The following is a 68,355-nucleotide window of genomic DNA, read 5'->3' as shown; positions in this document are numbered from 1 at the left end:
CTAAACACATGAAGCACTTTTTGTAGTCATTGTAATCATGATTATCATACGCATCTCACTAATCCAATATTGCGAGCGCAAAGTTCGAGCTGGAAATTTACTTAATTCAGAACTGAAGAGGAGAATACGAAGGCTTGTTTGTAGGAATTCACGAAGACCATGCGTATTTCGCTAACCAAATGATGCGAGCGCGAAGCGCAAGCTGAAAATTTTTGATATTCAGATTAGAAAAAGTTACATGTTAAGGACTGATTTTAGGAATTCATGAAGAGCAGACATATCTCAGCAATCCACTGACGCGAACGTAAGCACGGACAGGAAGTGTTTTATATTAAGACCTTAAAATGGGGCAACCACTTTAAGTAGTCATGAAAAAGAAGCATGTGTAACTACATAAAACAATAATAATTCTAAATGCGAGGAAATATATTCGGTGTACATTGACTTGAAAACGGGAGGTTTTAGTACAACGGGATTATATATCTCGTTAAACAGACAATGCGAGCGCCAGGAACAATGAAGACATAGGCCCTGAACAAATTATGTTTCATAAAGTTATGATTTTTAAAAAGTAATATAACATAACATAATTACAATATAACATTATAATGAACAATAATTCCTTCTTTCCCACTACGTTTCTTTCCCTTTCTCCCTCTTTTTCTACTTTTTCCCGTTTTTTTTGCAGCCGATGAGGGGGGGGGGGGGGCACGTGCTCCCCATCCCCCCGTAGTTACGCCACTGTTAGTGCATGAAAAACAAATTAGGGTTTAAATCTTTTTAATAAAGCCCTTAAACTGCATATTTGTTCAATTGAAGAATTCTGATCAAATGCATATTATAAAAAAAAGTCAGTATATAAATTGTTTTTAAATACTGTTAAAAAAAATTCTTATGTACACTTTTGTTTTTTTACTTTTGTTCTTATTCGTTGTTTCTTAATGGAAATTATTGGTAATCATTTTCCAATTAATAGTTCTCTTTACTGTTATGTTTTGCTCTCTTCTAAGCGCCTTGAGCATTTAATCAAAATGGAAAAGACGCTATATAAATCTTATCTATTATTATTATTATTATCATTATTAACAAAAAGTACAAATAATGATACAGATACAAATTTTGGCGAGAATTGACAATGGCTTTATACATGAAATCACGTTTTTGAGCGATTTGGGGTCTGACATGCCCTTGTTATATCATAACTGCATACCCATGCACGTATCCCTATCACTCTAAAAACGCTGTTTAAAATTGTTAAGGTAAAGGTTTGCTAGCTGATTATATACTTTTCTTCAATTTTACGAAGCGCAAAGTTTCACAAGCTTTCGTGTGTACCTCAAGAGTAAGATGTCATGTTTTACAGTATATTTGTAAAAAAGTATGCTTTGCAACACTTTCCATTTCATTCAAGTACTTGTCTATTACAAATGGTGTTTCTTTTCCTGTCCGAGAAGTGAGCACAACTCTCAGATATATGTTTGTTAAAATGAGAATTTTCTTAATATGGATTGATATGCATAGATTGAGCAGGGAGGAAAGGAACATGACAAAGTGACGGAGAAAGGGAGTCAGAATAAAGGAGGAAAGAGATGAGAAAAAGGGTGGTGTTGAGAAGAGTTTTAGTAATAGAACACTACAAAAACTCTGGTGTCGATTTTAACACCAGCCCAGAATCTATATTATGTCCACACCAGAGAAGTGTTAAACAACACCAGTTTCGTTTTGGTCTAACACCAGATGGGTGTTTATACAACACCAATTAGTATCAAAACAGCATCAGTTTGATTCCAAACAGATGTTGTTTCAATACTTCTCTGGTGTGGATATATATAGATTCCGGGCAGGTGTTAACATCGACACCAGAGTTTTTGCAGTGAAGAAAATAATTCACCACTTAATATAAAGTATATTAAAAAAACATTCATCGAAAATCACATCCACGCAAATTTACAACACACAAGTCTATGCGATGTCTTAAAACACGTTTTTTGTTTAAAAAAAGAAACTCAGGTGCAAAACATGTTATAAAACACACTGTTTAAAACGTGCAAACACTAGCGTACCTAAGGGGGGGGGGGGGCAGACTGTCCCCCCTGACGAGTCACAGCTGATCCAGGGGACGTTTCCCCTTTTTGAGAAGCAAAATTATAATTTGTAGTGTAGAAATGCAATTAAAAGAGATGTGTGCCCTTTTTTTTTTTTTTTTTTTTTTTTTTTTTTTGCTTGTCAATTATTTTCCTGGTACGAAATCCTTTATCTGTGGTGTGGTTGAAGACCTTTTTTTTTTGCTTGTCAAATTTTTTCGCAGATGAAATATCCTCCAAGATATTTCCCCCTTTTGGAAAATCCTGGGTACGCCGCTGCGTGCAAACCCTGCTCGGGTGACAAACGAGGCAATGATCGATTAAAAAAAAAAATCCCGTCTGCTATATTAGTGTATTATAAAGTGGCTAAAAATTGTTATCCTAACCTAATTGAAATACGTGTCTTACCTTTTAGTTTCAAATAATGTTGACTTTCTGTACTATTTTCAACCGACTCGGCATTGAACTGAGGTCCTTCTTCTATTATTGAAGCTGCTTTAACCAATGACAGGGCTATGAGGATTGTTGATATTAGAATTACTCGGACACTGAAGGTATACGAGGTGGAATATAGAACAAATAGGGGTGATACTCAAGTAACACTTAAATGATAAATCATAATCACCAATCTGTTTGGTATACTTTGTATCTGGCCAAAATATAATGTATTTTGCAGGTTTCAAAAGGTTCTTACGTCCGACCACCAAATGAGTAAAATTAACAAATTATTGGTTGAAAATTACTAATACTTGGTGATTTTTTTTTAAATCTCTTGGAAGGTCACAAGCATTTTTATCAAGACACCAAGGCCCGTATTCTGAAGTCGGGTTTAACTTAAACTCAGGTTTAAACAAGTTGTGGTTTAAGTATGGATAGCCGATTGTTACATAAATCACTAACATTAGAGATGTCACATTTCAGCTCATTTGGCTCTCAAAACATTCATAATTTTCTAGGAAGTAATGGATAATTGTCTTCACCATTGAAGAATCGGGAAAGAGCACAGTAAGCATAAAACTTAATACAAATTTCGACACTTTTGGCTTCCCATAATTTTATCGCAGAGTTAGACCGTGGTCTAGGTTAAACCTGACTTCAGAATACGGGCCCATGAGGTTGAATGAATCCATGTATATTATGATTTACCCTGTAATCTCGGTCAGTAATCAATCTTTTATTGGATTGTCGAAAAATTTCCACCGATTACATTATTACAGTAGAAAGATTGATTAAACTGAAATACACCAACAACTTGGTTAGTTATATTACTTCAAGAGTGTGTATAGGGCATATCCAATTTATTGCGAAATCAAAGCCGAAAACAAACAAGAAGAACATTCAGAATATTACGAACAAAACTTCAGACATGATCAGAATTGATTCCCCAGTATGGCCTCTGGTTTATTTCCCCATTAATGTAAATATAGTTCATATCCCTCCCCCCTGATTTCTGGAGATTACACTGTGATTTACTGTAAAGTCTTGTGGATTCAATTAGCGAATAACTAGTTTACAGTATACAGTGCGTCCCACAAAAAACGAAACCGAGATTTATCGATGATTTAGACAAATGACCTACCATTGTAAAGCTTAGAATCTCTTCTTTCATCTGAAATTACTTAGATTATTTCTCATTCACGCATGCGTGAGCAAAAACAATTTGAAGAGGGGATACCAAAAATTCATTTGGCGGGCTGTATCAGGGTTTCAAAAAGAAAACCCTCTTTTTAGAAAGTTCAATATCTGCTCTTTAATTTGATACCTCACTTAAAGAAAATGGTCAATAAATAACAAAGTTCTGGTTATTTGAAATAAGGCTTGAATTTCAATAATTTCAGAAAATTAAGAGGTTTTACAGGCTAGCGTTCAAACTCACTCGACACTCCGTTTTGTTGACGATCAGCCATCCATTAGTCTTTTGTTAAAAACCATGCGATAGCTTCTGTGGGAAACCGGTGAAAACACGTTTATTTAATGAAATTATGGAAATACAAGCATTGTTTCGAGGGAACATAACTTTTTTACTTCTTGACCATTTTTTGTGATTAAGGTATCAAATGATAGAGCAAATATTGAACTTTTTGGCATTTGATTTCCTTTTTGAGAAATTCAGATACCCCCGCCAAATGAGTTTTTGGCATCCTTTCTTCAAATTGTTTTTGCTCACTCATGCGTGAATGAGGAATAATCTAAGTTATATCAGATGAGTTATGATAAATCGTCGCTTAATCTCGGTTTCGTTTTTTCTGGGACGCACTGTATATCATAGTAATGACGTTTTATCCAGTTTGTATTGATTTCTTTAAATCATGTCCTTTTATCGAATAAATGACATAAATCATGATAATAGATATCAATAGTTAGAAATGAAGGGGGCTGTAATAGTATTATTATTATTCTGCTAAGCAGGGCAGAACTGTTTTTTAAACTAAAGTAGCAACACTGGGTAAAATGTGACGTAATTTATATTATCATTATCATAATCATTATTATTATAACTGGTATTATTATCATTATCATTATTACTAATACCATTATAATCAAGTTCTCTGGATAAAATATTTACCTGACATTTTTCTCAAAGGATGCATTATGTGTTATGACACGATTAGGCCTACTAGCAAAAAGACGTTAAATTAACTTCTTTATCCTATTGTAACAGAAAAAAATACAAATGAACTTACCTCATGATTTCAGCCAATGATGTGTTTCGTCTTTTTGTGTTGTACCCTTGAAAATATATTTTTTATTTTAATTTCGAAATCGAGATATATCTATTTTTCCTCGGTTGATGAAGAAATTATATTTTACTAAAGATAAAGATAGTGCCTTCAAAGGTTGAAGTTATGGACAAATCAAAGCATAGTGCTATACACATGTAGTTGTAGTAGAGAAAAAGAAGGAGAAGAAGAAGAAGAAGAAGAAAGCGAAGGAGAAGAAGAAACTGAAGAAGAAAAAGAAGAAGAAGGAGGAGAAGAAGAAGGAGAACAGAAAATGATAAAGAATTAGAAGTAATAGCAGCAGCAACAACAGCAGCAGCAGTATAGCAGCAGGTAGTAGTAATAGTAGGAGTAGTAGTATGAGTAGTAGTAGTAGAAGTAGTAGTAGTAGTAGTAGTAGTAGTAGTAGTAGTAGTAGTAGTAGTAGTAGTAGTAGTATATAGTAGTAGTAGGAGTAGTAGTATGAGTAGTAGTAGTAGTAGTAGTAGTAGTAGTAGTAGTAGTAGTAGTAGTAGTAGTAGTAGTAGTAGTAGTAGTAGTAGTAGTAGTAGTAGTAGTAGTAGTAGTAGTAGTAATAGTAGTAGTAGTAGTAGTAGTAGTAGTATTAGTAGTAGTAGTAGGAGTGGTAGTAGTAGTAGTAGTAGTAGTAGTAGTAGTAGTAGTAGTAGTAGTAGTAGTAGTAGTAGTAGGAGTAGTAGTAGGAGTAGCAGCAGCAGCAGCAGCAGCAGTAGAAGGAATATATGCACAATAACAGAAGCAGATGCACACGATATAAAAACAAACTCGACGTTCGACTGCTTCTTCAAAAGAGGAAAGATTGTTTATCTGCCCTGTCAGTTCGGCGTCAAAATTGCAAACTCTGGGAATCCGTACATTCTATCCTTTACTCAATTAAAATCACAAGTAAGTCACTGACATTCTTGAATCTGATTGGATGAAATGTATTTTTAAAATGAATTAACTTGAAAGTCAATGACAAGACGCTAATGGAACGCCCAAGCAGGAATTATTGGATCAATCTCTATAAATGGGATTAAATCCAAAACTACTTAGAATTTAAATGTCAAAAAAGGAAAACTTTTAGTGGTAATATAGGATTGAACGGCAGTTGTCATAAAATATTCAATATCCGGAGCTAAGCGCGTGTTTTCTTTATCTTAATTCTAATGGGATATTTTGACAGAATATTCGGATATATTCGTTCCGAATATAGAAGTAAAAATAAATACAAATACAAACACAAAACCCGTATCTTATCTATATCATTTAAAATATCAATTACATATACACTGCAAAAACTCCGGTGTTGATATACCACCAGCCCGGAATCTATATCATGTCCGCACCAGAGAAGTATTGAAACAACATCAGTTTGGAATCAAACCGGTGCTGTTTTAAACGCCAACGGTGTTACACCAAAACCAACTGTTGTTGTAATTCAGTGTGGACATATATAGATTCCGGGCTGGTGTTAAATCAACACCAGTGTTTTTGTAGTGTACGCATCTCCGTTCATCTCGAATGCTCGTTTTATAGTCTGATGTCTATTTGATCTAATTTCGATCGCTTACTTACTATATTTTATATTAGACGAAATGGTTATAGGCTAACTAGAAATTAGACTTGCCAAATGAATATTTGATTCATCTTGCCAAAGGCCTATACACAGCAAAAACTGTGGTGTTAACCAGTGTACATAGAGGACCACACCAGTTATTTTACTCCGGTGTTTAATTAATGGTGTTAGTTTAACACCTATAGGTGTTATTACAACATCTTTGGTTGTTACATTTACACTCTTTGGTGTTATGTTCAATCTCTAGGGTGTAATTTCAACACCTCGGGGTGTGGTCCTCTATTAACACCAACTGGTGTCAGTTTTAACACCACAGTTTTTACAGTGTAGAAATTGATGTTAATATTCGAGACATGGAATATCTTACTGTGTAATGTTCTGAATCATCGTACGAAAACCTTTGTTCAGCAAATCTGTGACTATGTTATAATCTTTTTAAAATAATACCGAATTCAATATCTAGTCGTATATAATGTCATACATTAATCGTACGATTGGCTACGATTTGAAACTAATCAGGCCCTTACTCCAAAATAAAGGCTTACAATCATCCAAACTTGTTATATACTTACAGTTAATTCGAACCTAAAATAAAAAGAAGCCTTTCATTCACATTTTCATAAGAATTTGTTCCAAAATGGGATCGTAGACCAGTCTGCGGTAGACCATGTGGAGCGAGCGCAAACCGGAACGTATATAGGCAAAGTGGGTGTACACCAAACGCCAATTTCCCTTCGAAAATACCATAGGTCAATGGAAATACAAAGTGCTAAGATCTCAGATATTACCTCGTTAAATTCTGGGATAAGTTTTTAATGAAGTCTTGCATTTAAATAAGGTTTAATGATTATATTTGTTGTTGTTCGAAAGCGCTTCAAGTCTATGAGCTCCATTAAGCCATTAAGCTAACCCTATTTTGTTTTTCTAATGACGCGTTGTGGTCCTGGGAGGGTTTCAGAAAGCGTCTTTCCAGCGATCTTCACTGACAAATCTGCTCTGAGCCAATCAGATGCCAGGATAAGAGTAGCTTATAACAACTGTCCGTGGAAGTCGCCGACTACGTTTTCATGCACTGCTCCCCTGCTGATGGCTAGGATGACGAGGCTTGCTTTAATTCCATAAAGTGCAATCATTATAAATTCAACATGGTATTTAAATAATTTGTTTGTTCTGATTATGAGATTATGATAGTCTACAAAATAATCTCTTTCACGTTATTTTCTCATACATCAAACGAAGCCTCCCGTTTCCCGCACTTTGATCAAGAATATCATAATGTAAACATGGTTAATTGAAGATTTGAAATATAAGATGAGGTTTAAGAAACATGATTAAAATGGCAAGCCAAACCCAGCAAAAAGTCGAATTGTCTAAAAATATAGAATGAGAAAACCGATCCGAATTACATGTAAAATAAGAAAGCTATGAAATTTAAAGTTCTGCTTATTTTCACAAAACAGGTGGTATGTAAATGAGAGTATCGCTGATGTCGATAACTCACTGATCTTATGTATTTTTAACAAAAAAGAATTTCCATTGATTCTGAATAGGATGCAATAGTGACAACCCGACATTTTTGTGGGAGGAATCAAAAATTGCTTTATTTATAATGAGAACAAAATTATTTTATACGAGAAACAATAGTGAGTGGTTGATGCAATTGGTTCCCTCAGATCCATATCCACAAGGATTTGCAAATAACTAGTTTAAGAAAAATAAAGATAAAATCCAACCTCCCCCAAAAATGTTGATTTGGATCAATACAGAAAATTCATCAATCATCAGAATTGGATGTTAAATAAGAAAGTCACGACATTTTAAAATTTCGATTATTTTTCACAAAACTGTTATAAACACAACTCAGTGACATTCAAATGAGAGAGTCGATGGTTGCCCTCACTAACTATTTCTTTTGTTTTTTATTGTTTGAATTAAACAATTCATTTTTTTTTCTGTATAGAGATTTGATAATATGGACCAACATGACCGAAACATATAATCTTAAGACAATGGTAATTTCACGTGTTCATGGAGGAAACTTTGTTTCACTGAACAATGAGAAAAAAAATAAATCATATTTCATTTAATAAAATACAAAAGAAATAGTGAGTGGGTGGTGTCATCAGTCCCCTCCTTTGTATACCGACCAGGATGTGCATATAACTGTTGTTTGAAATAAAGCGAAACTTAAAACTGTAATTACTTTCTTATTTTACATCCGATTTTATATGATTTTCGGTGGTATGCTAGTTGGATTTTTCTCTTTTTATTCAAGTCTACCTTATGTTTGGGTGACCCTGTCCTTCAAGCGACTTGTCCTTTAAGAATTATAATCCAACAAATAACACAAAATAAAACCGGGCATGACGTCATAGTTCTTAGAGCGGGCAAGGACTGTTTGCGTGGTGGATCTATTGCTAGAGCCATGCTAAGCACGGATCTATTGCTAGATCCATGCTAAGCACTTTTTTTTATTTTGCACTACGATAGTACTTCTAATTTTTATTTCTTCATTTTGTGATTAAGTTACAGCAATAATCGTTCTCCATTCATAACAATAATAAATAATAATGATAAAGATGGTGGTGGTTATGATGATGATGATGATGATAACAATAATAGCAGGAGAATAATTTTCGGAACTGCAGTGGCTACCCTGGGTAAATATCCCGTTATTATCATTATCATAACATAACATTCTTTACAAAGCACATACACATTTTATTTGGGTGTTAGATAGTCTTGATGGAAATAACACACGGTCAAAAAGTGCATGTATAGCGTGTTCATAGTATATATTCACAGTGTGTTCAGAGTGTATTCAAAGGGTGCTCACAGTGTGTTCATGGTGAACATTTGATTCACACTACAATGCGCACATTCAACAGTGTGAGGATAACTTCACACTATGAAAGTTCACAGTGTGTTCACTTATTCATGATAATAGACTATGTGAAGATGTGATTCAAACAATTCACAAATGCTCACATATTTAACTGTGTGAAAATGATTTCTCATCGTGTTCCACACTGTGAATACGAACGACGTCATATATACGTCGCCCTTCCAGGCCTCCTATGTATGAATCCTGCCGGCCCGCACGAACTTCATGAAAATTGAAAGCAAAATCATTAAAACCGTAGATACAATGCATTTCGAGACGTTGAAAATAAACAGATAGGTCATAGCATATATATAGAAAACATTTTTATACACTCTTAAAATAGTTGGGCAAAAAATGCCCAACTTTTAACCAATCCCTGGGCAACATACTGTCCACACAACTATTGGCTAAAATCTGCCCAAGTTGGGTAAGTAAGTTGGGTAAGTAATAAAAACTAAAAAAACTCCTTTGTAAAAAAACAAAATATAAACAGAGAAAAAGACTTAGAAAAGAAAATTGAAGAGCTGGAAAGAAAACTGGTGATCACCGACGATAAAATATCTATTTTGGATCAAATTGATAAAGCAAAATCAGAACTGGAAACATTCCGTTTAAAAACAAATGAAGGAATTGCGATTCGATCTCGGATTAAGTGGATGGAGTTTGGTGAAAAGCCTTCTAAATTCTTTTTAAATTTAGAAAAACAAAATTGCATTAATAAAGAAATACGTCAGTTATCCACTGAAAATGGTGATAATTTAGAAATGCAAAGTGACATAATCAATGAAATATTTAATTTTTACTCTAATCTTTATGCGGAAAAAGAAACCAACGTAAGCAACTTGGAATTATTATTAAATTTTCCTGGTATTCCTAAGTTGTCCCCTAAAATGTCTTCCTTATTGGAGGGTCCTTTAAATGTTGATGAGGTCCTTTCCGTTTTAAAGCTCATGAAAAATAGTAAATCGCCCGGACAGGATGGTTTTACCGTAGAATTTTATCGTTATTTTTGGGAAGATATTAAACATTTTTTGGTTAGATCATTAAATTATGCTTTTTTTTCAGGACATATGTCTAATTCACAAAAAATGGGAATAATTACTTTAATTCCGAAAGGAAACAAACCCAGACACTTGTTAAGAAATTGGCGACCTATCTCCCTATTAAATGTTGTCTATAAAATAGCGTCCAGTTGTATAGCAAACAGACTCAAAGGTGTTCTGTCTTTTTTAATTCATCAAAACCAAACTGGTTTTTTGAATGGTCGCTTCATAGGTGAAAACATTCGTTTATTGTATGACACATTACTTTACAGTGAATTACATGATATAGCTGGCATGCTTTTGGTTGTTGATTTTGAAAAAGCTTTCGATTCTGTATCACATAATTTTCTTTTCAATGTCCTGGATTTTTTTCGCTTCGGTCCATCCATTAAAAGCTGGATAAAATTGTTATATGCAGACGCAACCTCTTGTGTGTTAGTTAACGGACATTGTACAAATAGGTTTAATATAGGAAGAGGGTGTCGTCAAGGAGATCCTTTATCTCCCTATCTTTTTTTGTTAGTCAGTGAGATTCTTGGTATTTTAATTCGACACTCAGACAAACTAGAGGGAATGCATATTAATGGGAAAACACTTAAATTGTTACAATTTGCAGATGATACCCTTTTGACACTCAATGGTTCAGAACAAGATTTAAAATGTGCTCTTGATACACTTGATGAATTTGAAAAAATATCCAACCTCAAAATTAACATAACTAAAACCCAGGTGATATGGATTGGGAAGAATAGAACTTTCAAAAAAGAGATTTTACACGAGTACAAACTGAACTGGATTTCGGAAGGATATTTTAGGTACCTAGGTATAGACTTTTCAGTTGAACTATCAAAAATGGTCGATTACAATTATCAAGAAAAGTTTAAAGAAATAAAACGTCAGATGGCGGTATGGCGAAAAAGATCTTTGACTCCCTTAGGGAGGGTAACCATTGTTAAATCTATATTTATACCGAAATTTAATTACTTGTTTTTATCTTTTCCAGAACCAAAATTAGAAATTATGAATGATATTCACCGATGTTTTTACGACTTTATATGGGAAGGCAAACCTGATAAAATAAGTAGGAAACAAATGTGTCAACCGTATAGTGAGGGTGGTGTTAGGATGACTGATATTTTTATCCATTCCAAATCATTAAAAATTTCATGGATAAGAAGGTTCATTTCTTGTTCTGAAAATTTTACTTTTCACATGTTTCAATCATTTTTGCCTGCAGCATATACATCTTTTCAATTATTCATGGGGGCTGAGCATTATAAATCACTTGCTATATCAATGAATAACCCATTTTGGGCACAGGTATTGTTGGCCTTTTCAGATCTTTCCCGCCTTATTGTTGATGACGTTGCATGTCAAGCCCTTTGGAATAATCCAAAAATTAAAATGAATAATAATGTAATATTTTTCAGGTCTTGGTGTGCTAATGGGGTGCGTTTTGTTAATGATATTTTGGGAACAGATGGAAAATTTCTCTCATATTTTGATTTTCAACGCAAATACAATGTACACGTCAATTTTCTTCAATATCATGGCCTGTGCAGCGCCATTCGATATGGTTTCAATAAACATGTAATACCAAAAGCTATGGAACCTATTATTCCAGAAGCACTATTTTTGATAATTAAAGTAAAAAAAGGTTGTGCTCACATTTACAATATTTTTTTGAAGTATAAGTTGAAAGATTGTAACAGTCTCATCAAATGGAAGCAGACGTTTGACTTTGACAACACGATATGGAGGTTCTACTCAACCGCGTAGCCAGGATTTCATTTTGGAGGGGGCGGTAAATGCACGCGAAGCGTGCCAACACTTACAGAGCGCGCGAAGCGCGCTCCCTAGGGGGTGGGTGCAGGGAGGGGTAGTTTCCCCCTCCCGCGCGAAGCGCAAAGCTTTCGGTGTTTCATAAATTAAAATGAAAAGGAGCCGTTTCTCTTGTCTCTAGTACCCATCTATATCAGCCCTAATTCAGTTGACTATATCGTGATTTTGAACTTTGTTTTCAAAAGTAATTGTGAACGCACAAAAAAGGGATAAAATGGAGAAAAGTAAAATAATATTGACCCCGCGCGAAACGCGGAAGCTAAAGCGTTTTATCATTTTTTTTTAAAGAAAAGGGTGTCGAGAAAAGGGTATTCTCTAAGTTATCAGTATTGAATACTTCCCTTGGAAAGATCAGATTTGATTACAAACTATTTAGCGACAGTGCATATCTTTAACTCGAAAAACAGAGAAGAAGGATGTACCGGGAGGAAGATATTCCTCCCCGTGCAGAGCAATGAAACTCTGAAATTTCAAAGCTAGGGCGGACGTTTCGTCAATTGTTTCCCTCTAAGATTATTGAACTTCATTAAAAGGAAAATGGTGCGCAAAAAGTTGAAACTTTTGTGATTTATTGAAATTATATAAAACAGGATGATGTATAATTTAATTGACTTATCCTGATGCGCTTCATTTTGAATGATAAAGAAATTTAAGTGTCGTTCAAAATTTCAAACTGAGGGCGCAAAACAGGACAGGAGATGAATGTGTAGGAAATGACATGAAGTTTAGAAGAATTTGATAAAAAAATATTGTATTTTTTTTATTTAATACGACACGAATTTTATACCTTCCTCTTTTTAAATTAGGAACCTGTTTGCCCCCAATTATGGTTGTATAGTAATGAGCTGAAAAGCGGGAGAAGTTGCCTGTATGGAGGTGACGGCAGAAATTGATATAAAGATTTTACTCGCCCGGAGCCGACCCAACTTGCGCGACCAATTAAAAAAAAGATAACTTCATATACTTCGGTCTATCCTTACTCTAATTTCATGCCCTAATGTATATATTTGAACTTTAACTGGCAAGAAACACATATAGCTGAGATGGAAAAACAGGGTTAGAGAAAGGGTGAGGGAAACAAAGGAGAACTGCAATATTGTCATTTAACCGCGCGCAGCGCAGAAGCAAAATTCATATATATAGATTTAGAGCAAGAGTGAAGGAGTTTCTTTTTTGAGAAAAAAAAGGAATAAAAGGAAAAACCCACAAAGCTACCTTTCTTCCCTTTCCTTCCTTCGCTTTTCCTTTTCTCCTCTCTTTTTTTCCTTTTTTTTCTTTTTGGGGACGTTTTTTTTTGGGGGGGGGGGCGACCGCCCCCACCGCCCCCCCTGGCTACGCGCCTGGACTTCTACTATCAAATACCTTTTTATTCAACTGCAGATGTCAACATGAGATGGTTTCAGTTCAAAATAGTGAATAGAATTATTTATATGAAAGATGCTTTGTTACGATTTAAATTTGTTACAGATAACTTATGTACCTTTTGTTATAATTATGAAGAAACTATTATGCATATTTTTTGTTCTTGTGCCCACACAAACGAAATATGGTCTCAACTCGAAATTTGGTTTTCTCGTAACAATTTGAATATCAAAATTTCAAACCAGAATAAACTACAGTATTCGGTTTTTACGGAAACAACAATGGTGCTCTTAATTATATTTTTATAATCGTTAGAAAAGAAATTTTTGCAGCAAAATGCAAACACTGTCTTCCCGTTTTCGACCATATTTTGTCTGAAATAAAATCTTATTATGGTATGGAAAAGTATATATATAAAACAAATCTGAAAGAGAAGAAATTCATAAAAAGGTGGTCATCTTTTACTTTATTACATTAAGTATATCAGATATCATTCTAAAATACATATATATATATATATATATATATGTATATATATTTTGTATGGATTTTTTCTTTCCTTTGCACTTTGATTTTGCTTTTTTTTATACACATGTTACGACAATTTCATGGAATATTGTATTGTACATATTCAACTTGTGTGTCATATACTGTGTTAATTATTTAATCATGTATTGTCAAAAAATATGTATTATAGTGATTTCAATAAAGGACCCCTGTGGAAGGGTTATAAATAAAAAAATAAAAATAAAAAAACTAATAATTGGGTAATAAAATTATTCAACTGGATAATAATTGCCCAGAATATATATATATATATATTTGGCATTCACTTGATAAAGACGATATGTACTCGTCGAAAATTTGTGGACTTCAATAAATTTTGTTGGATTAAAGCATGAACGTTTCAAACTTGTTTCTCTTAATATTACTCCAACACGTGGAATATCTACCGAATATATATATATATATATATATATATATACTGTATATATGTATATATAAAAGAACTTGCTGGCATTGCAAACTTGCATTACTCGTGAATATAATTTGTTTCGCATTTCTGATGTGTTATTATTACCAATACGTGGAAAACCAAGATGCTCGTATATATATACATACATACTGTACATATATTTTACCAACATACATTACCCAACAAAGAGGACAGTATGTTGCCCAGTAAAAGTAAATACAACATCAAATCGACAACTCCCAGAGGCTGTGCGGGGGGGGGGGGGGGGGGTGGGAGGCTGCCCAAATGATTTTTTTTTAAATATTGATTAAAAGTAAGAAAAAAAAGAAAACAAACGGGAAGAAACACTAACATGATAACGAAAGCATATCACATTACGTTCTGGTAAGATTATCATTATTTTTTATTTTTATTTTTTTACAGTATAGGTTACATACGCCAAAGAAATATTAAGACTTCTTACACTGCAGATCGGATTATTGGAAATTACTAACTTAAACAGATTGTTTCGTTGTTTTTACAAAACACTAAAGATAACGACAATATATAATAGGACGGTGAAAAAGAAAAAAAAAACAATTGCACTTACCATACGATACAGAAAAAACCATAGAAATAAATAACTAATATTCATAAAACATGACTAAATTTGATTTAAGCATTTGGCAATTCTTAAATTATGTACATCCGACCCCCTGTAGGCCTATATGAGTCCTTCCTAAAACATAAAATTGTAACGTTATTTCACAACCCAATAGGCCAATCAAACTTGATAAATACAAAATACGAATTGCAATTTGATCGTCGTTTATATGCAGAGCGTTAAATTACACAGCAACGGTAACGAGGAGCTCATCTTTGAAATAATACAAAGGAGAAATAGACAAACGACTAATATTTTCGTAACGCAAGTAAAGTTCATACTGTGAATTAAAATGAATCATGAAATTGCCCTATGTTAAGGACACATACTGTACGTCAATGAATCTTACATTTTCTGCTTGATGAATTTTCATGGAAAATATTATCTCCACACAACAATTGGTTAAAACTTTATCCAATTCTGGGTAGTTTTACACCAATACTGTGTAGTTTTCACCCAAAGCACACATTATTGGTGTAAAACTACCCAGAATTGGATAAAGTTTTAACCAATTGTTGTGTGGACCGTATGTTGCCCAACATTTTTAAGAGTGTACTATAGTGTCTCCATATAATAATAATCCGCTTTCATATAGCGCTTAATACACCAGAACGACATGTCTATGCGCTTAACAGATATATTATTACCCCGGTCATTGGATTCAATCAGTCATTCCCGCACACAATGTCATGTGTGCACACCCTCCACTCCCTGGGGAGTACTCCAGTCAGTTGTCGGTGAGGCGCACACGGTACTGGTCAAGCTACAATGACTTCCACATCCTACCGGGTACCCATTTAGCACCTGGGTCGAGAGTGGCAAAGTGTTGATTAACGCCTTGCCAAAGGACGCCAGACCGCGGTGGGATTCAAGCAAACGACTCTCTGTTTACAAGGCGAGGGTCAGAACCACACACTTAGATACCAACAATTGCATAAACATCATTATTTTTTATTGTATTCCGAGAAGCTTAAAGTACTGTACTATCCAGGAATATATACAATCATAATGACCCATCCGTATTGATGAAAATAATCATCAAAGTAAATATCACCACCCTTTAAATGCTATCATTAACAATGATTCTGCATACTAAGAATTTTGTTATATGATTGGTCAAATGTCAGTTACGTGATAAAGGGTAGTTTGGTCTTTAATCATCACTCGCGGTGATGGAATTTTAGTGTTTCACTGATCACTCATATAGGGTCATATCGCCCCTTCAAATGCGAGAACTTAGCAATTATATTCAGCATACGAAGAATCTTGCTTTATGATTGGTCAAAAGTCGGTCACGTGATGTAGAGTAGTTTGGCCATCAATCATCATTTCGCAGTGATGAAACTTTTGTCTTTCACTATCATTCAGCCCAAATCTAGGGTCATAACGCCCCTTCAAATGCCATTATTAGCAACTAGCAACACTGAGCCACTCATGGGAGAGTAAGAAAAGTGAACAAAGATTAAAAACAAGGGTGTTTCTTCCATATTTTTTTCTTAAAATAAATTCAAGATATTCAATGACCATGCAAAGGAGCTCCCCTGCCTTGGCAATATACAGGTGAAGCGTTTTCAAATTCATCTACAGGTTGTGGGCCCTGGTGCTCGACATGTTGGACAATGTTACGGTTTGGTTGGGCGATCGGAAAGCCGCAAGATTCTTTTCCCCACCCGAGGATGAGGACTTTCGGCCGTTCCTACTACTCGAAGAGTCTCCCTTAAAAGACTGACTAACGGCCCATTTGTCCAGTTGTCTCCTAAATGCTTTGCGAACCTGAAACAAGCAATATGAATAAAACACCAAGAGAGATTAGTAAATAAGTAGAGAAAATAAACCCTTTTTTCTTCTTTTTAACCCTTCCACAGGGTTCCTTTATTGAAATCACTATAATACATATTTTTCGAAAATACATAATTGAATAACACGGTATATGGCACAAAATTTAAATATGTACAATATTCCATGAAATTGTTGTAATATTTGTATAAAAGAGAAGAATCAAAGTGCAAAGGAAAGAATAATCCATACAAGATATATATTTTTAATTATTCAGGAGAGGGAGACAGAAAGAATAAGAAAGCTGAAATTCATAAAAGGGAGAAATTCTTCGACCCCGCGTCCGGTATGAAATGTGAGCCCATCGTTCTGAAACCATATCATTTTAATAAAGAACTGAAGTTGCTATGAAATAAGAGGCTTAAAAAAAGATGGTCCCGGCCTCCGCTGATGGGGGCGCGCTTGGAAACTGGAATCATAAAATGGGAGTCTTCGCGAACTGACGCCTGAATTGGGGGTTTAAAGGAACGGGTAGAACGGGTGGTCAATGAAAAGGGATGATTGAGATACTTATAAACTTGGGAACTGTTGGCAAGGCGTAAAAAGGGGGCCTTAACCCTATTTCAACTGGGCTTTTTCAGACCAGGATATACGGGGGGGGGGGGGGGTCAATTTGACCCCCCCTTCAGATCTCGGCCGCTGATTGCGCGATTGCCGCGAAAATTGGCATGCGCTAGAGCCGGATTGACCCTAAATGACCTTTGACCTTGTTCATGTGATCTGATCGAAACTTTCACAGGATGTTGACATATGGTTTAGTGATACTTGAGTACTCTTATGTCAAAGTTTTATGAACTAGCTCCATAAACTGTCAAAGTTACGATGGAAATTCAACTAATACCCCCAACATGGCCAAAGTTCATTGACCCTAAATGACCTTTTGACCTTGGTCATGTGACCTGAAACTGAGGCAAGATATTTAGTAATACTTGATTAACCTTAAGTCCAATTTTCATGAACTAGGATTCATATACTTTTATAAGTTATGATGTCATTTCAAAGATTCAATCTTCCGTTTAAGATTTGATGTCGACACCGCCGTCGCCGTCGGAAAAGCGGCGCCTTTAATCTCACTCTCCTATGTACGCGAGACAAGAACTGGATAGATTTTAGTGCATGCTGCCGCACACACGACACTGAAGCTACAGGAAAAGTACTCCATGATACAATAAACATAATAATGGGACATAACAAAACGTACGAAACAACACGTGTACGCATGCGCATGAGAAAGAAGAGTATGGAATTTTGTGCGCGCTTGACCTTTGCCCCAAAAGAACGCATTATTGCTCTTTCCAATTTTTTTCATATCGATGCAATTACCTCCGTGTTTCTGAAGAAATGAATGAAGAATATGAAGACGCCCTGCAGACAATTGAGAACGATGAAGGCGTACAGAAAGATGACCTTTGCCCTATTGACCGCTAAGAAGCCTACGACCCAGGTCAATCCCATTATTGGAAGAAGAACAATCATGGCCTTCACGCCGTATCTGTTGGTGAAAAAATATATAGTGCTATCGTTTGAAAAGGCAAACCAATGAACTTCTTTTCGTAGGTCTTGATTTTGAACTCAACTCAGGTAGGTATTTAATCTTACTTAAAACATACAATTCTAAACCTCAATCACTTTGTATTTTGCTGAGTATAAATATTCCCTCATTTGTATACAATGCAAAACAGATAGAGTGGAATTTTCAAATACAAAGTGACAATAATAATGTATTAAATTTTGGAACTTTTGTAAATTTCAAAACTTTTGTTTTGAAGGTCATTATAATGCGGTCGCTCACGTCTTTTCCAGAATTTTTCCCCTTACTCCACTTATGTTTCATTCAATTTTCATTCTGTAGGTTCTGAATTCATGTTTTGTTTGGCGAAAAGAGCAACCGTCTTCACTGATTTTCACAGAATTCCAAATAAAATATATACCTCTTTTTATTTTGTTAATTTGAGACAAGATCAAAATAAGGGAACAATCCAACATGTGTCCTATCTTCACCATGCAATTATCGTGGTCTACTCACTTAGCTCTTTTCTTAATGTCGCCTTGCATTGTGGGACCGTCCGACATCTTGACGATTTGACAAACAACACGTATTGTTACGAAGATATTGAAAACGATCACAACAGCGACTGGGACGACGAACATGAGGAGACTTCTGTCTTCCATGCTCAGGAAACAACTGTCGGAAAGCAAGAAATTAAACGACTTAGAAGGGTGGGGTATCATTATCATCATCACGATCATGATCATCATTATCATTATGATCATCATGATCATCCTTATCATCATCATCAGCAGCAGCAGCAGCATCATTGCCATCATCATCATCATCATCATCATCACAATCATTACATCAGTACCATCATTAATACATCATCATTATAACGATATACTGTATCAAAGGGGATTAATAAAGGTTATTTGCGGGCACGTTGGAAAACCAGTTTATATCTAAAATAAGAACAATACATAGTCGAATTATGTAGCTGTATTTAGTGTTTTGAAACAATTCTTCAGATAGAAGAAGAAAAAGAAAAAGTACACAAAGGAGAAGAAGAAGGCGAAAAAAAAAGAAGAAGAAGTTTGCCGGATCTCGTCAAGACGTCTAATAGCAATTTTGTCGTAATTGTTCTTAAATCATCCTCAACCTCAAACAAAAATGAATTTAGATTGGATATAAGTATTTCATTTTCCACCGACCCTTGTATTTTCCCTTATCTTTGACAAAAATAAGATAATTAAAATACATAAACCTGTTTGACTTATCTTTTCTTGGTCGACGTTTTCAAGCATCCTGATAGAGCACTTAATTTTTTATTATAAACCAGGCTCAGGAATTTCATGTTGAATGTCATTGGATCGGAACGAAGTCGCCCAAGAGATAAGTGATAATGGAAATTCAAAGTAACATTAATGACAAGTAACAAAGTTAAAACTTTTAGTTTTAGGAAAACATTAGACCTCAACGCATCATTAGAAAATGTGCAGGAAAAATAACTATGTATCTCCTTATAAAACTGCAATAGCGATTTCAAGGGTATTGCAATACTCACTAGTTTTGGAAATCAATCCCTTGTTCATATCTTTCATGTCGTATGAAGTTGTAGGCAAGCATCATAGCGACGAATAGAAATGGTATGCCTAGATAGAAAAAAAAATGTTATAAAACACACATTTAATTTACATTATAGTGTAGATAATCAAGAGCGCCCTCTCTTGGAAATCGAATTGGGGATGTTAAAATCAATGTAGACCTTACACAATGTGACCTCATATGGAAATTAAGCATTATATTCTCAGTTTCACTATCGAATGTATATTTCATGATTCTGCATTGATTTTTTTTGTTGGAAATTAGATTTTAAGTTGGAATAAATAGAATGTATACGTTTGATTTACAATTGATTTATTGATTTCCGTTACACAGTTGTACATAACATGAAAACAAAACAAAGCAGAGTCACATATATTCACATATAACACAATTATATGATATAAGGAACACAATTCAGAAATACAATTACCTTCGATGATTTTTGCATTTTGAAATTAAACGGAGGGGCTTGCCCCAAAAAATATAGCTTTTAGAAAACAAGATCTTACCCCATCCGCATGCCATATACCACTTGATTTTTCGCTTCTCGGCGTTCCATACTACAAAGGTTAATAAATAAAGATGTACACCCTCTATGGCCATCCAGGCAAACATCGCGATGAAGTGGTAGTAAATCAAGGAAGCCAAGATAAGGCAAGAAATCTAGAGAAGAAAAATGGGATTAGGGGTACGGGTATATAATAATGATTTTAGACATTCTGGGTAGTATTCTTATAATCAAACCTAGGTTTAACCCTGGTCTATAAACAAGATTTTAAGGAATGCTGAGTTTCACAATACTTCTCCCATATTCTTGACAAAGATAATGTACCATTATATTGATTCACAACAATTCTTTGTGTTTTCCTATTCTACTTTTTATGATTTTTTGGACAACTTTTGCCTGTATGATGAGAATAGTTTTCAATTTGTAAATGAGATGACAACTGGCCTCCATATACGTGTGGTCTAAGTTAACCCAGGTTTAACTAAAACGTTACTAAAATGATATTACCTTCTATATTTCATTCAAAAACAGCTATTAAAGGGGGGGGGGGCAACCATGGTAAATTGACCATAGTGCCAATTTATGCCAGTAGTGCCTCCTTCCTATTTTGAAAGAACATTTTTAAGAAAATTTGAACAGTTGCATAGACGGTACACATCTCTTCATTTTCATTTGTTACTGAAGTGAATTAAAGTTTATCTAACTGATCTTGGAGTTTGAATGTATTTTACATACTCTAATTCTTAAGAAGAAAACGAGAGATTATCACTCTTTAGGGAGTGAATTTGCCAGAGTTATTGGGAATTAAGAGTGAAATTTGTGTTCTATAAATCCGTCAGTGGCCTCAGTTATCTAACATGTCTAAACCTTAACACATTAAAGGGAACATGATAGCTTGTGCAAAAACAAAAAATCAAAGAAACAGATCAACGAAAGTTTGAGAAAATTAATGATAAGAAAGTTATGAGCATTTGAAGTTTAGATTATTTTAAAGTATATCCTCCTATTGGCAATGCGATAAAGATGTGGGATATCACATGTGAACAACTTTCCCATTACCTTACTGTATATTTCACTTAAACTAACTTTTTTTATCACATCCATCAGTAGATCATGTATTCGTTCTATAGGGGAACATGTAATATACATGCATTTTCAAAGAATACATCATGGATAAAGAGTTTGCATCACCAGAAGGAAGAGTAAAAAAGAAACATTTTTGGGGTATTCTGTAGTCCATCAAAGGGAAAGTTGTTCACATGTTACATCACAAATCTCCATAGCATTAGTGATCGCAATATTCAAATGCTCATAAAATTCTCATTATTAATCCAATTTTATCTTACTTCCATTGATCTTATTCTTTGATTTTCTGCTTCTACACTAGCCCATCTGTTCCAAAGGTTTTATTCCTCTTTAACATTAAACTATTGTTGACAAGAGTTTATATGATTCACTTCCAATCGAACAGAAACTTTCCCTCTTTCTGAGTATGATATCAGATGAATATGAGATCAAACGGCTATATAGGCCTAACAAAAAGACACATGTGGGCAGAGAGGGGAGATGGGAAGGAGTGAGAGAAATAAAGAAAGAGAGAGAGAGAGAGAGAGAGAGGGGGTATATATAATTCAAAGGAAACGAAAAAGGAAGAGGGTACGTGTGAGGATGTTGACTGTATGGTAGGTGTGTTTTGGTGTTTTAACCCATCAACCGAGGACGTCCGACTACTCCGACAGGTATTTAAGGACGCCCCTTTCCTGATAACCATGCTAATTAATTCTTCGTCATTTTAAACCAGTATAGAAATATACAATCTGTAAACGAAAATAAGCCAGGATAGTCCTCTCTTTGGTGGTAAAATACATTTTAGAAGATTGTGTGGGTGGGTGTGTGTGTGTGCGTGTGTGGGAGAGAGTGGGTGTATATGTGGGTGTGCGTTGATTGCTTGTAACGAGGTGCATGGCCGTGATTTCAAGAGAGGTATGGGAGAAGGTGGGTGTGGGCGTGTGGCGTTTAGGGGTGAGGGTGGGTGGGGGTGGGTGTGTGTGTATGAGGGTGGGTGTCAGTGCATGCTGAGTTCAGGTTCAGGTCCTGCTTCAGCTATTTAATAATGATATTCTTAAAATTGATAACCAAAAAAGGTTGTTTATTTGTTTGTCTTAATCCGATAAAAGCCATGATGTCATACGAGACCTTGCAGGGCCTTGTATTTCTGATTTATTATTTATATAAAAAAAAAAAAGGACAGTAGTAAATGCAAATGTCCTTTTGTTAGCCTGTAATAATATTTACACAGTTTATTTTTGTTGACTAAAAGAAGAAAAATCACTATAAGGAGTAGACATGAATTGGATTAGCATGGTTTACATGTAAATAATAATTAAAAAAAGAACCGAAGACTGAATTATAAGTTAGAAACTTTAAACAGATATGAGGTTAGCAGGTATAGAAGAATATATGACTTCTAATCCATTTACATTATGGAGGAATGCGTAAACTGTTTTTTTTTTTGTTTTTTTTTTAAGATTATTTATTATGTTTTACCACTATGGGGAAAGGAAAAAAAAACTGTAGTAAAAGGTACAGGGCTTTGTTTCAGAGTTGAAAAACACTGTCTGGTTTGTATTTTCAAAAAGAAGGAAAACAAAATCCTCAAAACAAACAGAAGGATGAACGAAGAATTCACCAATGAAAGTGAAATGGAATTTTTAAGCTTTTGATGGTAAAGACAAGATTAATAAGAACATTAACCCCCCTCTTTTTTTTTTTTTTTTTTTTTTTTTTTTTTTTTTTTTCTTCTTCTTTTTTTTTTCCTCTTTCCCCTGTGGTCACGAATTTCTGCTGAAGAAACAAAGATGAGACAGATAATTATCAATGAATTTAGTAAGTGCAGTTGCTGTTTTCATGTTTGTCTCTAACTATTTAGATTTTTTTTTTTTTTTAAAGCATTTAATCGCTTTTGCGTTGTTCCCTCAACTTTACAATGTTTGAATTAAAAAATACCAAAACTCGGAAATGGATTTGATTGTGATTGGAATCCTTTAATTATTGTCTAACTCGGAGGTTTCAAGTGCCCCTGTAGGATAACAATTTCAGTTGCCTTGGAACAAGTGTGAAGATAGGGTTGAATAGTAATGGCATTCCGATCACATTTCGGCAGTAATAGTTGGGTCGTGGGGCCACATTTTTTTTTTTCCTGTTTAGTAGTTTGGCTCTACTTTGATTCATGAAATCTTGAACGGGCTAGGTCAGATTTGCATCACTGGGTTATTTCGGTGCCTATTGTAGGCAATACACCAAGCAATACTAGGTAACAGCATCTCATTTTATTTCTCTTTTCGTGAATGGAATTGATGTGGCGAGCTTAGATCATGTAAATTGCATATACAAAAAAAAGGGAGAAGAATGTGATCCAAATGATATACCTATTATTGTACGCTACAGTTTATGTACTGTTACAAAAATGTATAAGGGTGATTTTTCATTGCGAACAAATACGAAGTAAGTAAAGGTTGGGCATTGTCATTCAGATTTGATTAGAGTAAATAGGTCTTTAGTCCTCTTTAGCAAGAAAAAAAAAGGACTGGAATGTTGATATTATTGAATAACAGGTATATGCTTAGAGCAGTAACAAGAAATCATTCCTTCATTATTTATTCATTTCCTTTATTGTGTATGGAATGTAATTGCTTTTTACGTGCAAAGTGCAGGTGTAGTTAACCATTCACGTGTTTAGGTCTTTCAAGCTTTTTATATCTTTTTGCCCTGATTAGGGCTCTGATGCATAACTCCGGCAAGGCAAGGCTATCAGTCTTTGGAAAATATTTGTGGAAAAAAAGGAATGCGATTTGATTAGTAATGTGTCTTAATCAAACTAAATAATACGAGGTTTCAGCTTTACAGCTTGCTTACTCTTTATTTTTGGAGCATGGAATTGATAATGGAATTTATCAGGACAGGATCCCCCCTTAATTTTTTTTGGGGGGATGTTTTGTTTTCAATTATTTTTGTCATCGCAGTGGTTTTTTTTTAAATGGAAGGTTTATGAATTGGTACCACAATGGCAAATAAAAATATAATGTGCTTAATTTTCAGTGCTAGTTTTTAGTTGTGGTAAAACTGGAATTGAAGAGGAAGTGGTAAACCAGACGGGTGCAGTGTTTATCAGTCTATTCCTCAAATTGCAGGAGGATCCACCCTATTCACGCATTATTTGGTTCCTATAGAATTTAATGTTTGAAATAGACTTGAGTTCTTTGGATATAATATGTTTGGGTTATTAACTTGGTGTTGGCATATTAGCTATGCATGACCGCCAAGTTAATGGCATGGGAAAGTGTGGTTGGGTGACTGGCGAATTGTTGCTTTGGATATGTTGGATGTTGAATGAATTTGATTAGAGTAAATAGGTCTTTAGTCCTCATTAACAAGGAAAAAAAAGGACTGGAATGTTGATATTATTGAAAACAGGTATATGCTCAGAGAATAAGAAATCATTCCTTCATTATTTATTCATTTCCTTTGTGTATGGAATGTAATTGCTTTTTACGTGCAAAGTGCAGGTGTAGTTAACCATTCACGTGTGTAGGTCCTTTTAGCTTTTTATCTCTCTTTGCCCTGATTAGGGCTCTGATGCATAACTCCGGCAAGGCAAGGCTATCAAGCTTTGGAAAATATTTATGGAAAAAAAAAGAATGCGATTTGATTAGTTATGCGTCTTAATCAAACTAAAAAATACGAGGTTTCAGCTTTACAGCTTGCTTACTCTTTACTTTCGGAGCATGGAATTGATAATGGAATTTATTAGGACAAGCTTCCCCCTTATTTTTTTTTTTTTTTTTTTTGGGGGGGGGGTTGTTTTGTTTTCAATCATTTTTGCCACCGCAGTGGTTTTTGACAAGGAAGGTTTATGAATTGGTATTATTATAATACACTCACTTTAAAGATATAGATGTAAAGTTGTAGGGAAATGGTGCATGATTTTCGTTGTTTGATTATCCTTACATCAATGATGTAAGAGATGTTCTAGCTAGTTGCAGCTAGACGGATAGCTAGCTGTATAGCCTTTTTCATTTTAGTATGAAGATGAATAATTTAGTAGATCGTTCTCTTTTATGTCATGTTTGCATCTGAGTAAAACCTAGAAGAGATTTCTTTGAAAAAATCCAAACCCCCACTTTTTTATGCTTGAGTTATAGTACATGAAGTAAAGATGAGAATATTCATTCTGAAACAAATTTAGGCACATCGGAAAAGTCTCATTGCAGTTGGTTTTATGGGGGGGGGGGGGTAATTTAGAAAGTAATGGAAAGGTATTTTCTTTTCTATGGTAAACCAGACAGGTGCAGTGTTAAACAATCAATTCCTTGATTTGCAGAAGGATTCATCCTATTCACGCATTATTTGGTTCCTATAGAATTTAATGTTGGAAATAGACGGGAGTTTCTTTGGATATAATATGTTTGGGTTAGGCTTAACTTGGTGTTGGCATATTAGATATGCATGACCTCCACGTTAATGGCATGGGGAAGTGTGGTTGGATGACTGGCGAATTATTGTGTTGGATATGTTGGATGTTGAATGAATGGAGGTGTTTGGAGTGTGATACTATGAGAGGGCGTGGTTGTATTGTGTTTTGTGTTGCCTGTTTGCATTTCATGGGTAGTCTTTCATGTCTTTCATTCATTCAGGTTCTGTTGTATTTTTCGGATTGGGTAAAAGTGTATGGATAGAAGGTTATATTTTACTTTACTCACTTTAAATGTCAGAGGTCTAAGAGACAAGGCTAAAAGAAAAAAACATTTTTGAATTTTGCAAAAATAAAGGGAGTAATATTGTGTTTTTACAGGAAACCTATAGTACGGAAGAGGTTGAAGAGAAGTGGAAATTAGAGTGGAATGGGCCTATATTGTTTAGTCATGGAACGAACCATAGTAGAGGTGTTTCAGTTCTCATTTCTCCAAATTTAAATATAAAAATGGATAATGTTATTTTTGATGAAAATGGAAGATACGTCGTTATGAAGTTTGAATTTCAACAATCTAGAATAATTTTAGTTAATTGTTATTTCCCCACAAGAGATAAGGAGAAGATGCAAATTGAATTTTTAGAGGAACTAGATAAATGTATTTCAAAGCTTTACAGCTCTGAAGAAATGATAATTATTGGGGGAGATTTTAATACAATAATGAATGGAGATTTGGATTATTTAGGTCCAAGAATCTTTTATAAAAACAGATTTAACAAGAAATTTGATGGATTTTTAGATAGATTCGGTTTAGAAGATATATGGAGGAGGATGAATCCTGAAAAGAAACAATTTACATTCAGGCAAAAATGTCCTATTATGCAAAGTCGATTGGATTATTGGTTCGGGTCCTCTGCTTTTCAGCATTTAGTTAATGGTTGTGATATTGTAACATCAATCACGCCAGATCATTCGGGCGTTCTGCTTCAATTAACAAGCAGTGTAGACAAGCCACACTGAGGCAATTCATATTGGAAGTTCAACAATAGTCTGTGCGCAGATCAGGAATTCGTGAATTTATTCAAAGATAAAATAGTTGAATTAAAAAAAGAATGGCTCCCGAAAATAGAAGATAAATTATTGTTGTGGGATTTTTTAAAAATGAAAATGAGGGAGATTATTAATAAGTACACAAAGAAAAAAGCAAAGCTTAGGAAACATGAAATTGAAAAATTAGAGGAAGATATAAGAAGTTTGGAAATCCACCTATCGACTCAGCCTTCAAGGAAAATACTTGATGAAATGGAGGAGAAAAAGTCTAAATTGAACAGATTGTTTGATTATAGCCGACAAGGTGTAAAAATCCGATCAAGAGCTTTTTGGTTTGAGGAAGGAGAACAAAAAACACAATATTTTGAACAGTTATTAAAATCAAACAAACGGAAAAGTGTAATAAAAGAAATATATGATCAAGGTGAACAGACTATAAAAGATAGGAGTGAAATATTGAAGAAGATAAAGTCATTTTACGAAAAATTATATTCATTGAATGAAGTGATTGTAAATGAAAACTCTTTTTTCCTGAAGGATATTCCTAAATTATCCAAAGAAAGTCGAGATATTTGTGAAGGTAAAATTACTATTCAGGATTGTTTAAGTGTTTTGAAAGAAATGAAATTTAATAAAACCCCTGGAAACGACGGTTTTACTGTTGAATTTTATTACACCTTTTGGAATTTATTGGGGGGATTTTTGGTGGAAGTGTTAAATGAAGTGTATAATAGGGGATTATTAGCAACTTCACAAAGGCAGGGAGTGATTACACTATTAGAAAAGGAAGGCAAAAACCCTTTATACATTCAAAACTATAGACCAATCACGCTTTTAAATGTTGATTACAAGATCTTATCAAAGGTACTAGCAAAAAGATTGAAAAAGGTTCTGAATGAGATAATTCATATTGATCAAATAGGGTATGTTGAAAATAGGAACATTGGAGATGGTGTGAGATTAATCGATGATATTTTATTTCAGTCCTCTTTTGGAAATATTGGATATTTGATTACGGTGGACTTTGAAAAGGCTTTTGATTCTGTTTCCCATGATTTTCTTTTTCAGACTCTTAAATTATTTGGATTTGGCCAGTCTTTCTGTTCTTGGGTTCGTGTTTTATATACAGATATAACTAGTTGTATTATGAATGGAGGTTATTCCACTGGTTATTTTGATATAAAACGAGGGGTAAGACAGGGGGACCCCATTTCTCCTTATCTGTTTTTGCTCTGTATAGAAACACTAGCTTTGGCAATAAGAAGAGACGCTCTAGTTGAAGGAATTCAGTTTGGATCTCATGAAATTAAGCAAATACTGTATGCCGATGATATCACTCTGTTTGTTAAAAATAGCAATTCTGTTAAACGGCTTAAATATCTTTTGGAAGAATTCGAAAAAGTGAGCGGTCTGAAGATAAACAAAGGGAAAACAAACTTTTTTTGGATGGGAAAAGATCAAGACAGACCTCAAACTCCGCTATTTGGAAATTTGGTTCAGCAAATTAAAATCTTAGGCGTTTATTTCTCTCTAAATGTAATAATAAAAGAAGATCTAAACTTCAAAGAGATACTAAGCAAAATAAAAAGACTTTTGGGATGGTGGAAACAAAGGGATCTAACCCTAATGGGTAAAATACAATTGTTGAAAAGTTATGCATTATCAAAATTAAATTACGTCTCGTCACTTTTAGTTGTTCCTAAGTGGTTGTTCGTTGAGGTGGAACGGATCACTTTTGAGTTTTTATGGTCAGGTAAAGACCGTATAAAGAGAAACATTATGTATCAGGATTACTCACACGGTGGGTTAAGAATGATGAATTTTAAGTTGTTCATAAAGGCCCAACGTCTAATGTGGCTGAAACGTCTATTATACGGGGAACGCAATGCTGGGTGGAAATTGTATTTTGATTTCTGTTTTAGATCACTCGGTGGGAGACTGTTATTTCTATGCGATTTTGATATTTGCAAATTAACACAGACAATGCCACAATTTTATTCTGAAATGCTGAAGGCTTGGCAAGATATGAGAAAATATAGATATACAAAAGAGGAAGTAAACCCGATTATATTTAATAATAAGAATGTATGTGTAAGAGGTAAAATGATTTTTGATATTGATCTTTATAATAAAGGAATATACACTGTAGATCATATTTTTGATAACGGGGTTGTGAGACCTGTGGCTTATTTTCAAAATCTTGGGGTAACCGCAGATGAACTGCTCCACATTATTGATATAGTACATGCTATTCCAATTACTTGGAAAAATGCCTATAGCTCTATTAAATTTATAAAGATTGACGATGAGAACTTCAATGTTAATTTGAATATCAGTAAGCTGGAAACTACTTTTGAGGTGATTAAATCAAAAATGATTTATAGTTGTTTTGTTGAAAATTTACGGGAAACTTATAATTTAACATTGAAAGATAAAAACATTAATTTGAATTTTACAGATGTTGAAATGTGTAATAGGCTTGCCCAAACCAGGAGCATAACTTTGATTAGGAAACAAAGAGAATTCCAGTTCTTACTTTTACACGGGGCGATTTATACCAAAGAACAGTTATTGAGATTTGGGTATGTTAAAGACAGTTTATGCTCTTTTTGTGGCAGAGAAACCGAATCATACATTCATATTTTTCTAAATTGTCCCAAGGTAAAACCTTTATGGGAATTTTTCATTAAATATTTCTGTATGTCTGAATTAAGAGATTTAGATTGGAGAGATATACATTTGGGATTATCTGGAAGTACGAATAGAAATAATTGTGTAAACTGTATAATCTTTTTCATCAAATATGCCATTTTCCAATCCAGAACTAATGGTCAGGTTCCTTCCTGCCATAAAATACAAAAATATATTGCGGAACGTAGGGAGGAAGAAAAATGCTTAGCTATAAAATCGGGCAAATTGAGTTTGCATGTAAAGAAATGGGAAGAACTGAAGGTGAATGAGGCAGTGAATGCAAACAGGTGTGAAGCGTCTGCTGGTGCTGTGAGTATGTAATGGTATGTCCGCGTGTGAATGCGAGTGTGCAATGGTATATGTCCGCGTGTGAATGTGAGTGCTTGCTGCCAGGGATGGGGGGGGGGGGGGGGGGTTCCTATCTCCATGGTTAGCAAAATATATGTTTGAGTAGATCCAAAAAGAAAGAATATTTTGTTTGGGGTGTGGAAAAGGTTTTGTTTGTTTTATTTTGTTGATGTTGTGTTTTGTTTTGTTTTCGTGTGTGCTTTATATACAAAATCTTTATTCAGATTATTGTATACTTTCTAAGAATAAACATAGAGACTTTTTTTTCTGTATTGTCTTACAAAAGTTGGAGGAATGAATATACATGTATAAGTACTTTTTTTTTATTATGGGATAACCTCTTCACTTAAAAAAGTCTGTACTTTTGATTTTTCATCATACAATACGGTATTATTATACAGTAAATACATGTGAAATTACGAGGTTTTTGTTATTGGTATTATGGGTTATGATAATATTTGTTTCGAAAAATTTATATCAAGATGTATATTATTTCGTATGTTATATTGCTGTATAAGTGTACTTCACTTTAATTTGCATACTGTGTATTTGATTTATTACCCTTGTACATGAAAAATGTAATAGTATCTGAATAAAGGCTAAAAAAGCAAGAAAAAAAAAAAAATGCGCGGGAGGGAGGGTTAGTGTGTGTGTGTGAGAGAGAGAGAAGGGAAATCTTCATTAGATCCTTACCGGTCGAGCATCAGGATCCGGGATAGCACCAAGGCAAAGGAAAGCTGTTTCAGCCAAGCCAACGGACAGTGCAAGGTTTCCATGAACTAAAATAAGATCGCTCCGGAGTCTGCGGAACAAATAATAAAGATAAATTATAGCGACATTGCAAGTCATGTAAAACATCAATGGCCTCCAATGGGGTGGTTTTGGTAGTGATGATGAAAATGAAAAAAAAATGCTGTAACAATAATATTATTGATAAACATGTATGTCATCATCTTTCAATGTTTATCATCATCTTTCTAAAACTTATTTCTAATTTAACACCACTACTGACAATAATAACGATAATGCCAGTAAGTGATAAGACACACACAAAAACGCAACTAAAACAACAACGACAACAACAACAACAATAATAATAACAATAATAATAATAATAATGATAATAAGTAATAGTAGTAGTAATAGATCAAATTTTCTTAAACATCATCTGCTCTATTGTTTACGTAATATCCCATTGTTCTATCAGAGATACAAGGCATGTATTAATGACAATACCCGATAAGAGTAAATATCAATATGATAATATTAATTACTATACATATCATCATCTGTTTTGATGAGACAGGGGGAGGAATATAACCCTTAATCACCTGAGGATGGCGTAACCAAAACAAGTCAGAAAACAAGCCACGATTGAGAATCCACATCCGATCCATGTCAAAAGCTTCATTATCTGTTCATGTCTTGGATCAATCTAGAAAAAATGAATCACAGATATAATTACATGAAAAAATCAATAGGCATTTGCTAACATTTATTCAAATAAAAAAAAAAATTAGCTGCAAGTCTGTGTCTGAACTATTCTGAATATGTTGTAAAATGAAACCCCGAAAAATGCTACCAGATAATATTCAGTGTTTAAATCACCCCCAAAAGAAAGACAGTGGAAAATAAAGTTACCAGACACTCCATCCCATTTTGTGATGATACACTTCAAGTGTTACGATTAGACTCTCCAGGAGATAAATCAAATAATTATTCTATCACAGATTTCTTGGAAGTGTCTGTACAATTTTGCTTCCCTAACCCTAAATAGACTGAGCTATTTCGACGCCTAGGAAGACGGGGAAGGGGGTTGATTCAGCCCCTTATGATCTTGGCTGTCAATCACGCAATCGCGACGAAAATCGGCAAGCGCCTTACCCATGGCTAAATCTACAAAACTATCAGATCAAATTCTGCGAACAGTCTCATTGCTAATTTATTATGCTAATTTATGCGTAAAATCAAAGGTTTGCCCTAATTAACTGAATAATGCCCCTTTAATGCCAATTTTGGTTTACAGACTCTTGATATGAATCTGATCAAATGCACGTATAAATAAAAAAAAAATCTTCGGTATTTTATTGTTTTCTAAATTTCTTATGCATTTCTTTGTTTTTGTTTTTTGTTTTATAGTGTTTTTTCAATGGAGATTGCCGGGGACTTTATCTTGAGCATAAACAAGATGAAATTACTTGATCTTAATCAGTTAAAGGAAAAAATAATGATACATTTCTGATTTTTGGATAAACAATCATTAGCATTGGATTTGTACACAAATTCACGTTTTTGAGCAATTTTGGGTCTGCATGCACTTACAAAATGTTGCGTACATGTACTTTCGAAACCCCGTACCCGGGGGTCGCAATTTTGGTCTAAAATGTTGAGGAAGGGGGGGGGGGTGAATCAGCACCCCAGTCTTATTAGGGTTAAGACAAGTTAATATACCCTCAAAACCTTTGCTCACTATTCCTGTTTTTAATTTTATCAAACATATCGATGTGTATGTCATAAGATATGTTATGAATGGATGTGTGGATAAAAAAGTGTTTTGGAGGATGCAATTTGTGATTTTAAATGAGAATTCCTTTTGGTTGGTCACAATACAAATATATAGCTTCTTGTGCCGTGTGATTTTTTTTGTATATTATGTTGACTAAAACGTTAATCATTTTTTTTTTGTATTCACCTCTGCTGAGCCTGGGGTCACGTCTATGAGTACAGCGAAACTTGTCAGGTGGTTACAGAGACACGTGACCTTGGTCTCGCCGTCGATGACGTCAATGGAATCCAGGGTGCAACCCGATGTCGACCAATCTCTGTTTGAAAGTAAAAAAAAAACATCTTTCAGCATTGGAAAGGGCTCATTCATGCTTTCCGTATGCCTTGTGCCACTGAATCTAAGTAGATCTGATGACGAGTGCGACGGGGCACTGGCGTATACACTAGCGTACCTACAGGGGGGGGGGCAGTCTGCCCCCCTGACGAGTCACAACCCATGCAAAGGACGTATCTGTGCCCCCCTGAAGACCTTTTTTGCCCCCCCCCCCTGACGAGCTTGAAGACCTTTTTTGCCCCCCCCCCTGACGAGCTTGAAAACCTTTTTTTTTTTTTTTTTTTTTTTTTTTTTGCTTGTCAAATTTTTTGGACGGTTTTGCCCCCCCCCCTGTGGAAAATCCTAGGTACGCTACTAGGCGTATATATATATATATGGGGGTCATATGGGGCCATGGACCACTGAATTCCACCCCCCAAAATGAGAAAAATAAAGACATGGAAAGGAAAAGAGGTGAATTATGATATTTATTTTCTGATTATGTCAACATCAATCACAACATTAGATTTAATCGGTATTTAAAATGTCAAAAATTTTGCTTACTCGCAGGTCTTTAGAAAATTTGCCCCATATGCCATTATGTCTGTCCCCATCCCCGCGGGAGGGGGGGGGATTGTGGCGGCGACGGACAGGAGCCGGCTTACTATAGGGCACAAACTAGGAGATGATATAAACGGAATAAAGGCTTAATGATGATCAACCGACGAAGTTATTGCGTTAGAATTAAAAGAGGCGCCATCGTAACCCAGAAGCGCAACTCCTTGAAATGAAGGGACTCTACATTTCATAACCCTATCGGACCCAATGCTTGTTTGTTTGATATTAAATAAGTACGAAAATCAGCGAAACGTCAACGATGCACCCCCCCAAAAAAAAGCATTGTAACATTGCGGAGGGGAGAAAGACGTATCATGGGACCATAGGCGGCGGAAGCGGGGGGGGGGGCTGTCCCCCTAAATTTGAGATGGGGGACGGCCCCCCAAAAAATTTCTGTTGATAACCATTTTTTTTGCTTGTCCAATTTTTTACCTGTGTCCATCCCTAAATTTCAGGTGGACCCCCTAAATTTTTTTGCTTCCGCCGCCAATGCATGGGACATTTACCCCTTACTACAATTCACTTAAAAATACGCCTGTCATTACGGCCAGCGAGTATTGATTATGATACTGGTGTCAGTGCACTGCCAATTGTATTGATAACTGTGGGCATCTGTTTAAAGTCATCAAGCAACAAAAATATTTATTCTAAAGTCGAGGTTAGGTCAAAGAAATATCAATCCTCATGATGACACATGGACGGGCAAAAACTATTGATGTAGGGAATAAGCAAAACTGTTTTGAAATGAGTCATTTAAAGTTCTTTCTCATAATTTGTGTAGCCAGTCCAATATCATGATCATATAGTTTCTCTTTACATGCTTGAAGAGCAGGAGAAATGCTATCATCCACCGCGAGCTGAAAAACCGATCGCGATAAACTAGCTAGGAAGTGATGTCAGCTTGCGCTTCCTGAATATCATCATAATGTAATAGATACATGTAAATGATAATTTCTCCTCAAAAATTGATAGGGCATATAGCCTTACGTCCAACAAAAGCACTATACCCTTTGGGTGAAATTCTGTGTTGTGCCCCCCCCCCCCCTCTTCAATTAAACGAGCGTTCCTCCAGTCCCCGCTTTAATAACATACTGATAGCCTTAGGGAAAATCCATTATCATGGGCGACGTCCCAGGGTCTGGGGCGGGGGCATCCCCTCAAAATTTGAATTTTGTATTGCAGCCTATGGGTGAGGGTTGCCTCGCCCGGGCTAGGCGGACCGAAATTCTCGCGAAATCGTAGCGCATGATTATCATTTTTCCGCTTTAAAGCTTCAAAACCTTTGACAAAAAAGTCATAATTTTCCATCACGTTTCAACATAATTATAAACTTGACAGTAATCTTGCATCGGAAGACCAGAATCAGACATTTTATTTAATAAAAAAAGTACTCTTAAGTTCATTTTCTCTCACTTTGCCGACGATGGTATTATTTCTTACCCTTTCTCATTGTCCCAAAAGGAGCATAGCGTGGTATCATTGTTGGGTCCATCCTGCATTGGATGAATTAATTAATGAAAGAATAGTAGATGATTATAAAATCACTATCAATATTTGTGATAATCAATAACAGATACACGTAGACCAACGTTCATTTTCACTGATATACATGTGGCGAAGTGAATATGACAATGAGAGTGCCTGCGGACTGAAATATTGAGAATTACAAATATTCTAAAAATTTTAGTCACAAACTTGAGGGCTAACAGATTTATTAACATTTATTAACCGATTTGGAGGATTATTGTTTTTAGGGTAAAACTAGATTCGGAATAAAAGCCTATTTCACTCTCTCGATTCTATAAAAAAATGTGGAATGTCCCAACCGATAAAAGCCAAGCTTTCTAATGATATATTGCAATGTAGTTTCTATCTACCTATAAGGCTGAACGTATTAATTAATCACTTACACTGATCTACATACTGGACGGAAAAAATCTGCTTAAAATGTATTGAGAAATGCAGTTTATAAACAGAAGAAATTTATTTTTTCTTACCTCAGAAGGCCTTATGTTGAAGGTTAATGAAACATTTTTGCTGAATTCCCGTTTCGGCTGATTAGATACGAGTCCCACGCTAAGGAGCGAAGTTGCAATCTTTTTCCTGTCAAAAGAGTTATCAAAGTAATAATCATTAGGTTGCTTTTATGTAGATTGTTGTACATGTATGAGCTTCATGGTTTATTCTAATGGTCAGAGCTTTAAGACTACATTAGATTACAAAAAAATCTGGTAGTCATTTTCATTTACATCATTGAACTTAGGCCATTAGCACCTCCTAACCCAACATAGATAATAAATAAATAATATAGGATTTGTATAGCGCACGTATCCACCTTGCTAGGTGCTCAAGGCGCTCCTATATTACCCCGGCTAAGCTAGTCTACCGATTCCGGTGCGTACAGCTTTTTGAGGAATTACTTCATGCCGGTACCCATTTACCTCACCTGGGTTGAGTGCAGCATAATGTGGGTAAATTTCTAGCTGAAGGAAAATACGACAGGGCTTGGATTTGAACCCACGTCCTTCAGGTTGAAAGACGAGAGTCTTAACCACTAGACCACGACGCCCCCACGAGACGTCTATCATGCCATCCCTGCGGAGTCAACTTTGAACGGGGATTCCAGCTGGGAGTCAACCCTAACGTGACCCGGATTCCAAATTAATTTGACTCGGAATGGTCTGACATCAGCGGAAAATTATTTAATATCGAAAATATCTAAAAGGAGTCACTTTGACTCAAAACAGATTTGACTCCAAGTTGACGTCATTCCAAGTCATATTTGACTCCTCAGAAATAAAAATTAACCGATTATGCTAAGGCATGCACCTTTTCTCCCGAAAAATCCTTCCGTGGCTCAGAGGTTAATGGCCTGGGTCTCTTTAACAAAGACTTGCTATAATTACAACCGGACAATTTATATAACAAGTTTACTATCAGCCATTCAGATTGAAGGATGTCAGTTAACTTTTGATTGTTATTACAAACGTATTATCATAACAATTTTTTTTTATGAAAGGCTACTGTACATGTAGCTGCAAACCTGGAGTTTAAGATAAGCAAGTCCAACAGAATTTCCCCAAGACCACAAGGACGGACGGCTCGATTTGCCGATTCGTCAATCATTTGATATATAAAGAAAGGCGTGTATCGTGGTTTCATCCAGGACCCCATATTTTCTCACCTGTTCTCAGAACACTTTGAACTTGCAAGTGCGTCTGCCCCGAAAGGCAGCCTCATCTGATATACAGCGCGGGATCCCATCTCCTTCAAGACTTCGCACGGTATCTCCGCGCCGTATCCAGTAATGCTTAGGGCGCCCCCACATTCTGCAGCGGTTGCAGCATTGCCGCGACTGGTCATGCTTGTAGGGGCGATTGCGATTGCTAAAGTTTGAAGAAAACAAATGAAAACAGTGACAATATGAATAAGAGTACTAAGAGGGGGCGAATAAAGGAGTCAAAGGGGGGTATTAAAGCAACCCAGTCGATACTTTGAAACGGGGTTAACTAAAAAGGTAGCCAATCTTTGGAGATATTCCAAACATAAAACATCCATGTACCAAGTTACAAGTGAATTTGAGATTTGAGTTTATATCAAAGCAGTGGATAACAGAAACTTTCGCATAATCACATTGACTAATTGAATTCAAAAGGGAATCATGATATATTTATTTTCTCTAACCTTTATCTTACATGACAGGTATATTATAACAATGACCATCTACATATTCTACCACATGGCGAACTAACTAGAATGAAGACGCTTATCCCGAATTATAAGTAGATACCCGGGTATAAAGCTATGGCGCGCCCTTTGCCCAACAATAATAAGCAACGTTTATCGAGCGATTACCAGAGTTTATCGACATTTTGGGGAAAATGGCGTGCCATATGAAGGTATGATTGAGGAATCGTTTACCTGCATTTTCTCGCGAGACGTCAAATGATGACAGTCCGCCACCAGCGATCAATTCGGAAGCATCGTGCAAGAGCCCTTCGAGTTCATACTGGATTTCCTCAGGTGAAGCGCTCAAATTTCTCTAAAGTAGAAAATATATATAGGCCTAAATAGCATTGAGATTGTTGGGTGCAGAGGGGGGGGGGGGGGGGAAGATGTGTTTTGATAAGGGAGCAGGGTGATGTACATGTGATGTCATAATTCATTTGAATTACATGGTAATATAGGACTAGGACCTTGATTTGTTAATCTTCCTTCTTTATTCCTCTTTTTTTGTCTATATTTCACCCTCTGTTTTATCCCCAAATCTACATTAAGAATTATACAGAGGTATGTATCGCCGCTGTGCCCCCTTTTGGTGCCACCCCTGGCTTGAAGTCTGTTATACCACGATGCTTGTTGGGATGGTTTATATTTCACTGTGAAGGAGGGGTGCTTCGCCCAAAATATTGTATGGGGCGTGTGTTATACCCCCTGGAAGTCAAATATGTGTGCTAAAAAGTAGTAATTTAACTAAATTCATCTTCATTTTCTAGAGACCCCCTCCCCCCCTTTTTTTTTGGGGGGGGGGGTGTTGTCAAATTTTTCCTGCCCCAAATCCCCCTGGTTTGGGAGTGAAACTGTTTTTGTTGTTTATCAATTTTTTTCTTCCAAACCAGCATCCCCTATTAAGAAATCCTTCCAAGGGCCCTGATAATATTGCATCCTATTCCTACACAGCAAAAACTGTGGTGTTAACCGGTGTACATAGAGGACCACACCAGTTATTTTACACCGGTGTTAAATTGGTGGTGTTAGTTTTACACCTATAGTTGTTGTTACAACACCTATGGTTGTTACATTTACACTCTTTGGTGTTATGTTCAATCTCTAGGGTGTTATTTTAACACCTCAGGGTGTGGTCCTCTATTAACACCAATTGGTGTCAGTTTTAACACCACAGTTTTTACAGTGTATTAACATGTTAAAACAAGTCATTTTCACTTATTTTCAGGAGGGTCAGCCACGTATTACAGAGAGTACTATTTCATTGGTCGAACTACATGAAGTGCATATGAAATTCTATGAAGATACTGGGGTAAATCATTAACGTAAGTTGCAATACATGTACCATAATTATTTAATCGCTAGATAGTATTATGTGGGACATGCGGAAATAATCCAAATTCTTAAGTTCAATATCTTATGAAATATGATCCCATTATAACCGACATCCATACTCATAAAACAATGTTGTAAATTGACACCCCCACCGATTCATATAGTTTCGATTCCCGTTTCAATTTCCCTTTTGTGTTTTAATTAAGACAAGACCAAACACTTCATTGGCAACTGTTACTTGAAAAATGGTTATTTGACACTATTTATTCAAGGGCATTTCCTGGGACCCGTTACATAAAGAGCTACAACTGTTGTAACTTTGCCATTATGACAAATACCATGGCAACAGAGCTAAGCAGCCAATAAAAATCAAGGTTACCAAGGTAGTTGCCATAATGGCAAAGTTACAACAGTTGTTACTCTTTTTGAAACGGGCCCCAGGTCTTCCAGCGGAAATAGTTCAAGTATATGTTATGCTATAATTCAGTCACTCCCCTCTGGAAAGTGTTATTGTTATTTCAAAACTAAGGCCAGTATTCTGAAGTCAAGTTTAAATCAGACCACGGTTCAACTCGGTGTTCAAAATTATGGGGGGGGGGGGGGACAAAAACTCAAAACTTCAGTTCACATTGCATATTTCGTATGTTTACTATTTTGTTACCATTTGCTTACATAATACAGAAAAATATTTAATCAGTGACATGTATCATTTCCAGCAATTGTGAATGATTTGAGTGTCATGTGAGTTAATAAATTGAACGTGTAATAAAAGAGATTTGTGCATCAATTGGCGCTCCATAATTATAGTTAAACCACAACTTTAAAGCCGAGTTCAAAATTATTGTTTCAAACGACACTTTTGTAATGAAGCTATGGGGTACAAAAATAAACAAAGGCAAACAGAAACAATGATAATTATTCGATACACTCATGTGACATTTCATTATTATCATTATAACTTAGGACCTTATCATCATCATCATCATCAACAACAATAAACTAGTATTATCATTTTTACTATGATTGTATTCTTGCTGTATGTATTCAAGAAATTTGCAAACAATTTTGTTGTGTATTTTTGCCTAATATTGTTTGTTGTGCCCTAGACTGTGATGGCTATCAACTTTATGTTCAGATACGAAAGTCGTATACAAACAAATAAAAATCATATTAATATTGAATAATGAATATCATATTAAATTTTCCTTTAAAATAATAATCCTAGGAGAAACTTATTGATGATTTTCATGGTTGATCTGTTACTATATCATTACTAATATTATGGTTATAATCATTGATAATATTTTTTATCAATATCAAAATCATAATCATCATCATCATCGTCATCATATACAGTTCATTAAAAGTCAAGTCCACCCCAGAAAATTGTTGATTTGAATCGATAGAGAAAAATCAAACTAACATAACGCTGCAAATTTCATCGAAATCGAATGTAAAAGTTATGACATTTTTAAGTTTCGCTTATTTTTCACAAAACATTCAAATACACCACTCAGCGATATGCAAATGAGAGAGTCGATGATGTCCATCACTCACTATTTTTTTTTGTTTTTTTATTGTTTGAATAATACAATATTTCAATCTTTACAGATTTGACAATAAGGACCAACTTAACTTAACCATAAAATGTTAAAATAATGGTAATTCTACATTTTCAGGGAGAAATAAAACTTTGTTTCACTTGGCAAGGAGGAGAAAATTATAATATTTCATATTTCATATAATAAAATACAAAATAAATAGTCATTGGGTGATGTCATCAGTCTGCCAATTTGCATACCGATCAGGATGTGCATATAACTGTTTTATGAAATGAAGCGAATCTTAAAAATGTCATAACTTTCTTATTTTACATCCGATTTTGATGAAATTTTCAGTGTTTTGATTGTTAGATTTTTCTCCTTTTGTTGGGATGGACTTGTTCTTTAAGTATTATGTACAGACGGAGGAAGGAAGATATATTTAAGATAATATTGTAATATTTGTCCTGGTCGAATACTTTTAAATCAGATAACACTGCACCGTTATAAAAATGCATACTAATGATATAATTAAACAAATTGTATCGTGTATGGAAGTGCTATAGTAATAGTTATTACACTCACCTTTTCCACGCATGCGCGGGCAAGATGTTCATTGGTCTTGTTGGAAAACAGAACATTAAGCGCTTCGCTGGTTTTCTGATGGGATTAGGAAAATGAGATTACATTTGTACGAATGATACTAAAATTTTGACATAGTTAATTGCCTGCTAAATCTAGTGTAAGAAATTGGATATGCACCGAATGTGAACAGTATTAACTTGTTCAGTATAAATTATACTTCTCAAAATGGTTCACAATTTTTTTCATAATATAAGAATAGTGTGAATGAAAACAATACAAATTATAAAAAAAAAAGAATGAATGAAAATATTATAAATGACACACAAAAAAACAAAAGAAACAATATAGCTGAGTAAATTACAACCTGTTTAAGATGATTTAAAAACAAATCAAGAGTGATGAAAAATAAATTACGGGGTTTTCATTTGATCGATGGTTATTGTTGAATATGTTGTCACTTTAACAATCCTATTTTAATTTATTCAACCTTAATAGTAACAATATGTATTTCGACGACAAGATTAACTGGTTTTGTTATGTAAAAAAGGGTAGCTTGGGGAAAAATATGACATCAACGTTAAATGTAATCTATATTTATCTATTTATTTTATTCATATATTCATATTCCACAAATTATCAAAGTACATTTCAAAATAAATCATTCAAATTAAAAACAAACTACATCAACTCAGTACCAATTAAAAAAAATAATTATGGTAATAGTAATAGTAACAACAACAACAACAACAATAATAATAATAGTACAATAATCAACAATAATGATATAAATAATGATAATGAATGTGAAATACAAATTGAAAATGTAAAATGCAGGCAATGATAGATAATTGTTCATGTCAGGTTAAAAAGAATAAGAGCTGAGATTGGCATCAAGGGGGCTTACATTTAGAAATGACTTTGTCTCATTCACGGTAGCGTTCAGTAAAGGTTTCCGGGTTAAGACACCCTTGAAGAACTCGAGTGCGACTTCGGTTTCGATCACGGAATCAAGCTCGCCTTTGTCAACGAGATACGACGTAACAGTGTCGAGTGCTTCCGCTGCTGCATCATAACTGGGGAAATCGTGTGGAAATCGGGTTTCAAATTCCTTTTGCTATAATAACGACAAAACGAAAGAGTATAAAAAAATATATATTTGTTGTCCGATGCTATAGTTGATCAGTCTTGGGGGTGCTTCAGCACCTCAGCACCCCGCCTCCCAGGGCCATGCTCTGGTATAAGATACACCCCATGCCATCCTATGTTTTATTTGATAGAATCTCTTCATAATACGACATGAAAATATTTTCACGCTCAGGTCCATTGCATATCGTTTATCAAAACAAAACATAAATAAACACAAGGCATATTTCTAAAATACATTTGTAAGTATAATGCGCATAATTATGTACCACATGTCCAAGGTCCTGGATATTGCTATACAAGAGTGGACACATAAAGATATCGGCGCAACTTAACGATTCCCTGAGTAAACGTCATGATATGACATAAAACGTTGCGCTAAAAAGGCATATCAAAATTATGGAGTCACAAACTTACCTTTTTCTTTAGTTCGTCATTTTTGCCCTTGATGTCAGTGATTTTGTCGTTATTTCTCACTGAGGGAGAAATGAAAAAAAAAAGAAAGAAAAGAACAACCTGTATCATCGTGACTGGAATTTTGAAAGAGAGAGAGTGTGGTGGGGAGAGGGGTGTGGACAGATGGTAGATAATGAGGTGGGGGGAACGTGTGTGTATATCGAGGCCGAACGAGTGTAAGAGTGTGTGGGGAGGGGGGGGGGGGGAAGAGAGCGATGAGTTTAACGTTGGCAGTGATCTCTAATTACACCGATATCACAATAAAAGCCATATCATCAATGAATCTAAGACCCATGAACTGATATAAAGTCCGCGACACTGAACAACTTCAAGAATACATTAAATAAATTTAAAATGTCCGTCATATAATCATGGCAATGAACAACTTGGACGTTTTGGTCGAAAATTCGTGAACCGGAAATGCCGTTTCGTCCTTAGCTTCGGGGCTGAAAAAAATTGCAAATATTATGACACTGTCCAGAGTCAAGGACGAAACTGCAGTTTTAATTCACAAATCTTCGAAAAAGACTTCTTGGTTGCTCTTCGTCATAAAGGGCATTTTGACAATACCTTTTATTTGTTCTTAAGAGTATCCTGCTTCGCAGTGCGTAAACTCCCCAGTGAAAGCATGCATTTTAAATCTTTAGGATTAACTTTGAAATCCCAAAAGATTTAAATTCAAATCTTTTAGATTCATATTAAAATCTACAAGGTTTGAAACTAAATCTAATATTTGGCTGTTCACTATTCACAGCCGTTCTGGATTTATTTCAAATCCTTGATTTTTAGAGTACCACGGAAGACCGGTTTGATGACGAACAAACAAAATTTTGATTCCTTACCCGCGCCATCACCTAGAAACTACTACGCTGGATGAAACAATGCAAAGTGGAAATACAAGATGGTGTAAATATAAGTTTAGTTTTATAGCAACATATTGCACATCGTTATCCAATCTTACTTGGATTTACTTGGATGTTGAGACGTAAAGCAATATGCTTATGTGCCCCTCGTTGATCTTCTTATCTTCAGAGGATGGTTGTGCCAAAAATTTTCAAGTCCGGATTTGAACTGATTTAAACTAGTTGCACTTACAACTGACTCAGGCAGGGAATTCCGATCTTTCCAATCCCCTAAACCTTATTAATTTTGATCTGTCTTGAAACGGAAAAAAGTTGATAGTGTTCTTACCTGAGACTCCTACATCTCCTAACATTGCTGCACCAAGAGAATTGTGAAGCGTGTAAAGTCTGACCCACATTCTATCTGATTGGTTCCGACGAGTCACCTGATATATTCCAATTGGTAATTCGAAGGTGTACAAGAAGAACTGTGTCCCATTAATAATGAGGGACCGCGTTTGACCTATGTGAACAACCGGAGGGCCGTTAATCATCGGTGGGTCTTTGCTTGTTGTGACAACATCCATGGTATAATTGAATTCTTTTTTCCTAACCTTGCTAACTGAAGTGTCGCCATGATAACGTGATACTGCAGGAATTACCGTCATACTAGGATCCCCAAACTCTTCCGGCGAGGTGCGTGAACTTGCCACGTATTGCATCACTTGGATGGACTGGTCGGCTTCTATGAGGCACATTCTTTGATTAGTTCCATCAACGGTAATATCAGTAAACTCTCTACTATTCAATCGTTTAGTTACATTTCTCGTGATCTCACAATCTGTCAAGGATACGTTCGTGCTTGAGTTTATCGCCGAGATGCGTAAGATCCAACCGTTCGGGGTATCTCTGAATGGTGGCACGATGTGCGTTCGACCCCAAGCGGAAATCGGTAGCAATTGCTCCATAACGACGCCATGGCCCTTATCCGTATCCATATCCCTCGGAATGTAAACATTAAAGGCCCCAACAATGACAGAGATTGGTTTATTAGATCCAATGTAGGTTCCAGTCATTTCCGTGTTGTTTTCGGTACTCTTTAAAATTCCAGATTCCCCAGCTCCCAATTGGAAAGACCCAGAGACACTTGACCCATTGAAAGTGCAGTTACTTGTGCAATTAACAGTTATGGTCGTGTCATTTGAAATGGCGGATATGGCCACTTGTGTCGTTTGATTGATAGGTGTATAGCAATCAACCAAATACTCTGTACCCAGATCATCATCTGGTAGGGCTAAAAACCCTGCAGTGAAACCATTGCTGCTGGACACTTTGCCATGAACAATGACATCAGCAGAAGCAAAGATTTCGACAGTATCACAGCCTGATACATTGAAGGATTTTGCATTGAAATCCAACAGTTCGTTGGTGTTTCTACAAGGTATTTTGATGTTTGTCGCGTTAGTCTTGGGCGTGATAGTGACTGACTCCTCGTAGTAATTGTTCGAATCCACAAATCGGAATGTATATTTCTTCACCCAGTCAATGCCACTAGACACTTGTCCTATTTGCGGGGAGCATGTGAAAGACAAAATAATACATTAGTTTTAACAAACCCCAACATATGATTATATACTGGATTTTCGAAATTCGATCGTTACCAATATATTACCATTTGGACTTTAATGAAAACAAAGTTTTTCTTTTGCTGGTGCATTCATTTGGAACAATTTACCTAGTAATTTTTTTAAGAAATGCCCAATCCGAATCCTCATTTAGTCTTTTATTTTGGCGTTATAATAGTCTTAATTTATAAACTGGCCCTTTGTGTTGTTCTTTTCTTTACAGTTTGTTCGTTTCAACTTACATTGTACACTTTTTTTTACCCATGTTTGTTATATGTTTGTATTTTTGTTGTAGGGCCTCCAAGGACAACAGTATATCAATTAATGATGGAGCCACTCTACTAAAAAAGACTTATAAATAAATAAATAAATATAAATAAATAAATAAATGAATAAATAAATAAATAAATAAATAAATAAATAAACACACATAACACCTTGTGTGCTCTGCTTACTCCTGCGCGCTTGATGAAAAATGCGGACACATGTGAGCGACGCAAGGATTTTCTTCGAAATTCGCCTCATTAGAATACTTACCGTTTGCCGAGACAGAAGTACTGATAGTCGCAAGAGAGCAAAGTACCTGGAAAGAAACATGAAGGAAATTATTTACGTAATAAATCACGGTGAATTAATTATTCAATTGAATTCTTGAATAAGTGAAGACGTCATTCACTAAGCATGGTTGAAGAGATGTCGAACAACTGATAAGAAAAGTATAACAATGATCCTTTTAACGTTTCGCAGAGGTCTTTGACAGGAGCTCATCCATGTGGTGGTCAACAACTATATTTGCTTTCTGTAGGAATGCATATATATTACTCAGGCAAAGTCCACATAGGCCGACCAATATCTCATAATGCAATGTTAAAAAGGATGAAATATAGGGTTGAAACAATTTTAATGATTTCCCATGCGAAATAGTTAGATCTATCAATGTCTGATGAACTATCGTATAAATCAGGACGTTTGTGGAGACCAAAAGCGTCAACCTCGGTGCAGACGCGTCGGTTGTTCCGCTGAATTACATTATCTTGCTCAGCTTTAATGTGGATACTTGATTTATATTACTTTATATTACTTTGTATTATGTTTTGAATGGAAATGAAATAAAGAACTGAATTGAATTGATACAGTATAAACATTGTAGAACAAGTGACTATACCTAGAGTTATTTTATTCCTTGCTTATTTCCCGGCCGCGTCCGACCTCGTCCGAGGGCCTATAGGCCTACCGAACCCGAAGCCAAGTCCAAGGATTTTAGACCTCCGAAGCTAAGGTGAGGTACTAGAGTGCGATGCCATAGGCAATGCCAATACCACACACACTCTAAAAATATGAAGTGCTATTTTAGCACTCACAGAGCGTGTGTAGTGACTGCACTTCGGAGTGGTGACTTTTCTAGTTAAGATTTAAAACATATTATGAAAAAATCAGCACTCCGACGTGCAGTCATTATAGCTCCTTAAGTGCTAAATTAGCACTTGTTTTTTTAGAGTGTACTAGACTCCGAGGCCGAAGTCGGTCTTAAAGAGCACAAAACAACTCGGCTTATCCGCACATATCATGAATGGCCCTTTAGCCTCATATAAACGAATTGAAGGATCTTGTATCAGACATAATCATGATGGTGGCTAAGTGGTTGAGAGCCCGCCTGAAGAACGGGAGGTCGTGGATTCGATCCCGACCGAATCATCCCAAACACTTAAAATGAATGGAACCTTGTGCGCTAAACGGAGATGGGCAATCTCCCTCATTAATAAGAGCTTAAGTGGCTGTCCGTGGTAAATATGGATTATAGTTATTATTATTATTATTATTGTCACCCTCATCATTATTGTGATTGTTATTATGCCAGCTATACCTTCATGAGCTGAACGATGAAGTAACATAAGTTTATTCAATTTATCCACATTGTGCTGCACTCGACCCAGGTGAGGTGAATGGGTACCCAGTAGGATTTATTCCTTGAACGCTTTAGCGCCTATTAATATGGCGGCTCAGCTACGGCCGGTGTAATAATATATGATATCAAGTATCAAAGCACAGTTGAGCATCTGCACATAGTAACTGCGCTATATAAATGGACACATTATTATTATTTTTAATTTATTTATAAATTATGTAGATACTTTAAATATAACAATTATATATTTTTTAATAAATTTATATTTATATTTATTTATTGCATAGCCGACGTTACCTTAAGACTGATCTATTAAATGCTTCATACTCTTAATTGTTCCTGAATCTATTACTATTGGATTAGTCTTCTGACTTTGAAACAGAGGGTCGTGGGTTCGAATCCCAGCCATGGCGTAATTTCCTACCGCAAGAAACTCATCCACATTGTGCTGCACTCAACCCAGGTGAGGTGAATGGGCACCCGGTAGGAAGACATTCCTTGAATGCTTGAGCGCCTAGGCAGCTCAGGTAAAGCCGGGGTAATAATGATAGCAGGGCCCGTTTTCGAAACTGAAGTGGCTACCCTGGGTAAATATACCTATATCATATCATTTATTATATTTGTACTTTTCCTCTTTCGTTCTTTCTTTCTTTCACTGCGCCTTGGGCACTCTGCCGAGTGGATTTGGCGCATTACAAATCACATATATTATTATTATTATTATTTCTATTCGGAAACGTCCACAAGAGGAAGTGCAAAATCGACTCCATTCTGCTTTAATTGTGTAATGTTGGACATTTTCCTCTAAATAATATTTATCATCTTTAAGATAATTGATATTGTCTTGCTCTGTCCATGGACCTATAAGAAATGGACGATTAACGCGGGCATTCTTTTGATGTAATCATAGTCGCCGTATCCTGATTATGTGCATATTAATGAGAACATACAGGTGTTTTGACAATAGCGGCTACCGAGGCGAATCTGATCTTTACAAAGGAATCTTTTTCCTCTTCTTGGCGTTTGTTGGCTGATGTCCTGTAACAGATTATACCTTTCAATTAAGATGGTTCAGTTTTGGAGCAGCAAATTGAGAAGCAGACGATTTTTGTGATATCAAATATATTATTATCGATTTGCACACTTCTGCACACTCATTCACCATGCTCTGTCTAATCTGCAAGTATATTCTAATTTAAGCGTTCTTATGAGTTCATTAAATACCTAAATAAATACGAAATACTTAGGGTCAATGAATAACTTTGTTGTTCGAATCAGTCCCTGTGGCGTAATGGATTAGCGCATTGGACTTCTAATTCAAAGGTTCCGGGTTCGAGTCCCGGCAGGGATATTTTCATTTTATCAATTTGAATTTATTAATTAAAGTGATTCATTTTTGGGGGGTAAATTGCCAATTCGTTTACTGCCAACTCGTCCACTCACCACAGGGTCTACTTTCATTTAAACAGTCCGCGTCTCTTTTTTTCTTTTAAAGCTTCATTGAAAAAGTTTCTTATTTCTAAGAATTATTAAATGTATCACCTGCACTCACTCGCACTTTTTAAAAACTTTATCTTATCTCTCCCCACTAAATATCTAAACTTTCATACTTTCTATTTCGTGACATCATTTTATCTAATTATATTATAACATTTATTACGGTTCCCATGTAGCCCTCCCTCATGGCTGCTATTGTTTCAAGCAGTTACCTGCTTATTATAGCTGGCCCCTGCATTTTGTACCCACTTTACTATTTTACATGCTTTATTTATGTAGTTTTCAGTCTTATACATTATTTATATTTTTTATTGTCACACAAAAATGTACTCATTTATGTCATTGTTATTGTATCAATTTTTTCATTTGTTATTGATTTATGAATAAAATGCAGAAACTCCTGCAAAAATTTGGTTTAGTCTAGTGCCATTCCGTCCATTAATATTTCGTCTATCATTCATTTGGTCCAATGACGATTTGGTCCAATCATCTTTTCGTCTAATCACCATTTTCGTCTATGACTAATCCGTCTCATAACCAGTTGGCCTAATATCCATTTCATTTTCATTCATTTTGAACAATAAACACTGAGTCCAATTAGACCAAATGGTATATGGACTATATGTCTATTGAACCAACTGGTTATAAGGCGAAATGGTGAGTGGACGAATTGGCAATTAGACGATTTGGATAGTGGACGAACTGATGGTAGACCAAATTATAGTGGACGTTGGACGAATTGGAAATAAACCAAGCAATTCTTCGGTCTTTTTTGGCTATGATTTTTCTCAGCATGGATCTGCTGCCGGCATATAGGCATAGTTATTATTGTTATAAACATCATTGTTATACTATTATCATTACTATTATTATTTTTATTGATATTATTGTTGTATTTTGCTTATCATTGACATGTGCATATTGACGTTTTATAATGTCTTCAATTATTGTTATGATTTTTTTTGTATTGATTTTGGAATTTTCGAGGTCGCGGGTTGCGGCAGTGAGATAGATTTGAATTTTAACGCTTGGAGGCGTGCCGCTAATTTTCCTCGTCTGTGGGAAAGAATTGCCCAGAGCTGGAACTTGTTTTTCGTTTTACTTCGTGATACAAGCCCGACGACATGAGTAGAATTGCTTGTTAGTTAGTTAGTTTGTTAGTTACGCTGTCCGAAGTAACTAAAATGATGAGTTAACTTTATGACATGAATGAGTTTTCTTCGCGTGAAAAGATTGTATTTATGTAGGCGTGAACGTTACGTAATGGAAATACAAAATTAAATCCAATGTTGTTTACATCAGAAAAGGGTTAACGAGAGACGTATAATTCTCAGATGCATTACGTGGCAATTTAGAAATGTGTTTGACAAAAAAGTAGATGAATTCAATGGTATATAATAACTGACGCAATAACCTTGAAAGGCGTCAAGGCCATTTATAGTTGTTGCTAATAATAATGATAATATTTTTACCCAGGCTAGTGACTTCAGTTCTGAAAATTGTTCTCCTATAGCGTGCCCTGGTAAACATGATTATGTTATTATTACCCCGGCTTCAGCATGGCTACCTTGATCGGGCGCTCTAGCATTCGAGGAATTATTTCTTACCGGGTACCCATTTACCTCACTTGGGTTGAGTGCAGCACAATGTGGGTAAATCTCTTGCAGAAGAAAAACACGTCATGGCTGGAAATCGAACCCACGTCCCTCAGATTGAAATACGAGAGTCTTAACCACGACACGTCGTGGGGACGACGCGTCGTGGTTGCTGAATACATTTAGGCAAATAACATTGATAAGTTGTAATGTAAGACTACATTTGTTTTTTACTCGGATACAACAGTAGTGGTATTTATATATGACATGTCATGATCAAGTCAGTTTATACAACCAGTGTTTATTATTGTTTATTCATGATTTTTTTAATATAACAATTTACTTTTGTGATTGATTTTGACTTGATATTCAGAAAAAATATAATATTATATATTATCTCTTTATTTATTTTTCTCTCTCCTTTATTTTCCTTTTCACTTTTTTTTTCTTGGTCGTGAAAACGGTTCGGGATTTTTTTTTGGAGGGTCCAAGCCCCCCACCCATCCTTACGCCCGTGTGTGTTCACTTTCCCTTTTAACCCCTGAAAGTTTCAATATTGAGACACTATTCAAATCTTTCAACAGGTAATTGATCAAACCCTATTGGGAATAGGAAGTCAATATACCAATTTCCAAAATTACACTTTCTCATATCTTCTGTTTATGGATCCTCTTCGGCGAGCTTTCACAAAACCCTCGGACCAAGTCAACTCCTGACCAACAACAAGTTGATTTGAATTAACAAAAGAAGAAGAAGAAAAAAATTAAACTTAATGGGCATCGGAAATGCGATCAAACCTGCATGATGCGAAATTATAAAATTATGGCATGTTTAAGTTTCTGTTCATCAGCCCCCACCCCCCCAAAAAAAACACGACAATAACGAAAACAACAAAAAAAGCACAAAAATCCAGTTATTATGCAATCTTTTTAGTATGCAAATCGAGGGTCAAATATCCAATATTTCTAATTTCAAATATTTAGAGAATCTTGACCAAAACATCGCAAACCATCGTCATATTAATTTGTCATTCTCTACAAGAAATCGAAACTAAATTATAGGCAAACAAAGGGGGAAAGTATTTGATATTTCGGGGGCCACGGAACGGTTTTGAAGGTGGTGGTGGGGGGGGGGGGGTTGGCTGACCATGCAAAAAATCACAATCAGATGGTAAGTCTTTACATTTTTTAACACGGTTTTGGAAGGGGGGGGCTGAAGCCTACCCTGCCCCACCCCCCTCCCCGTTTCCGGGGCCCCTTATTTTTAAATGGAATATGAAAATAAGTCAGGAGCCGCGGTAAGGGGAAGCAGTGGGTTTTCAATGGCCATATAGGTCTATAATTATAAGATCGCAAGATAACCAAAGGATTGTGATTTTCTGCATGTTCAGCCCCCCCCCCCCTTCATGATACTCGTACGGGCCCTTGTATGTAAGCTAGAATGAGGCATCACCTGCTTTCTCATTTGCATATCGCCTGTCCTGTGCGAATTTGAAATGTCATTACTTCCTTATTTCCACGACTTTTTCAGTGTAGTGCTAAATTGATCGTCTTGTTTTTCTGTCGAATCAAGTCCACTTCATGTTGGGGTGGACTGACCTTTACCGGGATGGTCCAGGCTGGAGATATTTATATCTCAATAAATAGAAAAAAAATCCCAGAGCAAAATGCTGAAAATCTGATCAAAATTGGATAACAAATAACGAAGTTATTGAATTAAAAAAAATATGCATTATTCAGGTGAAACAGTTTTAGGCATGTATTCATGAATATTCATTAGGTGGGCTGATAATGTCATACCCCCACTTGTCCTTTTGTATTTAATTATATGAAATTAGGTTTATTCAAAAATTTTCTACCAAGAACTAAAACAACTGGATTGACAATTGATTAAGTGCATTAGTTATTTATTGCCGCAACTTATTTCATCATAACGGAGACACATCTTTTACACATGTATGAAAAAGTTAAACAATTATGATTTCATGTAATAAAATAGGAAAAAGGAAAGTGGGGATATGACATCATCAGCCCACCTAATGAATATTCATGGGGATGTGCATAAAACTGTTTACGCAAAATATTGATAAACTTTAAAATTCAATAACTCATTTGTTATCTGATCTTGATGAAATTATCAGCATTTTGCTTTGTGAATTTTACTTTATTTATTTAGACATTTATATTTTCAGCCCGGACCATCCCTTTAAGTAATCACTTTGCGGGGGATTTCCAAAGCGCACCACTATCACTGTCTTATCCGCATTATCTTTACACCTCTCTTCCTGATTCTACGGCAGCTTGACAATGAACGAACCAACTGTTTTCTAATGTTATTTCAGTGAAGTTGTAATACTTGATAGTATCGATATTGATTATTTCCTCCTCTCAAAGTATGATATTATATATAGTTATATGGTAGGACTACAACCCTTAAGAAGAAAATGCACGTTTTTTGCTGCTTGACCCCCCCCCCCCACAAAAAAAAAATCCTATGACAATATTCAAACGCCTTTCATTTCCCTTACGAAGTGATCCGAAAATCTGCTCCTCTATTATACATTTAAACTGATAATACTTATATCTCATTCTCTAAGATATAAGATTATGAATCTGTTTTTGGATTAGACATCACAATCCAGCAAATCTCAAGCCCGATCCCAAGTGTACACGTAGGCCTTGGACAGCAAACCCTTTGTTCTAGATGAATATCCTTAGATCTTCCCTCAAATGACTTTACCATAATTACGTGACCTGTCATCCCCAATCATCAATACGTCGCGAGAAAAGGTTCTCTGGAAATAGTCAAAATCATAACTAAGTTTCCAAGACGTAATAATGAAAATGAGATTACTTGAAAGGTATTTTTTTTCTCTTCACACTGACAATAAGACGAGAAACAAGAGTTTCTTTGACAGCATTTTCACACCTAGATTAAGCAGAGTGCCCACCTATTGAATTGTTTCTCGGCGGTCATCCGAACCGCCATATCGCGTAATACGACAGTGCGAAACCCATTTCAGAGAAAATAGACTTCAAAGGTTACTAGAATTTACACTCTTTCTCCCAGGTCGTGCAGATTTTTATTTCTAGAAATAGGCCTATACAAAGTGTGTAAGACCAAGGCAAGTGCTTAATATTGATGAATTTATTTTACACATAACCAAGAATTAGAGAAGATATCGCAAAAGAGTTACATGCTTGTAGATTTTCCCCGGTACAAAAACGCCATAGGGCATCCAACAAAAAAAGCGATTTCAACGCGCGCGATCAAGCAACACGTCGTATCCCTCTTCCCCCTCTTCACATACAAAGTCAACGCAAAATGCAGATACGACGATTTGGTATATCCAAAACTTGTATAGAATCGAAATGAAAATCCCCTTATATCTCAGAAACTAAAAAGAATTGCTACCTAGAAATTGAGTTATGTATAGAGTAGGACTTGTAGTTTAATTTTCTACAAAAATCTCAAAATCGATTTTTATTCTTACCTCATTGACTGATCAATACGACGGTTCGTGAGAATGCAGATGAATTATTTTAGTGGGTTAATGTTGTACAATTTTACAAGTTAAATATAATAATATTAAAAAAAAATCATTCAGGAGACTTTTTGTTGGTTTTGGGGGTAGTATTTCACATATCATGAGTTGAATAATCTCAAAATCATGATATTGAGGACCCTACTCAAATTAAGTTCTCGAGTTTTCATGGGTTTCCTGTTCAAGCCTATCAATTTTAACGCTACTGTATATTTTGGTGAATTGGCAAATCAATCAATCAATTTATCGTGTGATATAAATTCCACAAAAGGACATTTTCTATAAAAAAAAAGAATTTACTTGTGCGATAGATAATCATCAGCCACATCATTTCACACCCCTTTGACGGTATTAGAAGAACATTATTGTTCATTATGTACCACATAAAAAAAAGAAATTTAAGGAATGTATGGTTGAGCTGCTCGCAAATGATGTCAAAAATCAAAATGTTTAAAATCCAGAACTCTCTGAAAAAAAATCAATTCTTCATTATCATTTTTCTGCTTTTATACTAGAACCAATCGCAAGCGTGAACTCCTTTAAATCCGCACATGCATACGCCTTGAGATGGAAGAGGGAGAAGTGTTTGTTTAAATTCTAACTAAGGAATTGTTGCTCATTATACTGATCATCCTGATAACTGTTTTTCATGATTTTTAGCTATACAGTATGTTTAACCCTAATAAGACTGGGGGCTAATTCAACCCCCTCGACGTTTTCGTGATAAATGCGCGGCGCAACATTTTTAACCGCGTCGCATGCTGACTTTTTACTTTCAAGTAAAACCAAAATCCCTGGGTACGAAATTACGCAACATTTCGTAAGTGCATGCAGACCCGAAATTGCTATAAAAAAAGAGAAAAAAAAAAGTGAATTTACGCCATTGAACAGAATCATGTTTTACTTCAATTTTTTCTTTTCCAGATTTAGGGGATAGAGTGCATTTTTTCAGTTTTTTGAAAGAAACGTTTCAGCTTTTCCTCGTATTTGGCTGAGGAACTGCATCAATCTACACGTTCTTCAAAAGCGATCTTACAATCTTGATTTAGTGCTTGATTGAAAAAAAAAACACCTAACCCTTTTTCTAATAAGATAGTGCGAATGACGTCACAATGATGCTTAAGACTGCAAACCATCTGCTGTCAAAACTGGACAATCTGTCGCAGAGGAATATACATCTAGGTATAGCAGGATGTGGTGTATCTTGAATTATCACCTCTATACTATTAGAGTTTAATTTTTTAGCGATACATTGAAACGCGTATTTTGGACTGCATGAATTGCCCGTGCAGTATCAGAGCGTATCCCTAGACAGGACCGAAATCCCATCCCATTACGTAGGCTCCCGTACAAAAGTTGCCATTATGAGACCGTAATCATCATATGACACCTACCGCCTTTTCACACGGTACCAAAATCGTAATTTGAATGATGATTCCAGTGAAAAATAATCTGATGACGAATTTTAGCACGTGTGAAACCAAACTAGAATCACAAACGCTAATCAAAATCACGAATTCAAATTCTACTCCAGAGGTGAATTCCAAGGCCTTTTTACACGGGAATCTTGAATCATCATTGTAATGATTATTGCAATTCGTCTTTAGAATCATTGTACCATTCACACGTTTACTCGAAAACTGTGATTTAAATTCGAATTCCTTAGCGAAGACGGTATTGTGTCCTTGGTGACTTGTCAATCAAACATATTCAAAGCACTGCATCGCAATAAAGAAACTACGATGAGTGCATGACAATTGTATTATCTACGGAAGTGCTTGAAGGTCACATAAGCTCCGCCCCTCGAAAGATGTTGTGGAGGTCAACCCTTTCAGACGTAAAATTCGTACCGTAATTTGGTTACACTTCGTAATTCCGAAGGTTCGTAATTCCGAAACACGTAAATTGCCTATACCTCGATGTTCGTTAATCCGAAAACGTAAAAGGGTTCGTTAATCCGAACATTTGTGGCGTTATTCCGCCCTTTCACACGGTACCAAAATCGGAATTTGAATGATGATTCCAGTGAAAAACAATTGCAGTAGCACGTGTGAAACCAAACTAGAATCACGAACGCTTATCACAATCACGAATTCAAATTCTACTCCGGAGGTGAAATTACGGCGCGTACATTCGTAATTCCGAAGCTTCGTTATTCCGAAGGTTCGTTATTCCGAAGGTTCGATAATCCGAAAACGAAATAAGGTTTGATGTTCCGAAGGTTCGTTAATCCGAAAACGAAATAAGGTTCGTTGTTCCGAAGGTTCTTTAATCCGAAAACGAAATAATGTTCGTTGTTCCGAAGGTTCGTTAGTCCGAAAAGAAATAAGGTTCGTTAATCATTTAGTTTTCGGACTAACGAACCTTCGAAATTACGAACCTCATTTCGTTTTCGGATTAACGAACCTTCGGAATTACGAACCTCACTTCGTTTTCGGACTAACGAACCTTCGGAATATCCGAACCTTCGGAATAACGAAGCTTCGGAATTACGAATGAATGCGCCGTAATTTGAATGAAACCTAACTGGAATTCACCTCCGGAGTAGAATTTGAATTCGTGATTGTGATAAGCATTCGTGATTCTAGTTTGGTTTCACACGTGCTACTTACAATTGTTTTCACTGGAATCATCATTCAAATTCCGATTTTGGTACCGTGTGAAAGGGTGGCCAGTTAAGTTTTACTCAAATTACGCTACGAAGTTTACGTCTGAAAGGGTTGACATGTAAAACATCTTTTGAGGGGCGGAGATAGATGGTAATAAGTATATTGAATGGCTTTATTTCACGGAATATTAGAAATATTGCACTCGTTATATGGCCATATTCCCCCAATATTCCACTCATCTACGAATCTTGGAATATTTGCCCGAACTCTTTAGAATATTTCTGGTATTCCATTCTGAGCCATCCAATATAATATAAATATCACAGACCAGGAAAAGGTGTTATATCCTACTACATCTAGCACAACCTGGGCCCCGTTGCATAAAAGTTACTATTATGGTAACGTTGCAATCCAATGGTAACTACCATGGCAACGCTGATCAAAAGCCAATCAAAAATAAGGATTCCATGCAAGTTACCGTTGGATGGCAAAGTGGCCATAATAGTAACTTTTATGCAATGGGGCACTGACCAAGCGGGGTTGGGGGAGGAGGGGGGGGGGGACAAGCGCTTGAATTTCACCATGAAATTTCACATTGAAATTAAGCCACGAGAGGACTTGGATAAATCTTGCTCATTTGCTCATTAACATAGGGGCTTGCAGACTGACTGTTATTCTGTGTCATTTTATTGCGATACTGAACGTCATGCATTATAAAAAGGAAGTTCACCCTGACGAAAATTTGTTGTAGAAATGCATGCAGAAAAATGATAAACAATATTTTTGAAGGTTTGAGGAAAAACTATCAATAATTGAGTAAGTTATAATACGAGCAGCTGTCCCATTTGTTATGTAACATTGAGTAAATACATTTCATTTTTTCAATGGTTCATGGTGACTATATTTTTCTTCAGGAGCGAGCGTGAACTGATTTGTGTGTTCATATATTGAAGGTACAATAAAAATAAATCAATTTCATTTTTTCTTTAAGAAAATAAAATTTAATTGCGTTTCTACTACAAGATTATGGGGAAGCTGCACGCATAATGGCGTCACAAATGAAAAAAAATCAATGCTAATAGCCTTTTCAATCCTTGATGGATTTTCTTCAAACCTTCGTCAAATTTTTTAAAATTATTTTGTCTGTTATTTTTACAGTAAACCTTTTCTTTGTACTTCCCTTTTAACCAACAAATTAACCGTTTCGATATATTGGCTTTAATAAAATCAGACAAATCGGAGAGAAAATGTCAATTGTGATTGTTTGATAAAAATCAAAAGAATAACAGAGTTTTGATTTGTTACGTCATATGCACGCATCTCCTCCATGTTTAACATAAAATATTTTTTTATTGAAGTGAAAATGGCGAAATTCTGTTTTTCTCATACAACGGGGTATGAATCGATATGTCTGAAGACTAGTCTGAAGATGACATCCACCCCACAAATAAAATATCTTTAACTTTTTTAAGGAATTTACGTCACACAAGATAATTATGTAAGCACTGCTCGTCCGTGGCGTCATAAAATCAAAAGTTTTAGGCATTAAACTTTCACAATTCCGATTTACTCTTAACGGGTTTAAATCAAACCTTAAAACAGGGGTTCTCAAACTTTTTCTTTGAAGGGCCAGATGAGACTCAGAGTAAACTTGAAAGGGCCAGGGTGAAGTGGATACTTAGACAAAATGTGCGCGAAGCGCAAAGACCCTTGCGGTCGGGGTCCTAGATGCTCTCTTGTGCAATCTGGCCCTTATTTTGGAAGCTTTTTTCCAACAAAGTTATCACAGTTTCATATGGAACGCAGGCATAATTAGAACAGATTTCAAAATACAGCGAGATTCAATATTAATGATAACAAAATTTTAGTACTTTGTTAAAAGGAATCTAGATTATACCTATACATAACTGGTATTGGGGAGACAGATAATGTCTTGGAGTATCAATATTTTTTGCAATCAAAGTAGAATGAATAATAGAGCATGTCTGTTGTAGACTCTAACAAGGATGTCAGTCTCCTAGTCCCTTTCAATATGGGAAAAGTGACAGTCTGTCAGCAACAAGTTGCTTGAACCTTGGCACAAAAGGTGTAATTGCCAGACGAAGGCACTGGTGCAAATTTTCACTGGTCAAGCAGGGGCCGCGGAAGCGGGGGGCCCACTTTTTTCCAAAACCATGTACAAAAACGTAAAAATTACCATATGATTGTGATTTTTTGCATGGCCAGCCCCTCCCCCCCCCCACTTTGAAAACCGTTCCGCGGCCCCTGTCAAGGTACTTCGGTATGAGTTAGTTCTTTAAAATGTTCATTGTGGAAAATGCACTTTCACACCTGTATGTAGATCCAAACATGGTGAGAACAGCGCTTGTCATCTAATAAGAAAGTAGATCGAACAGACAGAAAAGACTCCACTAAACTTTGTTTAAAAGTCAAATTAATTTGACTGCCATTACTTTTATTACGTTTAGGTCTACATGGATACACAATGTAATCATATTGAGCTATGTTTCATATTGTGACTTTAGTGATTAAAAAAACCCCAGCAGAGTCTCACGGGCCGGATAGAGAAGCTTCGCGGGCCCAATCCGGCCCATGGGCCGTAGTTTGAGAACCCCGTGCCTTAAAAGATAAGTTTTCTTTATTCTTTTTTTTTTGCATTTATTATGAATAACTTATCAATCAGGCTCGACTTCCTCTTTTAGAGGTATAACGTTTTGTGCAGTGCCAATGAAGGCGATTTTATTTTCCCCACTTCCGGTATTTTGATGAAAACAGGAAAAAGAGCTTTCCGGTGGTCTTCAGCTGTCTCTCCTTTATGTCCTATCCATGTCTACGTCTGTATATCTGTCTTCATATCTAGCTCTCTCTAGCGCGCGCGTGCGTGCGCGCACACACACTCTTAGGTGTCGATCGGTTACTTGGTTGGGGGGGATGATTGACACAAAAGTTCTTGTGGATGGGGATCTTTCAACATTACCCCCACTAAAATCACAAGTTAGGACACTTGGGAGTGATTGATATGCATGGTGTTCTTGGAAATTCCTTCATTGTTGTAGTGTACTTATATTTCTTTTTTGAAAATTCAATTTATGTTACAAGTAAGCCTATTCTAAACTCATACGAAAGAAAAAATGACAAATTGTCTGGACCATGTTCCTAGTTTATTGAGCATGATGTATACACAGGGGCGTCGATCCATTTTTCAGATTGGGGGGGGGGCAAAATCATGAATCAACGTTCCAAAGGCGCTCGATCATACAAAACGAACAAACTCATCCACACACCCCTATACCCCCATAAATATATATATATATATATATATATATATATATATATATATATATATATATATATATAACTCATGAGAAAGAGACACATATCTCACTCTCACCAACAATGCGAGCGCGAAGCGCGAGCTTAATTTTTTTAGTATGACATGAAAACAGGAAAAATGTACCTGTTAAGGTTTGTTTGTAGTAACTCATGATGAGCATAGATACATGTATCCCACTAGAGAGCGAGCTAAAATTTCTTTATATTCTGACGTGAAAGCTTGATATTTTAAGCATTTTTGGTACCAATGATTAAGATGGGTATCTAGAAAAACAATAGATGCGAGCGCAAAGCGCCAGCTGAAAATGTTGATATTTCGATCTGGAAAAAAAAGACAGTTTAATGGACGCTTTTAATAAAGAACAAGATATATATCCAACAAAATATTATTGCAAATCGAAGCGGGAGTTCTTTTGAGGTATAGAACTAAAAACGGGACATTCTATTCACCTATTTAATCATGAAAAGTATGGGGTTTTGGTACAGAAATGATGCGAGCGCGAAGCGCGAGCTGAAAATTTTTATATTCCAATCTGAAACGCAGACATTTTGAGCACGATTTTAAATCAAAATCGAGTTGGTATCTCAATCACGCTTGCTGGTTTCAGTGTAGCATTACAATCTTATTTTATTTTTTAGTTGCACATGCAGAATTATTGGGAGGGGGGGGGGGCAAAACGATATGTTCCCCCAAATATTTTCATTGGCGGGGCGATCGCCCCCCTGCCCCCCCCCCCCGGATCGACGCCTATGTGTATAAAACTTCTCTCTTAAATCTTACCCGACTGGCAATATCTTTTTTCTTAATGCATGATGATAACGTGCAGATTCGGACCAATTAAGACTAGCACAAATTACAAACTGAGTGGCTTCTCGTGCGCCATCGGGCTTACCGTCATTCCATAGAGCTATTACTGTAATAGCTATATGGTCATTCCTTAGACGATTTATCTTGCCACCCTTTTACTCCCGTTTATTTTCCACCCTTTTGAATTAATTGATTTATTAAAATTAATTTATTCACCATTGGTGGGATGGAACACCAAAAGTATTTTTTCGTTGGGGTCCCTTTATGTTATGTGTTAAAAAATATCATATACATAAACATTTCATTCTTTTTCATCTTGAACCTCCACCCATCTGTTTAATAGTCCTGAAAAAGAATGTTTTTATTTAATGACAATATACACAAATTGCGAGGGAAACAAACTGATTGATGGCATACTATAATCACCACTATAATCATCATGATCAAACTTTTCATTTTTTCATCATCATTATTATAATTTTTCTACCCTACATTATTGGGGGGGGGGGGGGGGATGATAATACAGGCCACCCCCACTTGAAATATTGGGGGGGATATATCCCCCCACCCCCCCCCCCCGTGATCGAGTCTTACCCCACACGCTGTCTTTCTCTCCCTCTATCCATGGAGCTCCTGGTAGCGCCAGGCTCTATCCATCTCTTGTATTATTGGCCCAATACAGGCTCATAACCCCCAACCCTTTTTTTTACATCATAAATGTCATAAGGCATTGAAAAATCTTTAAGAAAATATAGATTATGGCTTCCTTCAAATATTTTGACCAACTGGTAATACATCCAATATACATGACATAGAAAACAAATGGAAAGCAAAATAACTAGAATGTCTCTTTCCCCAAAACTTTTTCTCAGAATTTCATTTTATATTTTTCATATGATGATATGCAATAAATTGAACAATGTGTCATATTTGATTAAAGCCCTAAAAATTTGTTTAAGGGGGGGGGGGGAACCCGCAATTTCCTCATCATTATGTACATAGCGAATCTTTGAACATTCCCAACCGTCACCATTTGCTCACCAGGTCCCAATTTCATAAAGACTTGTTATAATAACAAAACCAAATAAAAATGACTAAAATACCAACTTTGAAAAAAATGTTTCTAGGAATAATGATGATTATTTTTGAGGGCATGAATTGTATGACTCTTGATTTTGACTACCATCCAAAAGAAAAGGGAAACCACAGAGTCTTGATATTTGATATGAGATCGAGGCAAGGCGATATAACGATGACCTAAAGGCGATTTAAAGATGGTGTCTTTTTTCTCAATGAAATAAGGGGGTAATATGGGGTTATGCTTCCGGACCTCCCTTTTTTTATACTGGTGTCAACTCTTTCCTTTTTCCTCTTTCTCTTCCCAAAGGTACCCGAACATTTACGAGAGGGGGGGGGGGCTACCCCCTGCCCCACCCTGCTTCCTTTTAACCTGTCACTACGGGTGCGGCTCTAGTATTTTTTCTGAAGGAGGTGCATTTTTACCAATTATGTAATGAAAAAAAAAAAATCATAACAAATTTTCACAGGGAAGACCCAACCACCCCTTTCCTTGATCCCTGCCTGTATAATGATTATTTTTATTGTTATTATTATCATTATTACTATTATTATTGTGACAATCAATACCTACCATTAACATGATCAGATGGAACGCGCCCATATTGAATGTTCTCATATTCTCCACATCCTGTAACACTGTCGGTAATTTAAGAAGGCCTATACATTTATCATGTTTATGCTTGGAGACGTAGATTGTTTGGTAGTTGTCATGGTGTCCAACACTTTGAAGATATTTCCTGGTTCACTTTTCCGAATTATGCCATATTGCATTGTCTTGGTTAACAATTTTACCAAATAAGGTAAAATCTGTTGTTATTGATATGACTAAGAATGAAATACGATTGTTCTCTACCCGTGTTTGTAACGTTTTGACAGGAAAGTTATCGCTTAGAATAACAACATAATGACAATGGACGTACAGGGAATACTGACGTCAAGTGGTGGAAGTAGAGTCAGCAAGTGTATAGTGATGTAGTGTATGTGTGTGGGGGGGGGGAGGGGGAGGCGGAGAGTGTGCAGGGGCGTCGCCACAAGGGGGCAAGCGCAAACGACTTATAATCATTTTTCAAATATTGAACAGAAAAAGAGACAAAATGATGATAAAATAGCTGGATTTACATAGCACATTTTGACTGAGGATACAAAGCGCTTGCTATTTATATTACCCCGGCTCGAGCTATCACCACCGGCGCTCAGTGTATTCCAATTAACCTCACCTGGGTCGAGTGCAGCACAGTGTAGATACATTTATTACTGAAGGAAAATATGCCATGGTTAGGAATCAAACCCACGGCCCTCTGTTTAAAAGGCGAGAGTCGGTACTACTAGACCACGACGCGCCCCGGAGAATGACAAAGGAAGAAAGAAGGGAGAGTAAAAAAAAAACAGGAAAAAAAAAACCGACAGGTCTGTGCCCTGTTGCTATGGTTACTCTCTACTAACATTATTATATTCAACTGAGATACCCAGAACGTATCATTTAGGCCATCCTTGCGCAGCCCGGGTGTGTGGGTGGGGTATGTATGGGGAAGGGATGTGTGGATTTGGAAAAGTAAGCCTATTATTACGATAAGATTAAATTCAAAGATTTGATAGAAATAGAACACCGTCAAAAGCAATATTGTTGAAAAAATCATATAAAAACTGTTTTTAAATTATTGTTTCAAATCAAATTATCTATCTATTGCCAGTCCTTAGAATACCACAAAAAGATTGACAAGAACCACTATTCTTTCGAAGACATAATACAGAATGAAGAACCTGCACGATTGTCATGATTATGTCCAGGAAAGCACAACTCAAACCCATAATATTATAGAAGAGTAGCTCCCTTAGAATATGTAAAAACATATTTGATGTGATCGTATGTATTTACCCTTGTAGTAAATGACCTTAGGTAGGGGTGGTGTAGAGGTGATATTTTCAGTATACCCCTGTTTAAACACCTACAGTATACAAATGAGGATATCGACATCCAAATAGCCCTTCCCGGAAGGGGAGGGGGGGGGGGTGGGACGAAAATACACCTCTGAAGCGTATACCCCCCCCCCCGGAAACAACGCCTTAGACCAAAATGTGTTGCTCCTCCAATATAATATTATACGGCTTGCTATTCTCACATGAATGCACATGACTAACCTTGTATGTACCAAAGTAAATGGTAATAATGATAATCGTTGAAGTGAATAACAGTATTACAGGTGTTGTGGCTCAGTGGATAAGTCTTCGGACATTATCTACATTTGCCTCTCTCCACCCAGAGGTAGTAAATGGGTACCCAGTAGAAGGAATTCCTTGAACGCGTCCGATCAGGGTAGCCGTGCTAAAGCCTGGACAATAGTACGCATCGCTAAGAAACATTAGTATTAAGCTCTATATAAATGTTGCATATTTTTATTATCACTATTTCTTCGGATGCACTGACTGAGGGGGACTAAGGAACTTCCAGCCCCCCACTTTTTTCCAAAACCGTGTACAAAAACGTAAAATGACCATAAGATTGTGATTTTCTGCATGGTCAGCCCCCCCCCCCCCCCCCACTTTGAAAACCGTTCCGCGGCCCCTGGTAGACATACATGTAGGCCTACTCGATTGCTCAACCGCGAAGCCAGGATTCGATTTTTGGAGGGGGCGGTAAGTGCACGAAAACCTTTTTTTTCTAAATAAATTGTCAAGGCGGCTCAGAGGTTTGAGTGCACGCCTCATGAACATGAAGTCGGGCATGGGCTCGATCCCCGATCGGATTATGATACAACTCATACTAAAGACTTATAAAAGTCGGACAATCTGTCTTATCTGGTGGGCGGGCGGGGGAGGGATGCTATATCTTAGGTATATTACTGACGGTTTGCTTGCTACCCTGGATAACATAACAAAATTATTAAAGTCCTAAATTGGGGTGTGAACTTGGGTTTGCACATAATTGGATCCAATATTCTGATCATTATGGAGTCTTTGTCGAAAATTGGTGAATCAAAACAAAGTTTAGCCCTGGACTCTGGACAAATGACATATTTGCCTTTTTCGTCGACTCCTAAACTTAAGACGAAACTCCTGTTCCGGTTCGCCATTTTTTTTTACAAAGACCTCCCAGCTGTTCATTGTCATTTGACGGATATTTCCAGTACATTTATTGTATTACCGTCTGGTATTTGTTTCATCCCCTTCATTAAGACGCCTTATACCAGTAACCTATAATACATGTGTCCCGAACATTCCCAAGTAAATTGTAAAATCAGATTTTGTTTTCATCTTCAAGCTACAAAAAATAATTACACTATCGACACAAAAAAATAAGTGAATACTCAAAGTGAAATAGACGCACAAAGGGAATTGAATATATAGACTTATAATCAAACATCAATTTAAAATGTATAAAATTGGAAACGAAAAAGAAAATCACTTACACTGACTAGGGTGAGGATATTGAGGTGAGTCATGTTGGTTGAAAGGCTGTCCTCTATTTTCGGTCCCTATGATAATATTCCTAACGTCACCCAGAGGCGACACGATCACGGGATAACAGATTTCCAAACGAGTCTCAAACTACGTGAAACATCCGCACTGATCTTCCTAACAATATTTGCTCTAAAATGTCAGCAACCGAGAAGGATAAAGCGAGTTTGAGCCTGCAGCTGAGCTCATCCACTCCCCCCGAGGTTATTGGACGGTATCCTGCGCATGCGCAATCATTGATCGATTGCAAAGTGTCTGCGATCAGGATGATGAAGCGATATTGAGTTGTTATTTTTTTCTCAGAAGGAAGTAGGTCACTGGATAATGACAGAGAAAGCCTTCCCAAAATATAATAAAACTCACTTGTCAGACAGGGTAAGACCAACTTACTAACCGTATAGCATCTTCTTACGTCCAAATATATTTCTATTTCGGTTCTATACATTATTGTTTCGCTCCCATACATACGATTTTACTCCGATGACTGAATGTCAAAAAGCTTCAGTATATCCGTTTTATTTAAAGGCCATTTTTCGATTTCTCTTTTAAGTGATATACCCATTTAACGTTAAGATTCTAATGGGGACATTATCTTAAAACTTCTACCTTTAGTACTGCATTTTTGTATAAAATGCTGAGAGCAGTGGTGTTAACGATGCATTAACCTAGAAACTTAATCATCATAACATTCATGCTAATACGTTTTGATGTCAAGTAAAATAAACAGATGTTATCACGGATTCATTGAACTCATGAACTTGAGTATCCCTTTTGGTTACACCTGTTGAAATGTAGGCCTCCACAACATTAAACAGCCTCTTCAGAGTGACATCATACTCGGTGATTCCTATGGTCACAGTGTTGTTCACGTAGTAGACTTTGGGAATCTGTTAAAATACTCAAATTTAGTAGCGTAACGATCTTTTCACACTGTGTACACCTCCACAGTGTGAATATTCACAGTGCATTCACACAGTGGACTTTACGAGTAAGCGATTCGCATTATTAATATGCTCAAATTTTTCAGTGTTATAATAATTTCTAACTCTATAGTGTGTAATCACAGTGTGTTCATAGTCATACAGTGGGCCATGCGGAGACGTGATGAAAGTGTACAATGCTAAAAGTTAGAAGTTTAACGATCTATTCACACTGTGGACATCTCTACAGCGTGTTCATACAGTGGACTATGTAAAGACGTGATTCACATTATGCTCAAATTTTACAGCTTAATGATAATTTCTCACGACTATGGATAACTCTATAGTGTGTGATCACAGTGTGTTCATAGTGTGTTCACTTAGTGGATCATACGAAGATGTGATGTAAGTGTGAAATTGTTAGTAGTTAGTAGTTAAACGATCTTTTCACACTGTGGACATCTCAACAGTCTGAGTGTTCACAGTATTTTCACATTGTGGTCCATATAAGACATGACTCACATATTAATTACTATGTTTAAATTTCATAGTGTATTGATAATTTCTCACTGTGGATAACTCTACAGTGTGATTGTTTATAGTGTGGTCATAATGTGTTCACACAGTGGACTATGGGAAGATGCGATTCACACTGTTGAAATATTTAAATATAACAGAGCTAAATTCATTTCACACTGTGGATACCTGTACAGTATAAGTGTTTACAGTGTGTTCACATAGTGAACTATGTAAACACGTGTTTCACACTGATTAAATGCTCATATTGATCAATGTGAAAATCTTTTCACACTATGGACACCTCTCCAGTACAAGGGTTCACAGTGTATTCACACAGTGGACTATGTAAGTTTGAGATTTACACCTTTAAAATACTCAAATCTAAGTGTGCAAATTATTTCACACTGTAGACACGTCTACAGTGTGAGTATCACAGTGTTTTCACATGGTAGACTATGTGAAGATTCACATTATGTTCAAATTTTACAGTACTAATGATCATTTCTGAATGTGGATACCTCTACAGTGTGGATTTTCGTGTTCACAGTGGATTCACATAGTGGACCATGCGAACTTAGATGCGAATCACACTGTTAAAATATTCAAATATTGTAGAGAAAAAAAATCATGTCACACTGTGGACACTTCTAAAGTGTAGTGCTCACAGTGTGTTCACATAGATGACTTTGTGATTAACACTGTTAAGATTTGGATACGATTTTTCACTGTGGACACCACGGCACTTTGAGTGTTCACAGTGTGTTTACATAGTAGGCTATGCGGTGATTCTATTCACACTGTTGCATTTTCAAATCAGAAAGGTGGATGAAATAGGCTCTACCTCAATGGTTTAAAATATCAGTGTAAAGCCGATTTTAGATTGTTTCACACTGTGTATACACTATGAACACACTGTGATTTTTCCAGCAGGGAATAACCAGGTGAAGTTCTATCAGCATTTGTTTGAAAATTCAATAACACAGATATATAAAATGTGTATTTAATTATCACTATCACCACGACCTTCGCATCCCCATCGTCATTGACAGATGTTATTTCACTCTTTTTTTATTCATCTCTTCCTCGTTTTTATGATTTTATCATGTTTATGTAGGCAAGACCTACTTATTCACTATCCCGCTACTTCTTCTTCTCGCAATATGGGACTTATGGGGGTGTTGCAAGAAACTTGCGATCAATTGCAAGTCTATTTATTGTCCCTAAATCAATCACATGTCTTGTATTTAATTATAAATTAGTGATTGATTGCTAATCTGCTCCTTGAAACAAAAAGTTTAATCTGATTTGCTACAGCTAACCTTGATCTATCAGTAAATGTTGTTTTACGATTTTCCTCTCATCATGCCCTGTTTAATTTGCTGATATTTCGAGGTTTACTTGAAATTTCGAAATAATTTTTGTAGCATTGGATGGTAGGCCTATACGATGTAATTTTTCAATATTTGGAATAGTAAGAAAAAAGTAATAATCATAAAAAAATACACCTTAAGTACCTCCTTGTGGAAAGCCAACTGGATGTTATTTTCAAAAACATTTCCATCGGGAACTTATTACTTAAAAACTGCTTCCTCTAATGTTTTTCATACGATATCCTCCCGTTTACATATTCAAGTGGATATTCGATACAAGTGAACGCCTGTTTACACGCATATTTGCCGTGTAAATGGCGTCAAGAGCAAAAAAAGGGGGACACAAACGCGGCAAACTTCCTTGACCTTCCACCATGAAATTATTTTTGGAGGATAGATCGTGACAATAAACATAAAAATATACATTGTATAACAACAATAATATTCCACTACATTTCCTTTTTCCTACATATCTCTCTTTTTTCCGTGGCCGTCATGGTCGTGGAACTTTTTTTTTTTTTTAAAGGGGAATCCAACCCAAATAAAAACTTGTTTTTATAAGAAAAAGAAAAATCAGACAAGTTGATAGGTGAAAGTTTGAACAATATTGGACAAACAACAAGAAAGTTATGAATTTTTAAAAGTTGTAAATATTGGTAATCACTTTACCCATGGAGACTTCAAATTGGCCGCATATGGGATGTCATAGTGATGTAAGGCAAGGACTACTCTTCCATGTACTCCAATACATATTATGGCTAAAATGTCATTTTCCCCAAAAGTTTTATTACAAATCATATTTTTCTTTCATGAGGACATAAAACAATATACTACCTGGATTATAATTAGATTACTGCCCCAGGGGAATGGGTACTTAGGAGAAAACCACAAATCCC

At 35.9% G+C, this 68,355-nt stretch overlaps 2 protein-coding genes and 1 non-coding gene across 3 annotated transcripts; 1 reads left to right on the top strand and 2 right to left on the bottom strand.

Moving 5' to 3' along the window:
• Positions 1 to 14,866: 14,866 nt before the first annotated feature.
• Positions 14,867 to 20,724, bottom strand: LOC135157835 (adhesion G-protein coupled receptor D1-like). The gene is made up of 5 exons (XM_064114829.1): positions 20,576 to 20,724; positions 20,026 to 20,113; positions 18,993 to 19,151; positions 18,290 to 18,458; positions 14,867 to 16,903 (listed from the first exon to the last, which is right to left on the bottom strand). The coding sequence occupies exons 1-5, from the start codon at positions 20,679 to 20,681 to the stop codon at positions 16,712 to 16,714; spliced, it is 714 nt and encodes a 237-aa protein (XP_063970899.1). The 5' UTR covers positions 20,682 to 20,724; the 3' UTR covers positions 14,867 to 16,711.
• Positions 20,725 to 30,324: 9,600 nt separating this feature from the next.
• On the bottom strand, positions 30,325 to 45,399 carry LOC129282558 (adhesion G protein-coupled receptor L2-like). The gene is made up of 12 exons (XM_064115037.1): positions 45,360 to 45,399; positions 43,547 to 44,761; positions 42,317 to 42,375; positions 41,661 to 41,870; positions 40,757 to 40,831; positions 37,491 to 37,611; positions 36,754 to 36,955; positions 35,567 to 35,672; positions 35,010 to 35,062; positions 32,826 to 32,955; positions 31,465 to 31,568; positions 30,325 to 30,935 (listed from the first exon to the last, which is right to left on the bottom strand). The coding sequence occupies exons 2-12, from the start codon at positions 44,271 to 44,273 to the stop codon at positions 30,815 to 30,817; spliced, it is 1,908 nt and encodes a 635-aa protein (XP_063971107.1). The 5' UTR covers positions 44,274 to 44,761; positions 45,360 to 45,399; the 3' UTR covers positions 30,325 to 30,814.
• A 2,606-nt stretch (positions 45,400 to 48,005) lies between these two features.
• Positions 48,006 to 48,079, top strand: TRNAR-UCU (transfer RNA arginine (anticodon UCU)). Its single transcript has one exon. It is a non-coding gene; the product is annotated as a tRNA-Arg (tRNA).
• Positions 48,080 to 68,355: the final 20,276 nt, after the last annotated feature.

Source organism: Lytechinus pictus, unplaced genomic scaffold (genome assembly GCF_037042905.1).
Source record: "Lytechinus pictus isolate F3 Inbred unplaced genomic scaffold, Lp3.0 scaffold_20, whole genome shotgun sequence".
NCBI classification, from domain to species: Eukaryota; Metazoa; Echinodermata; class Echinoidea; order Temnopleuroida; family Toxopneustidae; genus Lytechinus; species Lytechinus pictus.
This window is presented reverse-complemented; position numbering and strand designations above follow the sequence as displayed.

Excerpts from the sequence above, each read along its gene's own strand:
- LOC135157835 (XM_064114829.1), bottom strand. The coding sequence starts at position 20,681 with ATGTTTGCCTGGATGGCCATAGAGGGTGTACATCTTTATTTATTAACC. Across the intron at positions 20,114-20,575 it reads GTATATGGCATGCGGATGGG|GCATACCATTTCTATTCGTC; the intron begins GTAAGATCTTGT and ends TTTTCTATCTAG. Across the intron at positions 16,904-18,289 it reads ATTTCTTCAGAAACACGGAG|GTTCGCAAAGCATTTAGGAG; the intron begins GTAATTGCATCG and ends TGCTTGTTTCAG.
- LOC129282558 (XM_064115037.1), bottom strand. The coding sequence starts at position 44,273 with ATGACTGGAACCTACATTGGATCTAATAAACCAATCTCTGTCATTGTT. Across the intron at positions 42,376-43,546 it reads AGGAGATGTAGGAGTCTCAG|TGAGAAATAACGACAAAATC; the intron begins GTAAGAACACTA and ends TTTCTCCCTCAG. Across the intron at positions 36,956-37,490 it reads CGTCTCGCGAGAAAATGCAG|CAATCGCAATCGCCCCTACA; the intron begins GTAAACGATTCC and ends TTCAAACTTTAG.